The sequence below is a fragment of the Oncorhynchus mykiss genome, chromosome 32 (assembly GCF_013265735.2).
Source record: "Oncorhynchus mykiss isolate Arlee chromosome 32, USDA_OmykA_1.1, whole genome shotgun sequence".
In the NCBI taxonomy this organism is placed as follows: Eukaryota; Metazoa; Chordata; class Actinopteri; order Salmoniformes; family Salmonidae; genus Oncorhynchus; species Oncorhynchus mykiss.
Genome location: NC_050572.1, coordinates 35,558,074 through 35,628,348, shown reverse-complemented (window position 1 = coordinate 35,628,348; position 70,275 = coordinate 35,558,074). Strand labels below are relative to the sequence as shown.

At 43.1% G+C, this 70,275-nt stretch overlaps 6 protein-coding genes across 13 annotated transcripts in view; 5 read left to right on the top strand and 1 right to left on the bottom strand.

Moving 5' to 3' along the window:
• The window catches only part of LOC110489279 (sialin), a 13,943-nt gene extending 10,787 nt beyond the window's left edge, over positions 1-3,156 (top strand). For all 5 annotated transcript variants that reach the window (XM_036971723.1, XM_021561968.2, XM_036971721.1 and 2 more), the window contains 4 exons: positions 310-442; positions 970-1,117; positions 1,351-1,441; positions 1,824-3,156. In XM_036971723.1, coding sequence (XP_036827618.1) covers positions 310-442; positions 970-1,117; positions 1,351-1,441; positions 1,824-1,991 — 540 coding nt within the window. In that variant the 3' untranslated portion in view covers positions 1,992-3,156. The remainder of the gene's footprint in view (positions 1-309; positions 443-969; positions 1,118-1,350; positions 1,442-1,823) is intronic.
• Positions 3,157-34,763: 31,607 nt separating this feature from the next.
• LOC100136004 (elongation factor EF1 alpha) lies at positions 34,764-38,305 on the top strand. Its single transcript, NM_001124339.1, is given in 8 exon segments — positions 34,764-34,801; positions 35,574-35,734; positions 36,275-36,454; positions 36,566-36,862; positions 36,967-37,117; positions 37,210-37,466; positions 37,565-37,799; positions 37,900-38,305. Coding segments are annotated over 7 exon segments (1,386 nt in total). The 5' UTR covers positions 34,764-34,801; positions 35,574-35,590; the 3' UTR covers positions 38,022-38,305.
• Positions 38,306-38,508: 203 nt separating this feature from the next.
• LOC110489285 (elongation factor 1-alpha) lies at positions 38,509-42,468 on the top strand. The gene is made up of 8 exons (XM_021561980.2): positions 38,509-38,653; positions 39,215-39,364; positions 39,963-40,142; positions 40,253-40,549; positions 40,712-40,862; positions 40,963-41,219; positions 41,443-41,677; positions 41,987-42,468. The coding sequence occupies exons 2-8, from the start codon at positions 39,221-39,223 to the stop codon at positions 42,109-42,111; spliced, it is 1,389 nt and encodes a 462-aa protein (XP_021417655.1). The 5' UTR covers positions 38,509-38,653; positions 39,215-39,220; the 3' UTR covers positions 42,112-42,468.
• A 350-nt stretch (positions 42,469-42,818) lies between these two features.
• LOC110489275 (cyclic GMP-AMP synthase) lies at positions 42,819-48,745 on the top strand. 2 transcript variants are annotated; one of them, XM_021561960.2, is made up of 7 exons: positions 42,819-43,148; positions 43,573-43,871; positions 44,166-44,398; positions 46,681-46,909; positions 47,157-47,441; positions 47,588-47,687; positions 47,819-48,745. In XM_021561960.2, the coding sequence occupies exons 2-7, from the start codon at positions 43,577-43,579 to the stop codon at positions 48,354-48,356; spliced, it is 1,680 nt and encodes a 559-aa protein (XP_021417635.1). In that variant the 5' UTR covers positions 42,819-43,148; positions 43,573-43,576; the 3' UTR covers positions 48,357-48,745. The 2 variants fall into 2 exon arrangements, with proteins under 2 accessions (XP_021417635.1, XP_021417633.1); XM_021561958.2 differs by having other exon boundaries at positions 43,570-43,871.
• Positions 48,746-56,157: 7,412 nt separating this feature from the next.
• Positions 56,158-58,506, top strand: LOC110489326 (60S ribosomal protein L11). The gene is made up of 6 exons (XM_021562053.2): positions 56,158-56,232; positions 56,933-57,083; positions 57,211-57,317; positions 57,695-57,826; positions 57,957-58,067; positions 58,427-58,506. Exons 1-6 carry the CDS (start codon positions 56,227-56,229, stop codon positions 58,454-58,456), a joined length of 537 nt encoding a protein of 178 aa, XP_021417728.1. The 5' UTR covers positions 56,158-56,226; the 3' UTR covers positions 58,457-58,506.
• A 1,451-nt stretch (positions 58,507-59,957) lies between these two features.
• On the bottom strand, positions 59,958-69,789 carry LOC110489268 (kelch-like protein 31). 3 transcript variants are annotated; one of them, XM_021561944.2, is made up of 7 exons: positions 69,634-69,789; positions 67,190-67,298; positions 65,084-65,589; positions 64,593-64,939; positions 63,933-64,232; positions 63,591-63,766; positions 59,958-61,981 (listed from the first exon to the last, which is right to left on the bottom strand). In XM_021561944.2, the coding sequence occupies exons 3-7, from the start codon at positions 65,526-65,528 to the stop codon at positions 61,141-61,143; spliced, it is 2,109 nt and encodes a 702-aa protein (XP_021417619.2). In that variant the 5' UTR covers positions 65,529-65,589; positions 67,190-67,298; positions 69,634-69,789; the 3' UTR covers positions 59,958-61,140. The 3 variants fall into 3 exon arrangements, with proteins under 3 accessions (XP_021417619.2, XP_021417618.2, XP_021417617.2); XM_021561943.2 differs by having other exon boundaries at positions 67,190-67,258; XM_021561942.2 differs by lacking the exon at positions 67,190-67,298 and having other exon boundaries at positions 69,634-69,788.
• Between the last annotated feature and the right edge of the window lie 486 nt (positions 69,790-70,275).

The following is a 70,275-nucleotide window of genomic DNA, read 5'->3' as shown; positions in this document are numbered from 1 at the left end:
CTGTAAAGGCCAGATAGGTATAATAAATATGGTAAGAGCTCCACCTGGTGGTATTAGGCTCTGTAGGCAGGTGGTAGGACTAGAGAATGACTAAGATATCACAGTGTACAGGGATAGAACAGGAGTCTCGAGACTTGAATCTTGAACCTTGGCCTATACCGTTCTGCTGTAGCATTGCTGTAATAAAACATTGGTGAAAGTGTTTCCATGTTATCGGGATATTTTATTCCTGCAATGCAGTTGCAATCCTTTCTGTTGTTGTTTTTTTGTCGGTTAATATTGTCCATTTCTTTCTGACTGTCTATATAGAATGCCTTTCTCTCAGCTCTGCCTTATCTGGGTGGCTGGGCCTTCTCAGTGATATCAGGTGTAGTAGCAGACAGCCTCCTGGAGAAGGAGCTGTTGAGTGTCACAGCGGTCCGCAAGATCTTCACTATCACAGGCAAGGAGGGGACTTTTATTTTGAAAGGAACCGGTCTCGGTTACTTATGGACTTTACCAGATGTTTGATTGATTGACTGGTTAAACATGCAACAGTTCTTTCGGGATTCTTTGGAGGCTATTTCATGCAGCGGATATTTTAGTCTGTAGTAATATGTTTTGTAACAAAATATGAACTAATAGAGTATTACATTTGAGTTATTTAGAAGACGCTCTTATCCAGACCGACTTACAGTTAGAGTATCACGTAAACTGTGTACATGTTAATTGTGTGGATGGCCATACCTATGTGTTTCTGTTAAATGCAGCGTTTGTACATTGACCATGTATATTGACGTCACAGGAGGCTGCTGAGGGGAGAACAGCTCATAATAATGGCCAGAACCGAACAAATGGAATGGCATCAAACACCTGGAAACCATGTAGTATTTGAGCTCGTTCTACTAATTGCCATGAGCCCGTTCTCCCCATTTAAGGAGACATTAACCTCCTGTGATTGATGCATATTGTTGACCCCTCCTCCCCCAGGTCTGCTGCTGCCTGCAGCGTTCCTGGTTGCTGTGGGCTACTCCGGCTGCAGTGGTGTGTTGGCAGTGACCTTCCTCACCCTCTCTTCAACTGCAGGAGGCACCAGTGCAGCCGGGGTCTTCATCAATCAGATAGACATTGCTCCACGGTGGGTGTTTAATCGATTTGAGAGGTCGTCACTTCACTTCTCTCCCTACTCACCCGTCTTTTCTGGCAAATTTTGGACCTTTACTGAACTTTCTCTCTCTTCCGCTCATTCTATCACACTCTACGTCACTGAAGACTGAAGAAGTCACTCACATACTCACTGCTTTTTCACGGCTTTTGGATGTTTGGATGATTGATTTTGAACCTCTATTTTTCTCTCTCTCTCTTCCTCAGGTATGCGGGGGTACTTTTAGGAATCACCAACACTTTCGGGACTATCCCAGGTGTGGTCGCTCCAATCATCACAGGTTACCTCACCAAAGATGTAAGCTTTCTGGTGACATTTCCTTCATAATCAAATGCATTCATTCTGTACTACTTTTAGAAATAATTAAATATTTGTAATATATCTACTTAAATACTGTAAAAAAGTATTAGACCATGGCTGTGTTGACACATGGCAGCACAATTCTGATAGTTAAAAAAAAAAAAATGTATTTTGACCAAACAGATCAGCTCTGGAAAAGAGCTGATGTGAAAAGCGCTGATGTGATTGGTTAGTGGAAGAAACATCAGAATTGGGCTGCTTGACGCGAGGAGTATGCAATTGACATCTTCCCGATGGCTCATTTCTAAAAGTTACTGCACTCTTGAAGACTGTTATACATACGACTATGACCCATGTCCCCCCCTCCCTCCTGGAACAGCAATCCCTGGCGGGATGGAGGAGTGTGTTCTGTCTGTCGGCCGGGATCAGCGCCGTAGGAGCTTTCATCTTCACCTTGTTTGGGTCCGGGGAGGTCCAGAAATGGGCCCTGGTAGAGGTGGATCAGGAGCAGGCAGAAACAAAGAGAGACAGGTTCATCCCTACATGACAGACAAGACCTCAAGCAGGGTTCCCCAACTGATGGCCCACGGTGGTTTTATTTTGCCCCCCATGTTTTCTGAGGAAAAAAATTATAAAACAATATTATTCTTCATTTTTTACATTTTCATTGTTGGACATAAAAACACCAGGAAATCAGCTCCGCGTCATTTAAATTTGGGAATTCTGTTCCCAAGTATTTCTGCACATAATAGAGAGGCAAGTGATCATATACTAATGTAAGCTACGTTGGAAATTATTATGTTTAAGTCTGTTTGGGCTTCTTGCGGTCAATTTGCAGTCGACCAATGATTTAAAATGATGTTCCGGCCCCCTGACTATCCGCTCAATAAAATAAAATGTCCCTACGCTGAATCTAGTTGATGATCCCTGTAAGATATACACTGACCTCAGGTTCACTCACCATCAGGTGGTTTTAAAAAGGATGGGCCAGTGCATTCTCTTAGTACACTGTGTTGGGAATGGGACCCTTTATCAAATGCGGTATTCATGAGAGGATAAGATACTTTTTTAAATGGCCTCTTTATTTTCCAAATGCCTTTCTTTAGTATTGTTTACAACTATCTGTTTCTGACCATGTTTTGTATTTACAGTTGAAGTCGGAAGTTTACATACACATTAGCCAAATACATTTAAACTCAGTTTTTCACAATTCCTGACATTTAATCCTAGTAAAAATTCCCTGTCTTGGGTCAGTTATGATCACCACTTTATTTTAAGAATGTGAAATGTCAGAATAATAGTAGAGAGAATGATTTATTTCAGATTAAATTTTTTTCAAAGTTGACATACACTCAATTAGTATTTGGTAGCATTGCCTTTAAATTGTTTAACTTGGTTCAAATGTTTCAAGTAGCCTTCCACTGTCACGTTCTGACCTTAGTTCTTTTATTGTCTTTGTTGTAGTATGGTTAGGGCGTGAGTTGGGTGGGTTGTCTATGTTCGTTTTTCTATGATTTGGAATTGCTGTGTTCGCCTTGTATGGTTCTCAATCAGAGGCAGCTGTCAATCGTTGTCCCTGATTGAGAATCATACTTAGGGAGCCTGGTTTCACTTTTGAGTAGTGGGTGTTTATTTTCCGTGTTAGTGCCACATGGGACTGTTTCGTTTTCATTTTGTGTAGTGTTCAGTTGTTCCATTAAAAATATGACGAACACTTTTTTGGTCCTCTTCTTCACCTCATTCCAACGATCCACAAGCTTCTCACAATAAGTTGGGTGAATTTTGACCCATTCCTCCTGACAAATCCAGTGAAACTGAGTCAGGTTTGTAGGCCTCCTTTTTCAGTTCTGCCCACAAATTCTCCATAGGGTTGAGGTCAGGGCTTTGTGATGGCCACTCCAATACCTTGACTTTGTTGTCCTTAAGCCATTTTGCCACATCTTTCGAAGTATGCTTGGGGTCATTGTCTATTTGGAAGACCCATTTGCGACCCAGCTTTAACTTCCTGACTGATGTCTTGAGATGTTGCTTCAATATATCCACATAATTTTCCTACCTCATGATGCCATCTATTTTGTGAAGTGCACCAGTCCCTCCTGCAGCAAAGCATCCCCACAACAAGCATCCCCACAACATGACAACAAGTACCATCTTTGTCCCCATGTGCAGTTGCAAACCGCAGTCTGGCTTTCTATATGGTGGTTTTGGAGCAGTGGCTTCTTCCTTGCTGAGCGGCCTTTATGTTATGTCGATATAGGACTTGTTTTACTGTGGCTGTAGATACTTTTGTACCTGTTTCCTCCAACATCTTCGCAAGGTATTTTGATGTTGTTCTGGGATTGATTTGCACTTTTCGCACCAAAGTACGTGCATCTCTAAGAGACAGAACGTGTCTCCTGTCTGAGCGGTATGACGGCTGCGTGGTCCCATGGGGTTTATACTTGCGTACTATTGTTTGTACAGATGAACGTGGTACCTTCAGGCGTTTGGAAATTGCTCCCAAGGATGAACTAGACTGGTGGAGGTCTACAATTGTTTTCTGAGGTCTTGGCTGATTTCTTTTAATTTTCCCATGATGTCAATCAGAGGCACTGCGTTTGAAGGTAGGCCTTGAAATACATCCACAGGTACACCTCCAATTGACTCAAATTATGTGAATTCGCCTATCATAAGTGTCTAAAGCCATGATATAATTTTCTGGAATTTTCCAAGCTGTTTAAAGGCACAGTCAACTTAGTGTATGTAAACTTCTGACCCGCTGGAATTGTGATACAGTGAATTATAAGTGAAACAATCTGTCTGTAAACAATTGTTGGAAACATTACTTGTGTCATGCACAAAGTATATGTCCTAACCGACTTGCCAATACTATAGTTAAGAAGAAATTTGTGGAGTGGTTGAAAAACAAGTTTTAATGACTACAACCTAAGTGTATGTAAACTTCCAACTCCAATTTGAGTTTGACTTAATTTTTATCTTTACAGGGACAGTGCACATTAATCAACGTTTCAGTTAAAGTGTCAGTTTTAGCCAGCCGACACATTTTTTTATTGCAGTCCCTGGGCATGTTATGAAAAACAATTCCAATAACAATACAGACAATCAATTAGCAGTGAGCACATGCAGAGCAACATCGAACAAGCAGCATGCAGACAGAGCAACAGCACAAAAAGCAACACAACAAAATCCATAAAATCAACTAAGTGTTTCCATACCTCACAAGAAACAGACAACAGATAACATGGAAAGTGTTAATACACAGCTGGGGGTTGTTTTCACAAGTTTGATTGGCCTTTAGCCATGTCCTTCATGTTTTTTGTAAAGGAGTGATAAGTGGTTTCAATTGTGTGTGTCTGATGGCAGTGTGCTCCAGACATGGGAAGCTCTCACAGAGAAAGCAGATTGACTAAATGTGCATTACCTTAAGGGAACTATATAGTCACCTCTCATGGCAGACCTTGTGGATCTGTGGCAGAGGGTTTGGGTTTTCTGTTTGACGAGAGTACTAAGTGGCCATTTAGAGTTTTGAATACAATACATGCGTCGGTGTATTGTACAAGATTATCCCAACTCTGGAGCTCATGCTTTCTGAGAATGTAACAGTGATGATGGCTATTGGGCCTGTTTGTTGACAGACTGAATGGGATTTAATGTTGTACAGCAAGCTTGGGCCCAGCTAGTCTAGCAGTATCTTAAGTGGGGGAGGATTAATGATGGTACTAACCGGAAGTGGTATAAATCCTCTACGGGATCAGTGTCCCTATACTGGGACGGTTATGCTAACGTACGCTAATGTGAATAGCATGACGTTTTAAGTAAGAGCAAACTTTCCAGAAAGCAGAAAGCTTAAAGTCTTGTTAATCTAGCTGCACTGTCCAATTTACAGTAGCTATTACAGTGAAAAAAGACCATGCTATTGTTTGAGGAGAGTGCACAACAACAAAAAACCTTTATCATGGCCACTGGTTTGATACATTCACCTCTGAAGGTAAATAATGTACTTCCATTCAGTAATCTTGCTCTGATTTGTCATCCTGAGGGTCCCAGACATAAAATGTAGCACTGTTTCGTTTGATCAAATCCATTTTTATATTCAAAATGTGGTAACTGGGTTCTACAGTTTGAACCCCTGCTTTCTCTGGCTCCACACCCACCCCGTCCGGCCATCTAGATGTGTGAAGGTTAGTGTATAAGCTAATGATCCATCATTTATGACATTCCTGGGAGTGTGTAAACTTAAATTTTGTATTACCATATCATTGTTGTATGTTCTCTATAGTTATGTACTTTAAAATGTATCAATTGACCAATTCGGCACATTTGGGCAGACCTGATACAAAATATTGTCCAGTATTGCAATGCTTCACTGGATCAATCTGAAACTTTGCACAAACACTGCTGCCGTCTAGTGGCCAAAATCTAAACTGTGCCTAAACTGCAATATTATATTATGGTCTTTCTCTTGCATTTCAAAGTATATGGAACAAAACAAAAAAATTGAAAATGCATGTTTTTTTGTTTATATTATCTTATACCAGATCTAATGTGTTATATTCTCCTACATTAATTTCACTTTTCCACAAACTTCAAAGTGTTTCCTTTGAAATGGTATCAAGCGTATGCATATCCTTGCTTCAGGTCCTGAGCTACAGGAAGTTAGATTTGGGTATGTCATTTAAGGCATACAATTGAAGAAAAAAAAGGGTCCGATCCTTAAGAGGAAATACACAGGCAACTCTTAATAAACTAGATTCATTTTTCATTGATCACTTTTAAGTGCTCTTATACTTATATCTACCACATTTGATAAAATACCTGTGCTCTTCCCAGGTTTCATAGCCTATAATTAGAAATGTTCTAGTCTGTTGGCTATGTAACAATTACTGCCCCAAACCATTTGTTCCTTGAATATCTTGAATTGAATGATAGACAGATTGACTTCCAGAACTTGAACAATTGAAATGAACAAACCATCAAATGTAACTTATTTTACCCCCACTATGACATGCACTGTGCCCTCAAGAACATTACTGCACAAAAAAAATGTGGACACCCAAATTGTGAATTTGGGAAATGTACATTAATGTAAGAATGTTTTGTTGGGAAATGTACATTCATGCAATAACATTGTTATATTCTCTGTAAGTGTTATGTAAAAATAAATCAATGTGAATATTCATAACAGAAAAAAATCTGCGAAATAGAAATAGCACACCATTTTGATTTCACTGATTTATTTCTGTTATGAATATTCACATTGATTTGTTAAGTTGTCTACTGGTTTAACTTTAAATAATGTACCAAAATGTTCGCATAGTCAATTTTTGTGTTGTCATTTTTGTACTTTTGAAGAATTATATTTATGGCAACTTTATTCTAAATGCATGATTACATTTTTATTCACATTTATATTGCGTCAAACTTGGACTTTTATTTTGAAGTTTAAGCTCATAACCTGATTCCATTTAATGTCCAACCCGGATGTTTTCAAGTTTTCAAGTTGTCTGGTAAGACAAGGGGCGGCGGATTATGTATTTTTGTAAATAACAGCTGGTGCACAATATCTAAGGATGTCTCGAGCTATTGCTCGCCTGAGGTAGAGTATCTCATGATAAACAGTAGACCACACTACCTGCCTAGAGTTTTCATCTGTATTTTTCATAGCTGTTTACATACCACCACAGTCAGAGGCTGGCACTAAGACAGCATTGAATGAGCTGTATTCCGCCATAATCAAACAAGAAAACGACGGAGCTCCTAGTAGCCGGGGACTTTAATGCAGGAAAACTTAAATACATTTTACCAAATTTCTATCAGCATGTTAAATGTGCAACCAGAGGGGAAAAAAACTCTGGACCACCTTTACTCCAAACACAGAGACGCTTACAAAGCTCTCCCTCGCCCTCCATTTGGCAAATCTGAACATAATTCTATCCTCCTGATTCCTGCTTACACGCAAAAATGAAAGCAGGAAGCACCAGTGACTCTGTCAACAAAAAAAAGTGCTCAGATGAAGCAGATGCTGAGCTACAGGACTGTTTTGCGAGCACAGACTGGAATATGTTCCAGGATTCCTCCAATGGTATTGAGGAGTACACCACATCAGTCATTGGGCTCATCAATAAGTGCATCGATGACATCGTCCCCACAGTGACCGTATGTACATAACCCAACCAGAAGCCATGGATTACAGGCAACATCCGCACTGAGCTAAAGGCTAGAGCCGCCGCTTTCAAGGTGCGGGACTCTAACCCGGAAGCTTATAAGAAATCCTGCTATGCCCTCCGACGAACCATCAAACAGTCAAAGCGTAGCACTAAAATCGACTCGTACTACACCGGTGTAGCCCTGTATTGATGCTTTGCCAGTCTGTGCTAGCAAAACAGGGGTGTCACAGGGGTTTGCAAACCATTACAGACTATAAAGGGAAGCACAGCCGAGAGCTGCCCAGTGACACGAGCCTACCAGACGAGCTGAACTACTTCTATGCTTGTTTTGAGGCAAATAACATTGAAACATGTATGAGAATACCAGCTGTTCTGAAAGATTTTGTGATCAAGCCGATGTGAGTAAACAGGTCAACATTCACAAGGCCCTAGGGCCAGACAGATTACCAGGACGTGTACTGCAAGCATGCGCTGACCAACTGGCAAGTGTCTTCACTGACATTTTCAACCTCTCCCTGTCCGAGTCTGTAATACCAGCATGTTTTAAGCAGACCACCGTAGTGCCTGTGCCCAAGAACAATAAGGTAAACTCCCTAAACAACTACCGATCTGTAGCACTCACGTCTGTAGCCATGAAGTGCTTTGAAAGGCTGGTCATGACTCACATCAACACCATTATCCCAGAAACCCTAGACCCACTCCAATTTGCATACCGCCCCAACAGATCCACAGATGATAATAATTTGCAAATAAATTCATAAACAATCCTACAATGTGATTTTCTGGATTTTTTTTCTTCTGATTTTGTCTGTCATAGTTGAAGTGTACCTATGAGGAAAATTACAGGCCTCTCATCTTTTTAAGTGGGAGAACTTGCACAATTGGTGGCTGACTAAATACTTTTTTGCCCCACTGTATTACCTCAACTAACTGGTGTCCCTGCACATTGACTTTGTACTAGTACCCCCCTGTATATAGTCTCGCTATTGTTATTTTACTACTGCTCTTTAATTACTTGTTATTTTTTATTTCTTATTCTTATCCGTATTTTTTTTAAACTACATTGTTGGTTAGAGTCTCGTCAGTAAGCATTTCACTGTAAGGTTGTATTGTGACTAATAAAATTTGATTTGATTTGAAAATGGGGTGCAGGAGACTGGCAAAGATGGCTCCCTTTGGCAAAGGTTAAACACCATTGGAGAGGCAGTAGGCCAGTAGGCAACTCAACATGTTTTCATGGCCACTCCAGGGACAAAAGAGCATGCAAAAAGGACATAGACAGCAGCCCACTCAGCGCCTTCCATTGACTGTTGACATGTTGATGCATTGATGACAGTTCATTGGACATGTCTTTGGATGAGGTTCAAGCCTTCATTGCGCTACTGTACGTTAGTGGGGCTTTCGGAGGCAATTGCATGAAGATGGAGAGCTTTTGGAATGACCAATGGGGGGTCATCTTTTTTAGGCAAACAATGTCAAGGAACAGATTTAGAGATATCATGCAATATTTATGATTGGACCACAAAGAAATAAAGAGTCAAAGTATCAAAAATGACACATTTCTGTTTGGAACAGTTTTTTCAGAAATAGCATCGCCTGCTACAATCCAGGGTCGAAGGTTGCTGTGGATTCGTAGTGCGTTTTCTCATATTTCATGGGAAACAAGCTGGACCTTTATGGAATCAAGTTCTGGCTGGCAGTGGACGCTGACTCCAAATACATCGTGAATGGTTTCCCCGACTTGGGGAAAGTGGATGACAACTGGACAGTGGTGCTGAAGCTGATGGAACCTTGTCTTGATTAAAACTTCTTAGGGATTGGCGTCCTGTTAATGGGACAGTTGTTAATCATGCACTGCCTTATGTCACCATCACATATTTTAGAGAAACAACAAATGTCGGTACATATAAGTGTCTTATATCGGCTGAAAGCTTACATTCTTGTTAATATAACTGCACTGTCCAATTTACAGTAGCTATTACTGCAAAAAAATGCAGTGCTATTGTTTGAGGAGAGCTCCTAACAACAAAACACTTTTCACCTCGAAAGGTTTGATAAATTCACCTCTGAACTATTTCTCTGATTTATCATCCAAAGGGTCCCAGAGATAACATGAAGTGTCATTTTTTGTTTTTCATATCCTTAAAAGGTGCACGATCAATTTTGTATTTCCACTCGTTCAATTTGCAAAGAAAGGAATCTGTGAAAATGTATTCCTCAGAGATCCTAGGATGTCGCCAGACTTCCACACTATATCATTAGGGGTGTCATATATCCTATAGTACACCAAATTTGGTCAGAGAGCGACGCCTTCATGGCACACCGATGACGAGGCCGGTCTTCATTTGATCGACTGTATCTTTGTCAAATAAGCACCAATCGGGGTCAAACAAAGTCAGCTAGATAGCCAATGAGCTGGGCTTTACGGTAGTATCCGGAAACCCTGTCTCTGTTGCAAAATATAGGTGCTAACTTTGTGCGATAGCATGCCTTTTCCTTTTGGACAAAAAGTAGAAGAATATTCAGAGTTATGAAGTTATGAAAACTGGTTGTTTTGCAAATGTTGAACTTCTAATATGGCTACTAATAATGGAAAAGCTAAATCAAAGTCCAAGTATACAGATTTGATGACATTCTTGCAGAAAAATGTTATATGAATGCCAATGTGATTTGCCCAAATGTGATTTGCCCAAATGTACCTGTGTGACTTCACACTAAATGTCATGTAGTTTGCTCATACTCATACATACATAGTTATCTGTCTAAAACTTTGCACATCCACTGCTGTCATCTTGTGGACACCATCGGAATTACAACCAGAGTGATGGCTAGAACTGGGACCTTTCTCTTGCATTTTAAAGACGGTGGTAGAAAAAAAACAGTTGTTTTTTCTTCGTATTTTCTTCTACCAGATCTATTGTGTTTATATCCTCCTACATTCAATTCAGACTTAAGTGTTTCCTTTCAAATGGTACCAAGAATATGCATATCCTTGCTTCATTCAGGGCCTGAGCTACAGGCAGTAGCCTGTAGGGGGCTATCCATAAGGAAGAAATGTGACCACTTCTCATGAACTGGCAAATAAGTTACTGCATAAGAAAACCGCCCTGGTTGGAAAGATTGACAAACGCCGATGGGAGCTGCCACCATCTGCCATCAAGTACAGGAATTTGTAGAAGACGGCCATTGGCTACTGCTTGGAGCCCCCTCTTCACACTATACATGTGCGCATGTCTGTCCGACACATTCACCTGACTTGTAGAAAGTCAGAGTTTCGGCTAGGAATTCAGTATCATTGAATGCGAAGAACGTCAACCGCCGAAACATCCAATCTACAACAACATGAATGTCGCGCTGAACTATCCCCTCTAACACACACACACAGAGAGAGAGAGCGAGAGAGAGAGAGAGAGAGAGAGATCAAGATGACACATTGAGCGTAAATATATATATTGATTGCAATTGTTCCCGAATGAGTTAGCGTTCATGTGCAAAGGATTAGTATTTCAATTGTTATAATTATCAACTCTTTAGTGACTTCTCAGGTGACTCCCACTCCCCTTTTGTCCACTAGGGCACATTGTCCTATCATTTCTTGTAACCATATTTACTTTTTTGTTTGTTTATGCATTTCTTTGAATTACTTAGTTAGTAAATCAATTATTTAAGACAATTGATGTATGGATAACTCATAGTGAAGACTGGGTTCGTGCAGATAACCAACAATTTACGACGTTTTGAATGCGACTAAGGTGAGGTAAAGTAAATAATTAATTAATTAATTAAGAAGACTAATTGATCAGATATGAAAATATCTGAAAAGTTATATTAGGAAATTATAACTTTAATCTGAATATTTTCCTTGGTGCCCTGACTTCCTAGTTATTTACAGTTACATGATTAATCAGTTTAATCGCGTAATACTAATTACAGAGAAGACTTTTAGTTATCAAAGATTAATTTAATGATAGTAAAGACACGACAACACCATACCCACACCGCCGTGGCACCGTGCATTGGCACGCCACTTTTTGTCCCTTATTTGGTCGTGAAAAAGTTGGCAACCCTAGCGATATACCAGGAGAGAGTTTATCCTGAAGCTAGCATCAGAGCTTCGGGCAAATTACAGGCCTAATCGCCCAACATCAGTGCATGACCTCACTAATGCTCTTGTGGCTGAATAGAATATACAAAAGTATGTGGACAAATCAGTGAATTCGGCTAATTTAGCCACATGTATAAAATCGAGCACACAGCCATGCAATCTCCATAGACAAACATTGGTAGCTGAATGGCCTTACTGAAGAGCTCAGTGACTTTCAACGTGCCACCGTCATAGGATGCCACCTTTCCAACAAGTTAGTTCATAAAATGTCTGTACTGCTAGAGCTGCCCCAGTCAACTGTAAGTGCTGTTATCGTAAAGTGGAAAAGTTTAGGAGCAGCAACAGCTCAGACGCGAAGTGGTAGGCCACACAAGCTCACAGAACGGGACGCCTGAGTGCTGAAGCGCGCAGCGCGTAAAAATCGTCTCCTCGGTTGCAACACTCACTATAGAGTTCCAAACTGCCTCTGGAAGCAACGTAAGCACAAGTACTGTTCGTCGGGAGCTTTATTATATGGGTTTCCATGGCCGAGCAGTCTCACACAAGTCTAAGATCAACATGCGCAATGCCAAGTGTCGGCTGGAGTGATGTAAAGCTTGCAGCCATTGGTCTCTGGAGCAGTGGAAATGTGTTCTCTGGAGTGATGAATTACGCTTCAACATCTGGCAGTCCGACAGACGAATCTGGGTTTGGCGGATGCCTGGAGAATGCTACCTCCCCCAATGCATAGTGCCAACTGTATAGTTTGGTGGAGGAAGAATAATGGTCTTGGGCTGTTTTTCATGGTTCGGGCTATGAAGGGAGATGAAGGAAGATCTTAACGCTACAGCATACAATGTCATTGTAGATGATTTTGTGCTTTCAACTTTGTGGCAACAGTTTGGGGAAGCCCCTTTCCTGTTTCAGCATGACAATGCCCCCATGCACAAAGCGAGGTCCATACAGAAATGATTGTCGAGATTGGTGTGGAAGAACTTAACTGGCCTGCACAGAGCCCTGACCTCAACCCCATCGAAAACCTTTAGCATGAATTGGAATGCTGACTGAGAGCCAGGCCTAATCGCCCAACATCAGTGCCTGACCTCACTAATGCTCTTGTGGCTGAATAGAAGCAAGTTCCATAGCAATTTTCCAATATCTAGTGGAGGCTTCCCAGAAGAGTGGAGGCTGTTATAGATACAAAGGGGGGACCAACTCCATATTAATGGCCATGATTTTGGAATGAGATGTTTGACGAGCTGGTGTCCACATACTTTTGGTCATGTAATGTATGTGATGCAAATAGGAACTATAAAGTCGGAGCTCGGTCCCCATCCCCGCCCTGCCAATAATATTGCCAACTTAGCGACTTTGTTGCTATATTTAGCGAGTATTCAGACCCTTCTAGCGACACATTTTTTAAAAATCAACTAGCGGCAAATCTAGTGACTTTTTCTTACTCTTTTCAACGAGAAGCGGGTGCTGCTCTGGGCCCCACCCCAGTCCCAAAGCACTCACAGGCGGCCCAGTCCTCGCACAGCAGTCCCTCCCAGCTGCAGTCAAAGCAGGAGATGTTCACCCCTCTGCGTCCAGACTGAAAATGAATTGCGCATGCAGGAAGCCGCCGCTGGCTGATATTCAGGGCGGGATGTAAATATAAAATGCTCTTTGTCATAAATAAATCACTGCAGCCTCAGCCTCAGTCACTTACTCACCTTGTCCACTGTGTGTGTGCCTCTCTGTGACATAAGCTAAACATCTAGCTGGCTAGCTTATCATGTCTCAGTCTAAACTGTACACTCGAAAATACAGAAAGGAGTGGGAATCAAACCCTGGGAATCAAACCCTGAATTCAAAGGCTGGTAGAAGCCGTTTTATTGGAGATGATACACGGGCATACTGCCTGTATTGTAAGGTTGATTTATACACCAAACCTAGTGATGTAAAAAAACACATGACAACTCAAAAACATACTCAAAAGGCAAAGCCGTGTAACAGTTTCACCCAAAACAAGCTGCCATTTATGGTTTAAAAAATTGACTGCAAAAAATGCGATGGCATTAGCTATCGCTGAACACGGTTCCATGCTGGCCTGTGATCACAAAGGAGAAGCATGTAGAGCTGCTTTCTCAGATTCCACTGCTGCTACCCACTTCAAAATGCACAGGACAAAGTGCCCAGAAATGATGAATGGTGTTCTAGCACCATACTTTCTGAAGAAGTTGGTCACAGATGTGGGTGACAAGCGTTTCAGCATCCTGCTCGATGAGTCCACGGATGTAAGTGTTTCTAAGTACCTGGGGGTTGTGATAAGGTACTTTAGTGACACCAAGCAGACATTTGTATCAACATTTCTGGGGTTTGTTGAGTTGGAGGGAGGAGATGCCAAATCTATAGCCCGTGCTGTTGTGGCTTTCCTCGAGAAGTGTTGTCTTAAAAAAGAGAAACTCCTGGGGAGAGGGACTGACAATGCCTCTGTTATGACGGAGATGAACGATGGGATCCATAAAGTGCTGAAGGAGCAGTATGGCCTCAAATATCTGGTTCTTATTCGCTGTGTGTGCCACTCTCTGCAGCTTGCTCATTTGTAGTTCTAAACATATTTAGGGTGTTTTTATTCACTTTTTGTCTCTCCCACGACATTATTCCTCTCTCCTACAACTTCCATCACAATTACATGCACATGGCAAATTATGCAAATTGGTTGACGACCTAATAAAGAATTGTCAGGGGGCTAGGACTAAATGTAGGAACAGAGCTCTTGAGGTATTTTCGATTAAAAAAACTAGTAGCAGGACACTTTCCAAAATCCCCAAGTTTGCAGCATGTGTAAAAGCCCACACCGAAGGACTATGGCACACGAACTATGAAGACAGATGTTGATGCATTGGCTGCATTTTAATCGACATACAAAACAAGTGGCCTACCAGCTCAACATGACTGCAGCCTATCAGCTTGGCAAAGCTTCATGATTATATAAGTATAGGCTACAGAGTTTGACGATGGGTGGGTGATGTTATGTGGTCGTTGTTTGCATTGAATTTACAAACAAGTACTGACTGTATGTAATGTGTAACCAAAACGAGTGAACAAAATGTAGGTTAAGCACGAAGGTTACACGTGAAATAAAAGGTGTTATAGCTTACTTTTGACTAACAATAATAATACTATTTTAATCTCCAAAATAAACTATGTTTGAGACAAAATAAACACCAAACAACTAAATAGGACTCTGACTGACTGCACATGCTAAAATAAACAGATTAAAGTTTGGTCAATCAACCAATTATACATGTTGAAGGTGGGCAGCAAGGCCTCTGACTTTCCAAATTCAATTGTGTGCGTAATTTTGAGATGGTTAGTGCTATTCTTGGGACGTACCTACTCTGAACCTTACCTTCTAACAGAACCTTAATCTAACGCAAACCTAACCATTTTAAACGTCAACATCAATGGGGTGACGTCAGAGTTGGGACGTCACCCCCCCATAAAACATTGATTTGGAATAGAGTTGTTAAAATGAATAGGAAATCCATTTTCAAAGGCATTTGGTTTGACACGGGTATTCATTTTGTATGTGATTTGTTACACAACACTGGGGAGTTTCTGCCGTTTGATGAGCTCATTGGTAAATTTCAGGTTAATATTACTCAGAGAGTATATTAAGGTTTGCAAAGCAAATCCAGTTCCTTTACTTAAACTTGTTAAGGACACTTTGCTATATTATGAGGTTGTTCCCACTTTTAATGACTTGAGCCTTTTGGACAAAAAAATTAAACAAGAAGTGGATACAATTGGCAGTCAATTAAGTAATTTTTGTTGATTATAATTAAATATATTTCTATGGAAGTGACCAACCCGTGCTATGGTCAAAAGCGTCAACTTTTTACCTTAATTGTCCAGTTATCTCAAAAGTTAAAGAAACAAATTTTTAAATATTTTTCTTCTACCTACCCTGTTAATGATTTTTTGCACAAAAGGTTCAATTTTGACAAAATGCCTTTAGTTTTTAGTTCCTCTGATTCAAAATCTATAGAGCATTTATTTTTTTCATGCCGCCATTCTAGTAAACTATAGCTTGAAATTCATGAATGGTTGTGTATAAAATCTCCAGAATTACCTATGTTTACCTTTGATGATGTTATTTGGCATTATGCTTATCCTTCTAATTCCGAACATAACTATTTCATTAACATTATTATTCTCTTGGCAAAATGTTATATTCACAAATGTAAATGGGGTGGAAAAATGCTTTATGTTGTAGTTTTTTTTTCATAAAACTGTTACAATTTTATAAAACTTAAAAAGTTGGAAAAATGATTAAAAGTCATTATTAGAAATCATGTCTCTGAATGTCTGTTAATGTCTCATTGCTTTGTCACATATAAATGATGTCCTGATTTCTTTTTTTTTTTTTAAATGGGCGGGGGGTCGTTTTATTTTTTCATTGCATTCACAGGAATGTCCCTATATTGATTTGTAATATTGTTATTATTGTTGCAATAAATAATACCAAATTAAAAATAGGAACATTTTGAGATTGCGACAGTTGCTAAAACTCCCACAAGAGGGCAATGAATAAAGACGTTTCTATTTCTGTGTGTCAGGCGATTGCCTCAGATTTTGCGAATGATCCGGATGTACATTGCCTGGCCCGGTTGTGCGTAAACGTCATTGAGCTATAATAAGAAGTCAACTTGCGTAAACTATTCATTTGCGTCACTGCATAGAAACGTTACGCCACAGATTTTATATTATATTGACAAGATACTCGAGGAACTGTTCTAACAATGGAAATGCCGTGTCCTCAAAGATGGAAGGCATGCGGAAAAAGGCGAGATCAGGTGGTACAATGGTAGCCAATGAGAGGGCAGATACGAGGGTGACCAACAGGCACAACTCCAATATAAAGTATATTTTTTCAAAGTTGCCGAAATGCCACGTATGTCAACTTACATTGTTTGTGACAACCAAACCATTATGAAACATCTACTCGATCAACAAGCCTCTCCTAACAACTTCTCAATTGCCTATTTTATTCATTCAACCATGACACTGATTGACCGCCATACAAAAATTCCTCCCTTAGGGGTCTTGTTTTTGTTAATTCGTGGACAGATTTTGGGCGGAGTAAAAACCCTCTCTCTTCGCCTCTTCCTCTCTGACTACACAAACCTGTAGACCCTACACCACCCACTGCCCATACCTTTTTATATCATTCTGATGTGTCTGCAGACACAAAGTCAGTGGGGAAAATGTGTCATTCGTGCTCTGACACAACAATTTAATTTATTTCCAAAATTGTCCCTTTGAGTAGGCCTAACTGTTCTGTGACCTGGCTGTCACTTATAAAACCTGTATAAAACCGGATTCTCACTACAGTCAAATTGATACATGGACATAATCAGTAATAACTTAAAGGGTGACTGCACTTCTTAATTTGGCCTCGTTTTACATTTGGGCAGAGAGGAAGAGGCGAAGCTTGGCCGGATTTACTCCGCCCAAGCGGTACCAGAGCACCAAGTCTGAGACCAAAAGGCTCCTGAACAGCTTCTACCCCCAAGCCATTACACTGCTGAGGCATTGACCTGCTTTTTTTGACGACTCTCTTGCGCTGGCTCTACTGTAGGCATACTCACTGGACTCTGCCCACACACTCACACATACTACACTGACACTCCAACACACACACACTACATATGCTCACACACATGCATATTGATGCCACATGCACACACATACACACACACACACACACACACACACACACACACACACACACACAGACACACTTTCACGCTTTTCACACGCTGCTGCTACTCTGTTTATTATCTATCCTGATTGCCTAGTCACTTCTACCCCTATCTACATGTACGGTGCATTCGGAAAGTATCCAGGCCCCTTCACTTTTTCCACATTTTGTTAGTTACAAACTTATTTTAAAATGTATTCAATTGTTTTTTCCCCATCAATCTACACACAATATTCCACAATGACAAAGCAAAAACAGGTTTTTAGAAATGTTTGCTAATTTATGACAAATAAAAAACTGAAATATCACATTTACATAAGTATTCAGACCCTTTACTCAGTACTTTGTTAAAGCACCCTTGGCAGCGATTACAGCCTTGAATCTTATTGGGTATGATTGTACAAGCTTGGCACACCTGTGTTTGGGGAGTTTTTCCCATTCTTCTCTACACATCCACTCAAGCTCTGTCAGGTTGAATGGGGAGCGTCAGGTCTCTCCAGAGATGTTCGATCGAGTTCAAGTCTGGGCTCTGGCTGGGCCAGTCAAGGACCCGGATGTTCTAGCTGTGTCTGAATCCTGGCTTAGGAAGACCACCAAAAATTCAGACATTTTAATTCCAAACTACAACATTTTCAGACAAGATAGAACTGCCAAAGGGGCGGTGTTGCAATCTACTGCAAAGATAGCCTGCAGAGTTCTGTCCTACTATCCAGGTCTGTACCCAAACAATTTGAACTTCTACTTTTTAAAATCCACCTCTCTAAAAACAAGTCTCTCACCGTTGCCGCCTGCTATAGACCACCCTCTGCCCCCAGCTGTGCTCTGGACACCATATGTGAACTGATTGCCCCCCATCTATCTTCAGAGCTCGTGCTGCTAGGCGACCTAAACTGGAACATGCTTAACACCCCAGCCATCCTACAATCTAAACTTGATGCCCTCAATCTCACACAAATTATCAATGAACCTACCAGGTACCTCCCCAAAGCCTTAAACACGGGCACCCTCATAGATGTCATCCTAACCAACTTCCCCTCTAAATACACCTCTGCTGTCTTCAACCAAGATCTCAGCGATCACTGCCTCATTGCCTGCATCCGTAATGGGTCAGCGGTCAAACGACCTCCTCTCATCACTGTAAAACGCTCCCTGAAACACTTCAGCGAGCAGGCCTTTCTAATCGACCTGACCGGGGTATCCTGGAAGGATATTGACCTCATCCAGTCAGTAGAGGATGCCTGGATATTTTTTTTAAATGCCTTCCTAACCATCTTAAATAAACATGCCCCATTCAAGAAATTTAGAACCAGGAACAGATATAGCCCTTGGTTCTCCCCAGACCTGACTGCCCTTAACCAACACAAAAACATCCTATGGCGTTCTGCATTAGCATCGAACAGCCCCCGTGATATGCAGCTGTTCAGGGAAGCTAGAAACCATTATACACAGGCAGTTAGAAAAGCCAAGGCTAGCTTTTTCAAGCAGAAATTTGCTTCTTGCAACACTAACTCAAAAAAGTTCTGGGACACTGTAAAGTCCATGGAGAATAAGAACACCTCCTCCCAGCTGCCCACTGCACTGAAGATAGGAAACACTGTCACCACTGATAAATCCACCATAATTGAACATTTCAATAAGCATTTTTCTACTGCTGGCCATGCTTTCCACCTGGCTACTCCTACCCCTGTCAACAGCACTGCACCCCCAACAGCAACTCGCCCAAGCCTTCCCCATTTCTCCTTCTCCCAAATCCATTCAGCTGATGTTCTGAAAGAGCTGCAAAATCTGGACCCCTACAAATCAGCCGGGCTAGACAATCTGGACCCTTTCTTTCTAAAATTATCTGCCGAAATTGTTGCCACCCCTATTACTAGCCTGTTCAACCTCTCTTTCATGTTGTCTGAGATTCCCAAAGATTGGAAAGCAGCTGCGGTCATCCCCCTCTTCAAAGGGAGGGACACTCTTGACCCAAACTGCTACAGACCTATATCTATCCTACCATGCCTTTCTAAGGTCTTCGAAAGCCAAGTCAACAAACAGATTACCGACCATTTCGAATCTCACCATACCTTCTCTGCTATGCAATCTGGTTTCAGAGCTGGTCATGGGTGCACCTCAGCCACGCTCAAGGTCCTAAACGATATCTTAACCGCCATCGATAAGAAACATTACTGTGCAGCCGTATTCATTGATCTGGCCAAGGCTTTCGACTCTGTCAATCACCACATCCTCATCGGCAGACTCAACAGCCTTGGTTTCTCAAATGATTGCCTCGCCTGGTTCACCAACTACTTCTCTGATAGAGTTCAGTGTGTCAAATCGGAGGGTCTGTTGTCTGGACCTCTAGCAGTCTCTATGGGGGTGCCACAGGGTTCAATTCTTGGACCGACTCTCTTCTCTGTATACATCAATGAGGTCGCTCTTGCTGCTGGTGAGTCTCTGATCCACCTCTACGCAGACGACACCATTCTGTATACTTCCGGCCCTTCTTTGAACACTGTGTTAACAACCCTCCAGGCAAGCTTCAATGCCATACAACTCTCCTTCCGTGGCCTCCAATTGCTCTTAAATACAAGTAAAACTAAATGCATGCTCTTCAACCGATCGCTACCTGCACCTACCCGCCTGTCCAACATCACTACTCTGGACGGCTCTGACTTAGAATACGTGGACAACTACAAATACTTAGGTGTCTGGTTAGACTGTAAACTCTCCTTCCAGACCCATATCAAACATCTCCAATCCAAAGTTAAATCTAGAATTGGCTTCCTATTTCGCAACAAAGCATCCTTCACTCATGCTGCCAAACATACCCTTGTAAAACTGACCATCCTACCAATCCTCGACTTTGGCGATGTCATTTACAAAATAGCCTCCAATACCCTACTCAACAAATTGGATGCAGTCTATCACAGTGCAATCCGTTTTGTCACCAAAGCCCCATATACTACCCACCATTGCGACCTGTACGCTCTCGTTGGCTGGCCCTCGCTTCATACTCGTCGCCAAACCCACTGGCTCCATGTCATCTACAAGACCCTGCTAGGTAAAGTCCCCCCTTATCTCAGCTCGCTGGTCACCATAGCATCTACCACCTGTAGCACACGCTCCAGCAGGTATATCTCTCTAGTCACCCCCAAAACCAATTCTTTCTTTGGCCGCCTCTCTTTCCAGTTCTCTGCTGCCAATGACTGGAACGAACTACAAAAATTTCTGAAACTGGAAACACTTATCTCCCTCACTAGCTTTAAGCACCAACTGTCAGAGCAGTTCACAGATTACTGCACCTGTACATAGCCCACCTATAATTTAGCCCAAACAACTACCTCTTTCCCAACTGTATTTAATTTATGTCACGTTCTGACCTTGATTTCCGTTGTTTTGTATTTATTTGGTATGGTCAGGGCGTGAGTAGGGTGGGCAGTCTATGTTTGTTTTTCTATGTTTTGGGGCATTTCTATGTTTTCGGCCTAGTATGGTTCTCAATCAGAGGCAGGTGTCATTAGTTGTCTCTGAGAATCATACTTAGGTAGCCTGGGTTTCACTGTGTGTTTGTGGGTGATTGTTCCTGTCTCTGTGTTTGTTGTCACAGGATAGGCTGTATAGGTTTTCACGGTCCGTTTGTTGTTTTGTAGATTTAAGTTATTTCATGTATTGTTCATTTTTCCATTAAAGAACATGAGTAACCACCACGCTGCTTTTTGGTCCGCTTCTCCTTCTACAGACGAATGTCATTACAATTAATTTATTTATTTTGCTCCTTTGCACCCCCATTATTTTTATTTCTACTTTGCACATTCTTCCATTGCAAAACTACCATTCCAGTGTTTTACTTGCTATATTGTATTTACCTTGCCACCATGGCCTTTTTTGCCTTTACCTCCCTTCTCACCTCATTTGCTCACATTGTATATAGACTTGTTTGTACTGTATTATTGACTGTATGTTTGTTTTACTCCATGTGTAATTCTGTGTCGTTGTATCTGTCGAACTGCTTTGCTTTATCTTGGCCAGGTCGCAATTGTAAATGAGAACTTGTTCTCAACTTGCCTACCTGGTTAAATAAAGGTTAAATAAATAAATAAATAAACATTCAGAGACTTGTTCCGAAGCCACTCCTGCGCTATCTTGGCTGTGCGCTTAGGGTCATTGTCCTGTTGGAAGGTGAACCTTCTCCCCAGTCTGAGGTCCTGAGCACTTTGTAGCAGGTTTTCATCAAAGATCTCCCTGTACTTTCCTCCATTCATCTAGTTTCCCAGTCCCTGCCGCTGAAAAACGTCCCCACAGCATGATGCTGCCACCACCATGCTTCACCAACACCATGCAATAACCTGATGGTCACTGTGAAGCATCGTGGTGGCAGCATCATGCTGTGGGGATGTTTTTCAGTGGCAGGGACAGGAAGACTAGTCAGGATAGAGGGAAACATGAACTTGAGAGGATCTGCAGAGAAGAATGGGAGAAACTCCCCAAATACAGGTGTGCCAAGCTTGTAGTGTCATACCCAAGAAGACTCAAGGATGTAATCGCTGCCAAAGGTGCTTCAACAAAGTAATGAGTAAAGGGTCTGAATACTTATGTAAATCTCATATTTTTATTTTGAATACATTTTCAAAAAATTCTAAAAACCTTTTTTTCCTTTGTCATAATGGGGTATTGTGTGTAAAAAATAAAACATATATTTTTTTAATCAATTCTGTGTTAAGACTTTCACCCTTCACACTTGGCCTGAGACCAAACAAAAGAAAAGGCTGACCAAATGGACTTTGTTTGCATATGTGAATCAACTCCTTGATATTGCCAGAGGGTGACAGACTGTACAGACTGCTCAGACTCAGTGAGCATAGCCTTGCTATTGAGAGAAGATGCCGTAGACAGACCTGGCTCTCAAGAGAAGACAGGCTATGTGCGCACTCAGTGACTACCAGTCATTCAGGGCACTCTGCCCCACCTGTTTTGAGCCCCACCTGTTTAACTAAAAAAAAACATATAAATTTGCAAACAATGTAAAAAATAATAATAATTGAGTTAATAAAGCTGCATACAAACATGGTCTCTTTTTTGCTTTCTTGAGTAAGGCAGCTCCATAATGCAGGTGTTTCAGTCTAGCCCCGTGCTTTCTGCAGTGGTGTGGCAGCCAGCTGAAAATATGGGTTGGTAATGATCTCTAGTTGCGCCGTGATTGGCTCAGTGTTCTGTCACTCATGGGGAACGTCACCGTAAAATCTACGGGGAGAGCTTGAAAATAAAAGCCTCTTGGGTGCTGCCATAGATTTACATTAGAAGTGCCCATCCAAGAAAGCTTAAGGTCATTGGCCACAGATAAAATGATGTCAAATCTCATTATATCTACTGTAGCATCTCAACATCATACTTTCAAAATCTTAGCAAGCAAGCTAGGCAAGCAGTCATCATTGTGAATCTAGTCAACAATCTACTGGCAAATCCTTTTCAATAATTGTCACATGAAGAGAAATTATAGATAAAACGTATCGGTGCTCATCGGCCATTGGACACAAACATTACACATTCAACAAAGAGTGGTTTGGAAAGAATCAGTGGCTAACTGCAAGTGTTGCAAAGCAATCATTAGCCTGCGATTCAGTGGAGTCTGGGTTAAAGGGTCTCTTTTTCAAGCTTAAAAGGATAAACATTCATATGCAACACCATGGGCCAGAAAAGGTTGAATACTTTAGCTATGCTGTCAATCCAGCATGACTTCTGCCGTGTTCAAAACAACTGGAAACTCAGAACTGGGAAATCTCAGACTTCAGTGAGTTCAAGACAACTGGGAACTCGGGCAAAAAACGACCTCCGACTGGGAAAATACATTTTGAACGGTCATCCAACTCGGAATTATTCGTGGGCTATACGTGGGCTATGCTCGGCCTTGCCTCAGGGTAGTACCTGTCTTTGTGATTGTCTCCACCTCCCTCCAGGTGTCGCCCATCTTCTCCATTATCCCATGTATTTATACCTGTGTTCTCTGTTTGTCTGTTGGCGGTTTGTCTTGTTTGTCAAGTCAACCATTGTTTTTGTGTCTCAGTGCCTGCCGTTCCCAGACTTTCTTTTTCTCGCCCTCCTGGTTTTGACCCTTGCCTGTCCTGACTCTGAGCCTGCCTGTCTGACCCTGAGCCTGCCTGCCAACCTGTACCTTTCCCCTACCTCTGGATTATTGACCTCTGCCTACCCTGACCCTGAGTCTGCCTGTCTGGACCTGTCTATTGCCTGCCCCTGTTGGATTATTAAACTTTGTTAATTCGACGTTGTCTGCATCTGGGTCTTACCTCCAAACCTGATACTATGTGCCGGTGTGCTAGGCACAGTCTGTTTTATCTGGTGTAATTCGCTTGTCTTATCTGGTGTCCTGTGTGAATTTAAGTATGCTCCCTCTAATTCTCTCTCTCCCTCTCTCCCTCCCCTCCCGCAGGACCTGAGCCCTAGGATCATGCCTCAGGACTACCTGGCCTGATGACTCCTGGCTGTCCCGAGTCCACCTGGTCGTGCTGCTGCTCCAGTTTCAACTGTTCTGCCTGCGGCTAGGGAACCCTGACCTGTTCACCAGATGTGCTACCCTGTCCCGGACCTGCTGTTTCCGACTCTCTCTACCGCACCTGCTGTCTCGACCTCTGAATGCTTGGCTATGAAAAGCCAACTGACATTTACTCCTGTGGTGCTGACCTGTTGCACCCACTACAACCACTGTGATTATTATTTGACCCTGCTGGTCATCTATGAACGTTTGAACATCTTGGCCATGTTCTGTTATAATCTCTACCCGGCACAAACAGAAAAGTACTGGCCACCTCTCAGAGCCTGGTTCCTCTCTAGGTTTCTTCCTAAATTCCTGCCTTTCAAAGATGTTTTTCCTAGCCACCATGCTTCTACATCTGCATTGCATTGCATGCTGTTTGTGGTTTTAGGCTGTGTTTCTGTATAGCACTTCGTGATATCTACTGATGTAAAAAGGGCTATTCAAATACATTAGATTGCTTTATATCAGCAATGATTTTTTAAAAGGCAGTAAATGAGGCTGAATGAACTGTTTCGCTGCCAGACAAGGCTCCGCTGATAGCCAGATGTTATAGTGGTAAGGTTTCACTCCAAGGTGCTGAAAAGAAAGCTCTGCTTTTGGGACAGCTTTATGTAGGCCCTAACAGTTTGTGGGTACCATTTGTTACCGTTGTAGTGCAACTAATGTATTGTTTAGTGTTGTAGTTTTGCTGGAATGCATAAAAAAAATGTTTTTTGCCCCACCAAGATTTACATGCTAAAGTCACTACTGTGCATGACTATATTAGAGACACATATTGCCCTCAGATTACACAGACCCACAAAGAATACACATTTTTAAAAATCTAATTTAGACTCCCATATCTCCCATTTGACTCCCAAACCCATTGGGTGAAATACCATATTGTGCATCACAGCAGCAAGATATGTAACCTGTTTCCAGTGACGAACAAACACCATTGTAAATACAATTGAAGTCGGAAGTTTACATACACCTTAGCCAAATACATTTAAACTCAGTTTTTCACAATTCCTGACATTTAATCCCAGTAAAAATTCCCTGTCTTAGGTCAGTTAGGATCACCACTTTATATTAAGAATGTGAAATGTAGTAGAGAGAATTATTCATTTCAGCTTTTATTTATTTCGTCACATTCCCAGTGGGTCAGAAGTTTACATACACTCAATTAGTATTTGGTAATATTGCCTTTAAATTGTTTAACTTGGGTTAAATGTTTTGGACAGCCTTTCTCAAGCTTTCCACAATAAGTTGGGTGAATTTTGGCCCATTCCTCATGACAAAGCTGGTGTAACTGAGTCAGGTTTGTAAGCCTCCTTGATCGCACACGCTTTTTCCGTTCTGCTCACAAATTTTCTATAGGATTAGGTCTTTGTGATGGCCACTCCAATACCTTGACTTTGTTGTGGAAAATGGCTTAAGGACAACTTTGGTTGTTGCTTCAATATATCCACAGAATTTTCCTACCTCATGATGCCATCTATTTTGTGAAGTGCACCAGTCCCTCCTGCAGCAAATCACCACTACAACATAATGCTGCCACCCCCGTGCTTCACGGTTGGGTTGGTGTTCTTCGGCTTGCAAGCCTCCCCCTTTTTCCTCCAAACATAATTATGGTCAAACAGTACTATTTATGTTTCATCAGACCAGAGGACATTACTCCAAAAAGTTCCATCTTTGTCCCCATGTGCAGCTGCAAACCGTAGTCTGGCTTTTTTATTGAGGTTTTGGAGCAGTGGCTTCGTCCTTGCTGAGTAGCCATTCAGGTTATATCGATATAGGATTCATTTTACTGTGGATACAGATACTTTTGTACCTGTTTCCTCCAGCATCTTTACAAGGTCCTTTGCTGTTGTTCTGGGATTGATTTTCACTTTTTGACCCAACTACGTTCATCTCTAGGAGACAGAACGCGTCTCCTTCCTGAGCGGTATGACGGCTGCGTGGTCCCATGGTGTTTATACTTGCGTATTATTGTTTGTACAGATGAACTTGGTACCGTCGGGCATTTGGAAATTGCTCCCAAGGATGTACCAGACTTGTGGAGGTCTACAAATTCTTTTCCGAGGTCTTGGCTGATTTATTTGGATTTTCCCATGATGTCAAGCAAAGAGGCACTGAGTTTGAAAGTAAGCCTTGAAATACATCCACAGGTACACCTCCAATTGACTCAAAGGATGTCAATTCGCCTATCAGAAGCTTCTAAAGCCATGACATCATTTTCTGGAATTTTCCAAGCTGTTTAAAGGCACAGTCAACTTAGTGTATGTAAACTTCTGAACCACTGGAATTGTGATACAGTGAATTATAAGTGAAATAATCTGTCTGTAAACAATAATTTGAAACATTACTTGTGTCATGCACAAAGTAGATGTCCTAACTGACTTTCCAAAATTATCGTTTGTTAAGAAGAAATTTGTGGAGTGGTTGACAAACGAGTTTTAATGACTCCAACCTAAGTGTATGTAGACTTCCGACTTCAACTGTACAACCCATATATATTTGTATTTATTTTCCTTTTGTACTTTAACTATTTGCACATTGTTACAACACTGTCTATAGCCATAATAAAACATTTGAAATGTCTCTATTCCTTTTGATTGATTCTGAGTGTAATTTATTACTGTTTATTTCACTTTTGTTTATCTATTTCACTGGCTTTGGCAATGTAAACATGTTTCCCATGCCAATGAAGCCCAATGAATTGACAGGAGGGCACTGCCTTGCAAAATATTCTATTTGCATTAGCAATTCGACCCCATGAAGGTAAAATGTGCATGTGTATACCTCACACATATATTTCAGATATCAATACTTTAAGTGTATGGCTTTGTCAGTAGGCTATATGAAGAACATAATTGTTACTTCACTGACATTCTATGCTGAGACTATTTCCCCCTATTTTTACGCCCCAGTCTTATGTCACTGCATGACTAATGTTTCCCTTCCATTAAGGTTGGAATCTATACTATCTATTGCTTAATAGGCCACACTAAGATAACAAGACTGTTGCTAGCAGTCATAATCTTAACTGCCTGCTTAGTCATCTGGAAGAGAAGGTTCAACCCTGCACTATGAGCAGGGACTCTGCAGAGGGCACAGCTATTAGCTGACAGCCTGCACCATGACATCCTCACTGACACTCTGCCAGACACCGTCCACTTGCTCTTCCTGAGTTAGTGTGTGCAGTAAGACCTCAGCTGTTGTTTGTTGTCGCTGTGTGTGCGTGCTACTGACATTAAATCAAATCATAACTTCAGCGCTGTCTTATAATAGTGTTGCCTTTGTGTGAGGCGGCCTGAAAGTCATGCATTTGTCATCTACAGTGGCACCCGATAGGGAACACCGGTTGTGTGATATTTATATGCTGGTGTGAGCCACTCAGGGACATCCTGACTAATTGGTGAGCGCAAGTATGTGCCTAGGAATGGGAAGGGGTGTATGGGTTGTCTAGCCAGCCACATGGACAGCTGCAGTTATTCCCTTCAACCGCCTCCAATCTCCCTCAGTTACAGTTTTTTACAATCACTTTGGCACTAATTTCGGAACCTTTATGTCATTTTTCAAAACTCTAGACACAAAACTCACAACCAATGATCAAAATGCCAGTTTTTCAAATCTCGAGCACTTTTTCCAATTGCTTGGATACAATACACTTAAAGCTAAGATAATTTGTTAATTGAACTAAAATCACCTGTTCAAAATGACACAACTTAACATCAAAGTATTACCATTTCAAAATGAAATTCGCACATTACATCTGAAATGACTGTCTATTAATTTCGTTACAATGATCTAACTATCAATTGATACAACTGCACATCATCAAATTTCATCATCATTCTTTATCAGACGATGTTTCTGTGGTCCCATGTATCACTTTTCTAGACCATGGTTTCAGATTTGATATTACTGTACACTCACCGGCCACTTTATTAGGTACACCCATCTAGTACTGCGTAGGACCCCCTTTTGCCTCCACAACAGCCTCAATTATTTACGGTGTTGTACGTTAAGAGATACCATTCTGTACACCACTGTTTTAAACAGCTGTTATTTGAGCATTTGTGGCCTTTTTGTTTGCTTGAATGAGTCTGGACATTCTCCTCTGACCTCTCTCATTAACAAGGTGTTTTGCCCACAGAACTGCCGCTCACTGAATGTGTTTTGTTTATCGCACCATTCTCTGTAATCTCTAGAGACTGTAGTGTATAAAAATCCCAGGAAGGCAGCTGTTTCTGAGAAGCTGGAATTACCATGTGCGGCATCAACAATCATACCACGGTCAAAGTTTCCTAGATTACGCATCTTGCCCATTCTAATGTTTGGTCAAAAAACATCTTAAGCTCTCTACTCTATATGCTCTATATATTGAGTTGCAGGCAGCCACATGATTCGCTGTTCGAATGTAACCTTCCTTGATGAGCTAAATCAGGTCTGTAGAGCTGATGGCATGACCTATGTCATTGTGTGGGATAATGTCAGGTTCCACCATGCTCAAATGGGGTAAGCATGGTTTCAGGCCCATCCACAATTTACCACCCTGTACTTACCCCCATACTCTCCTTTCCTAAAACCCGATTGAGGAATTTTTCTCCATATGGAGGTGGAAGGTACAGTGGGGAGAACAAGTATTTGATACACTGCTGATTTTGCAGGTTTTCCTACTTACAAAGCATGTAGAGGTCTGTAATTTTTATCATAGGTACACTTCAACTGTGAGAGACGGAATCTAAAACAAAAATCCAGAAAATCACATTGTATGATTTTTAAGTCATTAATTTACATTTTAATGCATGACATAAGTATTTGATACATCAGAAAAACAGAACTTAATATTTGGTACAGAAACCTTTGTTTGCAATTACAGAGATCATACGTTTCCTGTAGTTCTTGACCAGGTTTGCACACATTGCAGCAGGGATTTTGGCCCACTCCTCCGTACAGACCTTCTCCAGATCCTTCAGGTTTCGCTGGGCAATACGGACTTTCAGCTCCCTCCAAAGATTTTCTATTGGGTTCAGGTCTGGAGACTGGCTAGGCCATTCCAGGACCTTGAGATGCTTCTTACGGAGCCACTCTATAGTTGCCCTGGCTGTGTGTTTCGGGTCGTTGCCATGCTGGAAGACCCAGCCACGACCCATCTTCAATGCTCTTACTGAGGGAAGGAGGTTGTTGGCCAAGATCTCGCGATACATGGCCCCATCCATCCTCCCCTCAATACGGTGCAGTCGTCCTGTCCCCTTTGCAGAAAAGCATCCCCAAAGAATGATGTTTCCACCTCCATGCTTCACGGTTGGGAAGGTGTTCTTGGGGTTGTACTCATTCTTCTTCCTCCTCCAAAAACGGTGTGGAGTTTAGACCAAAAAGCTCTATTTTTGTCTCTTCAGACCACATGACCTTCTCCCATTCCTCCTCGGGATCATCCAGATGGTCATTGGCAAACTTCAGACGGGCCTGGACATGCGCTGGCTTGAGCAGGGGGACCTTGCGTGCACTGCAGGATTTTAATCCATGACGGCATAGTGTGTTACTAATGGTTTTCTTTGAGACTGTGGTCCCAGCTCTCTTCAGGTCATTGACCAGGTCCTGCCATGTACTTCCGGCCTGATCCCTCACCTTCCTCATGATCATTGATGCCCCACGAGGTGAGATCTTGCATGGAGCCCCAGACCGAGGGTGATAGACCGTCATCTTGAACTTCTTCCATTTTCTAATAATTGCGCCAACAGTTGTTGCCTTCTGACCAAGCTACTTGCCTATTGTCCTGTAGCCCATCCCAGCCTTGTGCAGGTCTACAATTTTATCCCTGATGTCCTTACACAGCCCTCGAGTCTTGGCCATTGTGGAGAGGTTGGAGTCTGGTTGATTGAGTGTGTGGACAGGTGTCTTTTATACAGGTAACGAGTTCAAACAGGTGCAGTTAATACAGGTAATGAATGGAGAACAGGAGGGCTTCTTAAAGAAAATCTAACAGGTCTGTGAGAGCCGGAATTCTTACTGGTTGGTAGGTGATCAAATACTTATGTCTTGCAATAAAATGCAAATTAATTACTTAAAAATCATACAATGTGAATTTCTGGATTTTTGTTTTAGGTTCTGTCTCTCACAGTTGCAGTGTACCTATGAAAAAATTACAGACCTCTACATGCTTTGTAAGTAGGAAAACCTGCAAAATCGGCAGTGTATCAAAAACTTGTTCTCCCCACTGTATATGATAGGCGCCCTCACGAACAAGCCACCCTTCTCCAGGCCATGGATGACGCATGCAATGACATCACGGCAGACCAGTGTCAGGCCTGGATTCGCCCGAAGATTCTTCCCAAGATGTTTGTCTAATGAAAACATCCATTGTGATGTGGATGAGAACCTGTGGCCAAATCCACAAGACAGAGTTGATGGAAATATAGGACAGGAATCAATCTTTTGTTTTGCTTTTTACAGTAAGCCAGGTGAGGAACACTGCAGTTGACGTTTTACTGTAGTTTTTTATTTTTTTGTAGCTAATTATTTTTGCTTTGATTCAAAGAAACCTATGTTGTGATTTTATTGTATTTCATCAATACATTTCATATTTTGTTCAATGATTCCACTGTGTCTGTAGTATTCTCTCTACTAGTCCTTTTACATTGATGTATTTACATGTATCACATATTTTGTACTACAATATTTAATGATTGTACGAACAACTACACAGTGAAACTATCGGTATCTTGTGTGTGGGTGATCTAAATGAATGTTCCTATGGTATTTCATGATAAATGAGTTATTTGAACCAATGATTCTGCAAGTGCAAGGTTTCTTTAAAGATATGAATTAACAATGCAATGTTTTGAACATTGGACAGCCTGTGTTACAAGTGATGACCGTTTTGAGTTTTGTGTCTAGAGTTTTGAAAAATGACCACAAGGTTCTGAAATTAGTGCCAAAGTGATTGTCAAAAACGGTAAGTTATCCACTGCTCTTCAGTGTGTGTGTGTGTGTGTGTGTGTGTGTGTGTGTGTGTGTGTGTGTGTGTGTGTGTGCGTGTGTGTGTGTGTGCGTGCGTGCGTGCGTGCGTGTGTCGGTGTGTGGGTAACTGTGTTTGTGTACGTGTTCATTATATGGGTGTCACTTTAAGTGCTTGAACTCAACTTGGGTCTTTGCCAATTTCTGCGCTCCACCTCTCTAGCACTTCTGCTGGCCACTTGGAATGCTCAGCCCTCAGTAAAACTAATTTCCCTCTCTCTCTCTGAGCCTGCTGTACTGGTAACTGGACTTACAGGCAATTTCTGTTTTTTTTTGCTGTAGGGAACAGTTAAAGTAGGGTTCTGCCCCAATTAAACAGTTATCTGCCTTGTCAATGTGATGTACATGATGTACAAATACAACATGATGTATTAGACAAATAAGGCAAAACTTTTCATTTTAGTGTCAGTTTAGTGAGGCCCTAAGACAAAATGACAGTGGCTAAAAGTAATCTATTTGGCGTAAACCCAGTCGTTAAAGTGGCACTCCAGTCTTCGTTTCACCTCATTTAACAAAGGCAAATCGCAACAGCTGATCCAGGTAAATCATGACATAGCACCTCTTTTGTTCTCTATTGCTCCCCTATTGTTCCTCAAGCAAGGGGGAAGGCCAATGACAACACGACTTCCCATCAAACCAACTCCTTGAATGCCCTACTCCTTGAAGTTTGTAGTTGTATCTAAAAAAACACTCTTTTGCTAAAAATATGTATTTTTTTACCCTTTAGTGTGTGTATTTCAATATATTTATACTTGGGAAATTGATTTCCAACAGGAAAAGTTCAAAAATCACTGGAGGACTTCTATTACAGCATCATTTTCTCCTAGTCCCTGATTATCAGTCACACCTGCTCTTAAACTTAACTAAATATTCATAATACAACATATGAATATGTTATTTGTCATATTTTTATCATAACTGTTATGTCACATGTTAAAGCTGCATGCTTTTTTTGGTCACTGCTTCCTTATTCAAAACAGGACTGTATCTAGGAACCCGAGAGAATATCTTTTCATAACATTGTTGGGTGTGGTTTAGCAATGGTTTAATTATACAAGTTTGGGTGGTATTGGACGTCAGCAAGACAACCCAAGGCTGTAGCTTCAACAAATAGCCCTTTTGTTAAGAGTTATGTAGTTCAGTTACATTTGCCTGATCTTCTGGTGTTAGTGCTGCACCCACCCTTTACTTGTTGGCCTTTTTACTATACTAGCTCCTTCCTCATTCTAAAAGGAAGATTCAGTACTGTATAATCTTTGGGGATTAGAGACAACCAGGGCACATTTCCTGTGTTTCGTGTATTTATGATAAGTGCTTTAACAATTTTTCCACATAAAACCCAGCCGAATATGTGGGCCAATATAATGTAATGGGAAAACTTTTATAGAATAAACCATTTGTCCTATTTTTACGATGTATCATGCCAACACTTTTTAACAGACCCTCCAGAAGTCTCTGAAGCTCTGAGGAAGGCGTCTGACACGCTGAATTGTAAGCCTATTAGTTTGACCTGGATAAACCTTAAGATCAATGTTGATATCTAATTTCTTCTCTGGGATAGTAATTTTTAAACTGGGGTAAAATGTTTTTTTTTTCTGGCCTCCTGAAAACCTGTTCTTGGCCAATGCCTCTCCGCTTCTATTCTCCTTTGCTTCCCCCTCTGTTTTTTTTAACCTCTCCTGGCTTCCCATTCTATATCTCCCCCTCTTCCTCGGACACAGTGCAGTTGCAGCAGCATTCATACTGATCTCCTGCACCCCAACACTCCCACCTATTTGCTGCCTTACTCTGACACCGGCCTCCTCCCCAACTCTGGAACTCCCTCCCTCTCCATGTCAGAACCTCACAATCCATACACATGTTCAAGTCCTCACATAAGACACACCTCTTCACACAGGCTTACCCGGATTCTCTGTTGTCTTAGCTTTTCTCCTCTGTCTAATTCACTTCCTTGGTTAGTCTGCCATCATGTTAGTGTCCTCCATGGTTAGTCTATCCTTATGTTTAGTGGACTTTCACATACTTGCTTATTTTAATGTGTGATTTTATAGCTTTTTATCTTGCTGATTGTCTTGTGTAAAGTGACTTTGGGTGTCGTGAAAAGCGCTTTAAATAAAATGTATTGTCATTATTCACCCACTCTCTGTGGCACGGTTTGCGAGTACCCTTCACTCTCGCACTCACTTTCTCCCCCTCTCTCTCTCTTCCCCCCCCCCCCCCCCCACCACCACTCACTGCACTGTGAGCTGATTGAAAGCAGCAGCTGCTTTCTCAGTGGCTGTTACCTGAACTGAGGGAGGAAGAGATAGTCGGGGAGAGCCGTCGCCGTGCCAAGGGATGCCAGCTGTCCTATATCGGGAATTCAACAGTGATGGGGACAGCAAGGAGACTGAAAGGCCCTGAGTCTGACCTCTCCACAGCACCCAAAACACAGAATGGACTTCCACAGCATCCTTTGGAATAGGCTCTATAGATTAGAATATGTTGATCATATATTGGGGAATAGCAATATGCACATCATCACATCTTTGTGATGCTGGAGATGAGATACATCAATGTTTACATTGTTGTTGACTGTTCTTTTGAAACAGAGTGACTGAAATGTTGTAAAAAAAAACCATGCAGAGTAATTTTTATCACTATTTGTCATAAAGCACAGTCACTGACTAGGGTATGGGGAAAAGGAAATGTAGAATGTAGAACTGCAATCACAGTTACATCACCCAACTTTGATGCAGTGTTATTGAATTTAACATTGTTTTTGGACTGGGTGGGCAACACATAGGCCTACAGCAAGGAGAGTTTTAGCATGCAATTTACTATATTTATTGGAGAATTTGATTGATATGATTATTATGAGAAAGCACTCAGCATTACAATGTGAATGGAGAATCTATCAGGACTCCCTCACACTTATTGATCACTGTATTCACTCACCTTAGCCTGGTCGGAACCTCTTTTGAACCTGAATGTGTGTGAGATGTGCTGAAGGTGCCTTCCAGGTCATTGAAACAATGAGTCTGGGTCTCCCTTCTCAGTGCACTGTTTGAGTGCAAATCTCTGAATTTGAATACTCTTGTTCTACTGATTGGGTCTCCTAGAATCAATACTAGGAATTGCCTTTGTGTCTAGTGTAGCCTGCTCCTAAAGTAATAATCCAAGACAGTTTATAGTCAACTGAGAAAACTGTATAATCTAATTATAGTAGGTCTAGAGTAAACTGACTAAATAACAAAATATGACATGACAATTGTCAATGCTATGTACTCATGTTGAAACCAAATTGATGAAATAATGTCATTTCATTTCCAGAAAGCAGGTTTAAATAATCTCACTCAGGGTTATGAGACAATGGGGATTGGTTTGTTGAGATATCTAATCCAACTCAATATACAGTGGGGTAATCTACTTTCAGATTTTAATTAAACTCTTGTCAGTTGAGTTATTCAATGAGTCTCTGGTCATTTTTTTCTCGTGCCAATAAAGAGTGTACTTGACCACATGTGGTTATTTAGTAAATGTATAAATTACCTAGCTATATTGTTTTTAGACCATTTGATTGAATCAGAAAGGATTTCGTTCAAAATTGGAAAATGTTTCAAACATCATGACGTACCACGACAGACGGGCATAGTTTTTCGCTGAATTGTGTGTGATTTGAGGGTTCGAGTAGGGAGGGGGAAGGGAAGCGGGGACGCAACCCAGTCTAGCCACCTCCCAGTGTATAAAAACTCAAACTCAACCAGCATTCTTTCTCTTTTTGTTACCTGGGTAGGGGCATCAGCAGTGGTCGAGTGAGCGCACAGTAACACCGGTAAGCGCGTTTATCTTATTTAACCTCTAGTGGTTTCAAAAACAGGCCTAACATGTTAGCACGTTGGTTTTTATAACTTGTTAGACACATTGCGAAATCGTAAGCTATTTCAGATTGTCCACACCATTAAGTACTATGTTTCAATTTAAAGTGACTTTGATGTGGTAGGGGGATGCTTTAACGTTACTCTTTAAGTTACCTTATAAAGTGGTGATTTGGTTTAATTGAACTTCAAGATATATTTTGCCGGGGGGAAAAAAACGTTTTCAATTGGGGGAGGGGGAACTGGGGGGGAAACAAAGGATACTACAGCAGTGGCCTGTGAGCATGAGTAGGTAGCTAAATGGAATGTCTTCCATGATCTGAACAACTGCACGTAAACCCAGGCGACTTGTCTAGTAGGGATAAATTCCTTCTGGATATTTGGAGTTCTTTCTGTAACTCTATACGACGTGGCCTGGAAGCAACACGTGTCGCTTTTGGCCCATGGCCGACTGAGGCCTAACAGTACGTGATCGTAACTCACTCACCCTTTTCCGGAAGAGTTTAACGACGAAGTCAGCTGACAGCATACTATTATTATTATTTTTTTCTTTCGATATAATTTTAATGGGATGTGGACAGTGATTTGATGGTCCATCGACAAACGTTCGAATGCATAGTCTGAGTGACCCGTTGTTTTTAATGCTGCAGCCTTGTTCCCCAAGCAAATTGTTACACTAACGTTAATGTTCATTGTTATTAAGTGGGATCTCTGCTCATTTTATTTCAGAAACTAATTAAGCAACCATGGGAAAGGAAAAGATCCACATTAACATCGTGGTCATTGGCCATGTCGACTCCGGCAAGTCAACCACCACAGGCCATCTGATCTACAAGTGCGGAGGCATTGACAAGAGAACCATTGAAAAGTTCGAGAAGGAAGCAGCTGAGGTAAGCGGTTTTTCTGGTTGTTGGAGCTTTCTGTTCTGGTTACATTACTTTGGATCAAAGATGGCGACCACGGCATGTTTTTTTTTAAACTAGTGAAGCCGGCAGGGTGTGGGTAACGAGTGCGCGCATGTGGGACGGTGCTTGCGCAGGCCTAGTGTCGGATAATGACGATGCACTTTGTGTAATGGCGGCTGAGGACTTTATAGCGGTCGTGGCTAGGATACAGTTTACATATTTACATAAAAAATACATATATATATTTTTTTAACTTAACCCTTTCCCTAACCTTGACATACGTCTAACCTGCTGCAGACAAAAGCTATCCCATCTAGGCAACATTGGTATAAAGCATTCTCTACATTTCAGATATTGCATACATCAGGATCTGTTAAGTTATGCAAATTATGTGGGCCTGTTTCCCAAATCCAATCTAGGCCTAACCCTAAATGAGCTACTTGCTCACTATACATTTTTGCTGTGTAGTATTACTTACCGGTAAAATGAATTATTGAACATAATGTGCCTTTCCTCTAATTTTAGATGGGCAAGGGCTCTTTCAAGTATGCCTGGGTGCTGGACAAGCTGAAGGCTGAGAGGGAGCGTGGTATCACCATTGACATTTCTCTGTGGAAGTTTGAGACCGGCAGGTACTACGTCACAATCATTGATGCCCCTGGACACAGAGATTTCATCAAGAACATGATCACTGGTACCTCTCAGGTAATTGGGGGGCGGGGGCAGTGCAATCAGAATATACTGTAAACCTGACCAACTAAGGTGATAGATGAACAAGTGTGTTGGGCTGACATGACTTGTCCCCCCCCCCCCCAGGCTGATTGCGCTGTGCTGGTTGTTGCTGGTGGTGTGGGTGAGTTTGAGGCTGGTATCTCCAAGAACGGCCAGACCCGTGAGCACGCTCTCCTCGCCTACACTCTGGGAGTGAAACAGCTCATTGTTGGCGTCAACAAGATGGACTCTACTGAGCCCCCCTACAGCCAGAAGCGGTTTGAGGAGATCCAGAAGGAGGTCACCACCTACATCAAGAAGATTGGCTACAACCCTGCCACTGTCGCTTTTGTGCCCATCTCTGGTTGGCATGGGGACAACATGCTGGAAGCCAGTGCCAATGTGAGTAGCCTATCCTCAGTGCATTCTACTACATTGAAAGTCTCACCCCGTCACTTGCGTATTATGTCATGCTTTGTACATAAACAGAAATTCTCCTATTCTAGATGGGCTGGTTCAAGGGATGGAAGGTCGAACGTAAGGATGGTAACGCCAACGGTGTGACTCTGCTGGAGGCCCTGGACTCAATCCTGCCCCCCTCCCGCCCCACAGACAAGCCCCTTCGTCTGCCCCTCCAGGATGTCTACAAAATCGGCGGTAAGAACCAGTCCTAGACTTCATGATTGTATATAGGCTGTATTTGCTTCTGCTCTTGATCGTTAATCTATTCTCCCCTGGTTTCCCATCAGGTATTGGAACAGTACCCGTGGGCCGTGTGGAGACTGGCACCCTGAAGGCCGGTATGATCGTCACCTTCGCCCCCGCTAATGTCACCACTGAGGTGAAGTCTGTGGAGATGCACCACGAGACCCTGGAATCGGCCATGCCTGGTGACAATGTTGGCTTCAACGTCAAGAACGTGTCCGTCAAGGATATCCGTCGTGGCAACGTGGCTGGAGACAGCAAAAACGACCCCCCAATGGAGGCCGGCACCTTCACCGCTCAGGTAGGCATGCTGTTTAAAATTGTTGGGTGGGTGAGCTGTCCTTCCCTTGACAATTTAATTGTTTTCATGCTCTAATCGACCATGTCTTGTTTTTACAGGTCATCATCCTGAACCACCCTGGCCAGATCTCCCAGGGCTATGCCCCTGTACTGGATTGCCACACTGCTCACATCGCCTGCAAGTTCAGCGAGCTCAAGGAGAAGATCGACCGTCGTTCCGGCAAGAAACTTGAGGATGCCCCCAAGTTCCTGAAGTCTGGAGACGCTGCCATCGTTGACATGATCCCCGGCAAGCCCATGTGTGTGGAGAGCTTCCAGGAATACCCTCCTCTTGGTAAGTAATCCACAAGCCCTCCTACCAAAGACATTGTTCCTTTTTAAAAGGTCTTCTATGCTTGGAATAGGCCTCGTTCCTAATTTTCTCTTTCCCTCAGGTCGTTTCGCTGTGCGTGACATGAGGCAGACTGTTGCTGTTGGTGTCATCAAGGCCGTCGACAAGAAGGCTGCCTCCAGCGGCAAGGTCACCAAATCTGCCGTTAAGGCTGGTAAAAAGTGAATTCTCCTCCCACAGGATGTCCCTCGGGTGGTGGGGTCTGCAGCCCTGCATCCTGCGGAGTCTCGAAACCTGAGCTCTATACTTAAGGACTGGTTAATGCTGATTAAAACCCATCGTAAAAGTTTTCGCAGGAAAAGAACCCAACGCAGATACACTTTGTCACATGACTGACAGTGCCTCTTTCAGTTATATTTGAGTTAATGGTTGAGAACTACACCTGTTTGATGCCACAATTAAATTGGAAGAAAGCTGCTGGTAACTAATAAAGGTCTTTTAAATGTCTTGACCAAAAAGCTTGCTCTGTCGTTTTCCTTAATCCTTGTTCTTGATGTAGTTGAGTGGGAGCTGTGCCATAGGGTAGAACAAGTGCAGCACTGTATCTAACTTAGTCTTTGCAGCTGTTTTGACACAAGCTATCCCTGACTGCTGCAAGGCTGTGCCCAGTGATGGTTTTTGCCAGCCAATCACCTAGGTGGGGTTACACTGGCATAACCAATGGCACTTTATTTCTCGTGACACCAGGGCTGTAGCGCCCGCCTCCCACTACACCGGTATAAAAAGAGATGTGGGCTCATATTCTGTCCTTTTTCTCCGGTCTAAAGCAGGAATACCCGTTGTCTGTATTGTTTCAGGTTAGTGAAGAAAATGCTCATTTCAGGATGTAATTGTTATGTAGCTACACTAATTACCTCAATACTGCTACACTTAAATTGCAGCATGGTTATGAAATTGGCAGCGCAGCCTCTTTTGGGGCGCATGATTTTGGGACCGGTCTGATTTGTACAAAATGACTGCTTTTTTAAATTTGGGGTCTGTCTCATTGCAGACACTTCAAGTTCAATGAGTAATTTAATTTCGTTCATGGGTAACGAAGTTTAACAATTGCTGTAATATAGCCTAGATAGAATTGAGAAGTCGGCTGTGCACGACTGCCTTCACGGCCATAAAGCGGGTGTCGTTGATTTGCCTCAACATGGCCGGCTTGCTAGTCTTATGACTGAACATGGAGGGCGGTGGGAGGGGAATGATTTGTGGATAGCACATGGTGCATGAGTCAGGGGCGCCTATCGGCAATCTGTCGAATTCATCACTTGATTACACTAATTTCTACTCCTGCAGCCATGTCGGCCATATGTGTATTTTGTGTAAATAAAATTGTACATCGGTAGTTATGTCGGTCTCCTTTTCATCAGTAAATCATGGGAAAGGAAAAGATCCACATCAACATTGTGGTCATTGGCCATGTCGACTCCGGAAAGTCAACCACCACAGGTCATCTGATCTACAAATGCGGAGGCATTGACAAGAGAACCATTGAAAAGTTCGAGAAGGAAGCCGCTGAGGTATGTTTGGGAGCCCAGGCATTTTCTAGGAATTCTGAGTTGGCTAATGTTGCTATGAATTGCGACGTTCTGTAACGGGTGTGGTTAGAAGAGAAAATCCTTCAACTGATCGCTTTGACACGAGCGCCATCTACTGTACTAAATGTATTGTCAGTTGTGGCCATTGTGCGCTACTTGCAAATCGCATATATTGACGTTAAACTGATTAAAATGTTATTTAAATCTAATCTATTTTGTCAGTGCATTATGACGAGTATTGGGGAACACTCAAACAAATGAATGTTGGCAAATGGGATTGAGTGACCAGTTTGACTTAAATATGGATTATTTTTAATGGGGCAGATTTATTGCTCAGCTAGCAGAAGTTTATCTGAGTAAGCAGACATTTTTGGAGTAATTTTGTTGGGATGGATCGTCAATTTGCAATTCACGAGTAATACTGTTGTAAATAGATTAAATTCTTAATTTGTGTTTGCATTTCATTAACTGACAAATTAGTACAAAATGATCAGACCTTTGTAGTAGGTGTAATTGGATCGATTTGAACTGTGTAGACATCTTCAGTGCAATAAAAGCAAACTTTTCTTTGTGTGTGTAGATGGGCAAGGGCTCTTTCAAGTATGCCTGGGTGCTGGACAAGCTGAAGGCTGAGAGGGAGCGTGGTATCACCATCGACATTTCCCTGTGGAAGTTCGAGACCGCCAAGTACTACGTCACAATCATTGATGCCCCTGGACACAGAGACTTTATCAAGAACATGATCACTGGTACCTCTCAGGTAAAGACGAGCTTTAATGTCCAATCTGTTTCCTAACTGAAAGAATCTATCAGTAGTGGCATTTTACCACAAGGTTTGGCGTGTCAATATCTATGACTTCATCTTCTCAGGCTGATTGCGCTGTGTTGATTGTTGCTGGTGGTGTGGGTGAGTTTGAGGCTGGAATCTCCAAGAACGGCCAGACCCGTGAGCACGCTCTCCTCGCCTACACTCTGGGAGTGAAGCAGCTCATTGTTGGCGTCAACAAGATGGACTCTACTGAGCCCCCCTACAGCCAGAAGCGGTTTGAGGAGATCCAGAAGGAGGTCAGCACCTACATCAAGAAGATTGGCTACAACCCTGCCACTGTCGCCTTTGTGCCCATCTCTGGATGGCATGGGGACAACATGCTGGAGGCTAGCCCCAACGTGAGTAGCCCATCCACACACGATACACTAAACCACAGCAGTGTAGGTCTAGGTGGTTATATGCGTAAATTATTAGGGCTGGAACTTTATAATAGGATTAACTCTTGACAGGTAAGTAAGTCTGTGTAATTTTGATCTTGTTTCTTCTGTTTGCCATTGCAGATGGGCTGGTTCAAGGGATGGAAGGTCGAACGTAAGGAGGGTGGCGCTAGCGGTGTGACCCTTCTGGAGGCTCTGGACTCTATCCTGGCCCCCTCCCGCCCCACTGACAAGCCCCTCCGTCTGCCCCTGCAGGACGTCTACAAAATCGGGGGTAAGAACCAGTCATAGATCAATATGTTTGAATGTACTGGTTATTTTCTTTAGACATGAATGGGTATGTGTCTTGTGGTTAAATACTTGTTTCCCATCAGGTATTGGAACAGTACCCGTGGGCCGTGTGGAGACTGGCACCCTGAAGGCCGGTATGATCGTCACCTTCGCCCCCGCTAATGTCACCACTGAGGTGAAGTCTGTGGAGATGCACCACGAGACCCTGGAAGCGGCTCTACCCGGTGACAATGTTGGATTCAACGTCAAGAACGTGTCCGTCAAGGATATCCGTCGTGGCAACGTGGCTGGAGACAGCAAGAATGACCCCCCAATGGAGGCCGGCAACTTCACCGCTCAGGTGAGAGATGGAACTAATTTTCAATGTCGTTTTTGGAAAGATAATACTAATATTTTAAGTCTACTTTACTACATGTCTCGTTTCTGGCCATAAATTAGCACTTTCATAAACACATTTTTTTTAAAGTGCACTTTTTAAATTCAGTTTTGCCACGTACCAACCCCCTTTCACTGTAGGTCTAGAGTCCAGCCCATCCTTACCCAAACTTTACCCCAATCTTCAGGTCATCATCCTGAACCACCCCGGCACCATCTCCCAGGGCTATGCCCCCGTGCTGGATTGCCACACCGCTCACATCGCCTGCAAGTTCAGCGAGCTCAAGGAGAAGATCGACCGTCGTTCCGGCAAGAAGCTTGAGGACAACCCCAAAGCCCTGAAATCTGGAGACGCCGCCATCATTGTCATGGTGCCAGGAAAGCCCATGTGTGTGGAGAGCTTTGCCGCCTACCCTCCCCTTGGTGAGTCACACACGAACGCCTAATGATGACGATTATGGGTTACGTGTTACGTGGGGGTTCCCATAACTGTATAGGACACTTCTGGGTAATGCAGCCTTTTGGTGTTGAAAGAATTCTCCACACATTTACTGTTGCATTGCTTGTAAGATGGTGAAGAGATCTTACTGGTCTCAACCTTGCAATGTCACTTACAAAAACAGTGAAGTAGGAACCTCAATGACTTCTGGAATATGCTGACACTCCATTTAGCAAAACCACACAAAAAATCGTTCAGACCCGTCCAGTAACCATTTCTCTTAACTGTTGCAGGTCGTTTTGCCGTGCGCGACATGAGACAGACCGTTGCCGTTGGTGTCATCAAGGCCGTTGACAAGAAGGCTGCCAGCACTGGCAAGGTGACCAAGTCTGCCATTAAGGCCACCAAAGCCAAATGAATTCCTGCTCCAGACATCCAGCAACAACAAGGCGTGTCACCGGCATCCCATCCTGCAGTGTCTCAGAACCTGAGCTCTCTACTCAAGGACTGGCTAATGCTAATAAAAACCCATCGTAAAAGTTTTCGCAGGAAAGGAAAGCAAATGTTCGAAGAATAATGCTTTTCGGGGAAATTATGATAAAACCAAAAATAAAAAAACATGAACATTAACTGCCAAAACGCTGCTGTTTCTTGTTTCTCATAAGCCAAACGCTGAATCAGTTACTGTTGGATACATACTGGTATCTATCATGAAATTATATGTTGTGTTAGAATATGAAAATAAAGTCTGATTTCTGTTGCTGTGAAACATTGAGCTAGTTGTCAGATTTTGGATTGATTTGCTGAAAACGTTCCATTGGTTTACAATATTGACTACAAACAGAAAATAATACCTATCAATTTCTTTGGGGAATATTCAATAGATATGATTCACTGCCTCGGTTTTTCTCATTTGAGTTACTTCAGAAATGTAAGTGCTGGTGCTAAACATGTCAATACTGTAAATGCATACTTTCAGAAAAGTGTCTGCCCTGTAGGAAATTGTACATCAGTAAATTTCGTCTACTGTTAAATTATGGGGTTGTTACTGAAAGATAAACTAATTGCCAGTGTTTTTTTCCCCTTCTTAATATTAAAGCTTTCGCACAAAATGGCAAGCTTTCACGAACCTAGTAGAGAATAATATTTTTATGACGGTACCTATACAATCCTCTCGTGAAAACCTCTTACAGTTTTACGTTCAGTATCAACCCGTCACCCGTCATCCACTGCTAAAAAGACAAAGGAGGGGCAATGCTCTTTTATCTTTCATTTATAATGTGACATCATACTTGGGAAATAGAAAGCGAAAATGGGAATAGTGGCAGGAAACGGGGATATGCTGTCACAGAGAGAAGGAACACAGTAAGTGAGCCGACACGGAGAAGAGCAAAAGCGACGTCTCAGTCTGTCACCCTACCAAGCTGATATTTGTGACAAAGACGGCAATAGCAGGTAAATCTTCACAACCCGTGTAACATTTCACAATGGTTGAATGATTATTTAACAATCGGTCCTGGATTATGAATAAAATGTCACAAACCAGGTTGTCTTGAGTAACATGTAGCCTGGGCTGGGGTCATTGTGGTTCGGGTAAGGTCTTGGAAACAACAATTGTGTTAATTCCTCATGGCAGGACCTCAGCATTACTTTCATTGTACTAAAATTACATCAAATTTAGTAATTTATTATGATCTCTGTGGTGCTATGTTTATAAGCACCCACTAAAGGTTGAGTGAGGTAGGTTTTTATTATTGAGCAGTCCTATCCCATATACATTCAACCTAGAAGGAAGAGGATATTCTAATTATATTTATGTCATACTTGCAGATATAGTTTCTCTGAATTGATTTGTGTTTGTGTGCATTGATCAAAGTAGAAAGATGAACAGAAGCACACCTCAGAGGGGATCATCCTCCAGGAGACAGAGCTCAGTTCCATCCACACCCTCTGGAGAGCATCAGACAACTCCACCACTCAGAAGGACCCCATCCACCCCCATCGACCTCCAACCTAGCCTGGGCAGAGAGGCAGAGGAGGGTGGGTTTCTGGACGGAGATGGAGGTAGCCCTATAGAGGACTCTCAGACTGGGGCATTGCTGGGTCTGGATGATGGAAATGCCAGTACCCCAGCCACACTAACCTCACACCTCCCTAGGCAGAGACCACACCTGGCAGGTAATAGCATGTTAGACCTGCTCGCTTCAATGCTATTGTTGATTGTCCTCATCTGATGTGTGTATCAGTGTATGTTAAAGATGCTAAGACAATCAGTAACATGTTATGTTCATTAATCTAGCTAGAATTGACATTCTGAGTTGAGTGAGTTTTTTGCCTCTGAGACAGAAAGATGTCTTGTAGATGAAGTTCATGTGTGCATAATCCTGTAAAACAGTTTGAAAATTACACCATTCATGCTTCAATACTATGCTCATCTGAGACAGTCCAGCCAATACATCAATCTGCCCACAGCCAAGATCCCCAAACCAGGGGACGAGCTGGCCCCTATCTCCCCAGAGCTGGCCCGTTGGATCAGGCTTCGGGCCCAGGACCTTAAGCTCCGCCAGAGTGACCGGCAGTGGGCCGTGGACCTGGTCAACCATCTCCGGGAAAGCCTGCTGGTCTTCCTCAAGAACAGTGACGAGCAGCCCTACTTCCAGTCAGCCTCTGTGCTCAGCAGTGGTTCATACTACGAGATGGTCAAGGTAACTCACACCATGAGACGGGATATGTCTCTGGCTGGCAGCTCATTTAAAACACATGAACCCAACAGCAAATTATCCACATTTCCACTTAAGGTGTGTTTAAAAAAATATGGATTAACATTAACCCTGAGTGACTGATTAGGCAGTATCGATGAGCCAATACTGCAATATGTCTGCCTGTCCTGCATTACCGGTAAATCTCTTACCCCCTCACCAATGCCCCACCTTAACACTGATAGGAATGTTTGCTGTCCGTCAATTCTTTCCACGAACATATACAGCAAAAACAAATCCTCACCTCAAACATATACAGTTGAAGTCAGAAGTTTACATACACCTTAGCCAAATACATTTAAACTCAGTTTTTCACTATTCCTGACATTTAATCCTAGTAAAAATTGCCTTTAAATTGTTTAACTTGGGTCAAATGTTTTGGGTAGCCTTCCACAAGCTTCCCACAATAAGTTGGGTGAATTTTGGCCCATTCCTCCTGGCAGAGCTGGTGTAACGGAGTCAGGTTTGTAGGCCTCCTTGCTCGGACACTCTTTTTCAGTTCTGCCCACAACTTTTCTATATAATTGAGGTCAGGGCTTTGTGATGGCCACTACCTTGACTTTGTTGTCCTCAAGCCATTTTGCCACAACTTTGGAAGTATGCTTGAGGTCATTGTCCATTTGGAAGACCCATTTGCGACCAAGCTTTAACTTCCTGACTGATGTTTTGAGATGTTGCTTCAATATATCCACATCATTTTCCTACCTCATGATGCCATCTATTTTGTGAAGTGCACCAGTCCCTCCTGCAGCAAAGCATCCCCACAACATGATGCTGCCACCCCTGTGCTTCACGGTTGGGATGGTGTCTTTTGGCTTGCAAGCCTCCTCCCTCATGTGGTACCCTTCCTGCAGGCTCATCCTGAGATGACCCTCCAGCATGACAATGCCACCAGCCATACTGCTCGTTCTGTGTGGGATTTCCTGCAAGACAGAAATGTCAGTGTTCTGCCATGGCCAGCTGGGACCTGTTGGATCAGAGGGTGAGGGCTAGGGCCATTCCCCCCAGAAATGTCATGGAACTTGCAGGTGCCTTGGTGGAAGAGTGGGGTAACATCTCACAGCAAGAACTGGCAAATCTGGTGCAGTCCATGAGGAGGAGATGCACTGCAGTGCGTAATGCAGCTGGTGGCCGCACCAAATACTGACTGTTACTTTTGATTTTGACCCCCCCTTTATTCAGGGACACATTGCTCAATTTCTGTTAGTTACATGTCTGTGGAACTTGTTCAGTTTATGTCTCAGTTGTTGAATCTTAGGTTCATACAAATATTTACACATGTTAAGTTTGCTGAAAATAAACATAGTTGACAGTGAGAGGACGCTTCTTTTTAAAAACTTTTGTACCTGTTTCCTCCAGCATATTCACAAGGTCCTTCGCTGTTGTTCTGCGATTGATTTGCACTTTTCGCACCAAAGTACGTTCATCTCTAGGAGACAGACCGCGTCTCCTTCCTGAGCGGTATGACTGCCGTGGTCCCATGGTGTTTATACTTGCACACTATTGTTTGTACTGATGAACGTGGTACCTTCAGGCATTTGGAAATTGCTCCCAAGGATAAACCAGACTTATGGAGGTCTACATTTTTTTTCTGAGGTCTTGGCTGATTTCTTTTGATTTCCCATGATCTCAAGCAAAGAGGCACTGAGATTGAAGGTAGGTCTTGAAATACATCCACAGGTACATCTCCAATTGGCTCAAATGATGTCAATTAGCCTATCAGAAGCTTCTAAAGCCAAGACATCATTTTGGGGAATTTTCCAAGCTGTTTAAAGGCATAGTCAACTTAGTTTATGTAAACTTCTGACCCACTGGAATTGTGATACAGTGAATTAGTGAAATTATCTCTCTGTAAACAATTTTTGGAAAAATGACTTGTGTCATGCACAAAGTCCTAACCGACTTGCCAAAACTATAGTTTGTTAAGAAGAAATTTGTGGAGTGGTTGAAAAACAAGTTTTAATGACTCCAATCTAAGTGTATGTAAATTTCCGACTTCAACTGTAGTATCACATACTGTACATAATAAGGAAATATGACATGCAAACATGGAGGTCCTTGTTCTTCTTGTGTTGAATGTCAAGTGTTGCTGTTTGTGAGTTCATCTGGGTCAGTCAAACCTGCCCTTTTCATTCAGTGAGTATACTTTACTTTTATTATAATCCTGTGAATGAAACAAAATAGTATATAAATAGTAAATTGTACTTGTTGCCATTGTGTGCCAACAGATACTCAACCCAAATGAGTTTGACATGATGCTGAAGCTCCAGTCTCCTTCCCGCCTCAAAATGACTGAGCTGGACCAATACCACGGCCTCTTCTACGAAGTCGCCCTATCCCGATCAACCCGTTCCCACATACGGTCTTTCCTTTTGGACGATGGGGTCACCATCTCAGCCAGCAAGATCATAAGTGAAATGCACCGTCTGGTCCGCAAGTTCATCAGCACCTACAGAGGTGTGGTAACTGGTCTATATTCACCTGAGAGTATACGAATGCAGTCATACAAATGAGAACATACCCATACTGTATATCTTGTACAATTGGTTTGTCTGTAGATGCTATGTTGTTGAGGGGTCAATATGATTATTTGAGCCTTTGAGGTCAGTGGTCGTAGTCCACATCTCCAACCACCTGGGGCATTGTTTTGTCTAAATATGACATGACGTTGCCTGTATGCTTTTGTGTGTTCTTTGATCACCAGTGCCTGGAAATAGCTGGCGTTGGGTTGTGAATAGGAAGCGTCCAAACTCACCAGCGGTGACCCTTTCCCTGTTGGAGGTGGATAATGGGAAACAGGAACTACTTTCTGTGGATGTGGTGCCCGCCCTGGAAGTGCCCTCCTCACAGGGCTGGCCTCTGGCTGCCCGCGCCGGCCCAGATGTGGACAACTGGCTGGGGAAGAAGACCCGGCGCTCTCTCACCCACCAAACTTGCTTCTTTGTGCCCAAGAAACCCCCGGGACGAAACCTTAGTGAGGCAGCTAAAGGTGTGTGGAACATTGTTGTTTTGTGCCAGAGCCATAGGTGCATGACTCTGGATGTGTATAGTTTTTGTGACAGATACATGATTGATACACTGAATGTGAATGATATTTTCCCTTTGATTGAAATGTTGCTGCTTTGTCTCCTGCAGAGAGTTGGAGGATTTCCTTTTCTCACATAGAAAAGGAACTGATCAAGACTCATGGGAACAAGAGGACCTGCTGTGAGACCTCTGCCACCAAGTGCTGCCGGTCAGAATTCACTTTACAACACCGTTTACTATCACCTGTGACTCATTTAGCCCTAATACTGAACAAACACCTTTATGTGAAGTGATTGATATTATGAACAAAACCTCCCTTTCTCTCCTCCTCTCGTTTAGTAAGCAGTGCTTCAAGCTCCTTAAGTGCCTGATCGAGGGACTGAAGCAACGCTACCCTCAAGAGCTGGATGCTCTGTGCTCCTACCACGGGAAGACAGCCTTCCTACACACCCTCTCGATCAGGGCCCAGGACTCCCTGTGGACGCCCCGTCAGCTGCCTGCCTGCTTCATGCACCTCCTAAGGGCCCTGGAGGGCCACGCAAGAAGTGGTCTGCTCCCCCATTTCTTTGTCCCCACCTCCAACCTCTTTGCCCCACCAACCTTCCCGCGCAAAGCTTTGGTGTTTCTGATTGAGGCTCTGGAGGACCAGAGGAGACAGGGGCTTCCCCTTTTAATGCCCCCGGCTCCTGCCCCACCACTGGCAGTACACTCCCACAGTGACTCCCAGCCCCAGCTTTCCCCTGTTGTACAGCAGACTCCTGTTATCCAGTATCCTGTCATCCTGCCACCCCAAGTTGTTGAGATGAAATCCTTTGAGCAAATGTTCAAAATTGTGGCTTTGGTTATGGTTCTTGTCTATGTTTGTTACCTCCTGTAGAGGTGTCTGTCCTGCCCATCGGTGGTAGGAAGGTGGCAGAGACAGTACAGCAGATGATCTACAACAGATGGTGGTAAAATGACATGCAGTTGTAGAAAATGGTATGCCATTTTGAAACAGTATAACATAGGATAGGATTCCAGATTTGTATTTCTCTCTAAATCATGTCTTTGCTCTAGACAAACACAATGAAACATTTAGCCCAAAAGTAAAAATGTTGTATTTGTATATACAGTGCATTCGGGAATGATTCAGGCCCCTTCCTTTTTCCAGGTTTTTTTATGCTGCAGCCTTATTCTAAACTGTTCCTCATTAATCTACACACAATACCCCACAATGACGAAGCGAAAACAGGTTTTTAGAACTGTATAAAAAAATAACAAACAGACCTTTTGCTATGATTCTCGAAATTGAGCTCAGGTGCATCCTGTTTCCATTGATCATCCTTTATATGTTTCTACAACTTGATTGGAGTCCACCTGTGGTAAATTCAGTTGATTGGACATGATTTGGAAAGTAACACACCTGTTTATACAGTGCCTTGCGAAAGTATTCGGCCCCCTTTGCGACCTTTTGCCACATTTCAGGCTTCAAACATAAAGAATCAACAACAAGTGGTGTGTGAAGAATCAACAACAAGTGGGACACAATCATGAAGTGGAACGACATTTATTGGATATTTCAAACTTTTTTAACAAATCAAAAACTGAAAAATTGGGCGTGCAAAATTATTCAGCCCCCTTAAGTTAATACTTTGTAGCGCCACCTTTTGCTGCGATTACAGCTGTAAGTCGCTTGGGGTATGTCTCTATCAGTTTTGCACATCGAGAGACTGAAATGTTTTCCCATTCCTCCTTGCAAAACAGCTCGAGCTCAGTGAGGTTGGATGGAGAGCATTTGTGAACAGCAGTTTTCAGTTCTTTCCACAGATTCTCGATTGGATTCAGGTCTGGACTTTGACTTGGCCATTCTAACACCTGGATATGTTTATTTTTGAACCATTCCATTGTAGATTTTGCTTTATGTTTTGGATCATTGTCTTGTTGGAAGACAAATCTCCGTCCCAGTCTCAGGTCTTTTGCAGACTCCATCAGGTTTTCTTCCAGAATGGTCCTGTATTTGGCTCCATCCATCTTCCCATCAATTTTAACCATCTTCCCTGTCCCTGCTGAAGAAAAGCAGGCCCAAACCATGATGCTGCCACCACCATGTTTGACAGTGGGGATGGTGTGTTCAGCTGTGTTTTTTTTTACGCCAAACATAACGTTTTGCATTGTTGCCAAAAAGTTCAATTTTGGTTTCATCTGACCAGAGCACCTTCTTCCACATGTTTGGTGTGTCTCCCAGGTGGCTTGTGGCAAACTTTAAATGACACTTTTTATGGATATCTTTAAGAAATGGCTTTCTTCTTGCCACTCTTCCATAAAGGCCAGATTTGTGCAATATACGACTGATTGTTGTCCTTTGGACAGAGTCTCCCACCTCAGCTGTAGATCTCTGCAGTTCATCCAGAGTGATCATGGGCCTCTTGGCTGCATCTCTGATCAGTCTTCTCCTTGTATGAGCTGAAAGTTTAGAGGGACGGCCAGGTCTTGGTAGATTTGCAGTGGTCTGATACTCCTTCCATTTCAATATTATCGCTTGCACAGTGCTCCTTGGGATGTTTAAAGCTTGGGAAATATTTTTGTATCCAAATCCGGCTTTAAACTTCTTCACAACAGTATCTCGGACCTGCCTGGTGTGTTCCTTGTTCTTCATGATGCTCTCTGCGCTTTTAACGGACCTCTGAGACTATCACAGTGCAGGTGCATTTATACGGAGACTTGATTACACACAGGTGGATTGTATTTATCATCATTAGTCATTTAGGTCAACATTGGATCATTCAGAGATCCCCACTGAACTTCTGGAGAGAGTTTGCTGCACTGAAAGTAAGGGGGCTGAATAATTTTGCACGTCCAATTTTTCAGTTTTTGATTTGTTAAAAAAGTTTGAAATATCCAATAAATGTCGTTCCACTTCATGATTGTGTCCCACTTGTTGTTGATTCTTCACAAAAAAATACAGTTTTATATCTTTATGTTTGAAGCCTGAAATGTGGCAAAAGGTCGCAAAGTTCAAGGGGGCCGAATACTTTCGCAAGGCACTGTATAAGGTCCCACAGTTGACAGTGCATGTTAGAGCAAAAACCAAGCCATGAGGTCAAAAGAATTGTCCAAGGAGCACCGAGACAGGTACCAAAAAATGTCTGCAGCTTTGAAGGTCTCCAAGAACACAGTGGCCTCCATCATTCTTAAATGGAAGTAGTTTGGAACCACCAAGACTCTTCCTAGAGCTGGCCGCCAGGCCAAACTGAGCAATCGGGGGAGAAGGGCCTTGGTCAGGGAGGTGACCAATAACCTGATGGTCACTCCGACAGAGCTCCAGAGTTCCACTGTGGCGATGGGAGAACCTTCCAGAAGGAAAACCATCTCCGCAGCACTGCCCCAATCAGGCCTTTATGGTAGAGTGGCCAGGTGGAAGCCACTCTTCAGTAAAAGGCACATGATTCTCTGGTCTGATGAAACCAAGATTGAACTCTTTGGCCTGAATGCCAAGTGTCACATCTGGAAGATAACTTGGTCCCTTCCCTACCGGAGAGCATAGTGGTGGCAGCATCATGCTGTGGGGATGTTTTTCAGCACCAGAGACTGGGTGACTAGTCAGCATTGAGGGAAAGATCAACAGAGCAAAATACAATGAGATCCTTGATGAAAACCTGATCCAGAGCGCTCAGGACCTGACTGTGGCGAAGGTTCAGCTTCCAACAGGACAACGACCCTGAGCACACAGACAACGCAGGAGTGGATTTGGGACAAGTCTCTGAAGGTCCTTGAGTGGCCCAGCCAGAGCCCGGACTTGAACCCGATCTAACATCTGCACAGAGACCTGAAAATAGCGAAGCTCCCCATCCAACCTGGCAGAGCTTGAGAGGATCTGGGAGAAACTCTCCAAAGACAGTTGTGCCCAGCTAGTAGTGTCATACCCAAGAAGACTTGAGGCTGTAATCGCTGCCAAAGGTGCTTCAAGAAAGTACTGAGTAAAGGGTCTGAATACTTAAGTACCGACCAATCTAAAGACTAGAGCTGCCGCTTTCAAGGAGCGGGACACTAATCCGGACGCTTATAAGAAATCCTGCTATGCACTCAGATGAACCATCAAACAGGCAAAGTGTCAATACAGAACTAAGATTGGATCCTACTACACCGGCTCTGACGCTCGTCAGATGTGGCAGGGCTCACAAACTATTACGGACTACAAAGGGAAACTCAGCCGCAAGCTGCCCAGTGACGTGAGCCTACCAGACAGTCTAAATGCCTGTTATGCTCGCTTTGAGGCAAGCAACACTGAAGCATGCATGAGAGCACCAGCTGTTCCGGATGACTGTGTGAGCGAGACCTTTAAACAGGTCAACATTTACAAGGCCACAGGGCCAGACGGGTTACCAGGACATGTACTCAGAGCGTGCGCTGCCAACTGGCAAGTGTCTTCACTGATATTTTCAATCTCTCCCTGACCGAGTCTGTAGTACCTACATGTTTCAAGCAGACCGCCATAGTTCCTGTGCACAAGAAAGCGAAGGTAACCTGCCTAAATGACTACTGCCCCATAGCACTCACGTCGGTAGCCATGAAGTGCTTTGAAAGGCTGGTCATGGCTCACATCAACACCATCATCCTGGAAACCCTAGACCCACTCCAATTTGCATACCGCCCCAACAGATCCACAGATTACTTAATCTCAATCGCACTCCACACTGCCCTATTCCACCTGGACAAAATTAATAACTATGTGAGAATGCTGTTCATTGACTACAGCTCAGCGTTCACCACTGTAGTGCCCACAAGCTCATCACCAAGCTAAGGACCCTGGGACATAACACCTCCCTCTGCAACTGGATCCTGGACTTCCTGACAGGCCGCCTCCAAGCTGTAAGGGTAGGCAACAACACATTTGCCACGCTGATCCTCAACACGGGGGGACCCTCAGGGGTGCGTGCTTAGTCCTCTCCTGTACTCCCTGTTCAACCACGACTGTGTGGCCAAGCACGACTCCAACACCATCATTAAGTTTGCTGACAACACAACAGTGGTAGGCCTGATCACCAACAACGATGAAACAGCCTATAGGGAGGAGGTCAGAGACCTGGCAGTGTGGTGACAGGACAACAACCTCTCAACGTGAGCAAGACAAAGGAGATGATCGTGGACGACAGGAAAAGGAGGGCTGAACAGGCCCCCATCCACATCGACGGGGCTGTAGTGGAGTAGGTTGAGAACTTAAATTTCCTTGGTGTTCACGTCACCAACAAACTATTATGGTCCAAATACACCAAGAAAGTGGTGAAGAGACCACGACAATGCCTTTTCGCCCTCAAGAGATTGAAAAGATTTGGCATGGGTCCACAGACCATCAAAAAGTTCCACAGCTGCACCATCGAGAGCATCCTGACTGGTTGCAACACCACCTGGTATGGCAACTGCTCGGTATCCGACCGTAAGGTCAAGGGAAGCCAGTTTGGATTTGGCTTTACACCAATCACAAGCCAAACATCATTTACAGAAAAAACTTGTTGCATCTTCTTGTGTCGTTGTCCTCCGGTGGCTAGCTAGCTTGCTAAAATGATCGCTTTCTTAAATTAGCCATGGATGGAGATAGGGATTTGGACTTGTGGTTTTACTTAATTCTCTGTACTGGCCAATGATTATAATGGTGATTCTGATCTAACCATAAATTCATACATTGTGCCCCTGGCCTGAGAGGATGGAAGTTCAATATGTAGCTAGATGTAGTAGGCTAATGTTAAGAAACTAGCCTGTCGCGTTGTTGCCCATGAAAGGAAGTTAGGCTAGCGAGGAAGCATTTTAACCAGGAACCTTAGGACATCAAATACTAAAGTGTGATCTGCAGTGGCGATTTTAGCATGTAAATCTTGGTGGGGCAAAAAAATAATAAACGCATGCCAGCAAAGCAACAACACTAAACAATACATTAATTGCACTATAACGGTGACAAACAGTGCCCACAAACTGTTTAAATAAAGCTATCCCAACAGCAGAGCTTTCTTTTCACCACCATGGAGTGAAACCTTACCACTATTACATCTGGCTATCAGTGGAGCCTTGTCTGGCAGCGAAACAGTTCATTCAGCCTAATTTACTTTCTTAAAAAAAAAAATAGCTGATATGGGTGACTTGCTTAAAAATGTGTTTTCTACTGACAATTGAGATGTACAGACTGTAAGGGGACGACGAGCAGATACGGGGCAATCTGTCATTTCAATTAAGACATTAACGAGGACGGACGTAGTCAATATAACTATTTCTTCAGCACTTTAAACGTACAGCAACAGAATTCAGAACATGGGCCATTCTTACATTATTCTCCCTGTACACCAAGTCAGAACCGTAGGATAAATAATAGCTGATATGGGTGACTTGCTTAAAAATGTGTTTTCTACTGACAATTGAGATGTACAGACTGTAAGGGGACGACGAGCAGATACGGGGCAATCTGTCATTTCAATTAAGACATTAACGAGGACGGACGTAGTCAATATAACTATTTCTTCAGCACTTTAAACGTACAGCAACAGAATTCAGAACATGGGCCATTCTTACATTATTCTCCCTGTACACCAAGTCAGAACCGTAGGATAAATAAAGGGGGTATATAGAGTGCATTCTGAAATTGTATTCAGACCCCTTCCCTTTTTTCACATTTTTTACGTTACAGCCTTCTTCTAAAATGTATTTTGTTTTTAATTGTCCTCATCAATACCCCATAATGACAAAGCGAAAACAGGTTTTTCCATTTTTTATTTTGAATACATTTGCAAATATTTCTAAAAACCTGTTTTTGCTTTGCCATTATTGGGTATTGTGTGTAAATTGATGAGGAAAAAAACTATTTAATACATTTTCCGAATGCGCTGTAAGCAGACAATGAAAGGTTTTATAATATTCAATGCTTACATTTCTCTAAAATAGGCTACTGGCCACTTAGTAATGGAACACTTGTCACTTTAATAATGTTCAAATAATGTTTACATACTGCTTTACTCATCTCATATGTATATACTGTATTCTATTCTACTGTAATGAATGCCACTCCGACATTGCTCAATTTAATATTTATATATTTCTTAATTCCATTATTTTACTTTTAGATTTGTGTGTATTGTTGTGAATTGTTTTAGATACTACAGCACTGTTAGATACTACTGCACTGTTGGAGCTAGGAACACAAGCATTTCGCTACACCTGCAATAACATCTGCTAAATATGTGTATGTGACCAATAACATTTGATTTGAGGCTACATGTGCACCACAAAGTCAGAACAGTAGGCTAAGTTATGAGGGGGAAAGGGACCAAATTATTAGGGTGAGGCACATGGGCTACTAACAGCTTACTAAACAACATACTCTTATTATTACATTCTTAGCTGGCATTTTCTATAATTTATGCAGCAGCATACAATACATTTTTGGACTCACCTTGTTGTGCTGTGCTCACTTGAAAAAGAAGGTGGCGCAGCGGTCCTTGTGGGCAAATTGTGTCATCAACATATGGCATGGATTTATTGTGCTTTCAAGACAACTGGGAACTGGAAAAAAACAAGGTAGAATCACAACGTCAGTGTGATTTCTAGAGCTCTAGAAAGACGCCTGAGTTCCCGACTTGGAATTCCGAGTTGGATGACCATTTTCCCAGTCGGAGCTCTTTTTTTCAGAGTTCCCAGTTGTCTTGAACTCACTGAAGTCTGAGATTTCCCAGTTCCGAGTTTCCAGTTGTTTTAAACATGGCAGAAGTAATGCTGGATTGACAGCATGAATGTTTATCCTTTTAAGCTTGGTAAAGAGACTCTTAAACCCAGACTTGGACCACACACCCACTCCACTGAATAGCAGACTGGTGATTGCTTGCAACGCTTGCAGCTAGCCACTGATTCCTTCCAAACCACTCATTGTTGAATTTGCGATTTCAAACTTGTTGTGTAATGTTTATGTCCAATGGCAGATGAGCATCAATACATTTATCTATAATTTATCTTCATAAAACAAGGATTGAAAATGATTTTCCAGTAGATTGTAGATGTGATTCAAGATGATGACTGCTTGTCTAGCTTGCTAGCTAAGATTTAGAAAGTATGATGTTGACATGATCAGTCCAATCAAAGCCACGGTAGATATAATATGATTTGATGTCATTTTATCTGTGGCCAATGACCTTGAGCCTTCTTGGATGGGCACTTCTAATGTAACTCTAGGCAGCACCCAAGGGCTTGAATTTTCGAGCTGTCCCCTTAGATTTTGCGGTGACGTAGTGTCCCCATGAGTGACAGTACACGGAGCCAATCACGGCACAACTAGAGGACATTACCAACCCCTAAGCTCCATATTTTCCACTTCCCAGCACTGAGCTAGGCAGAAACACCTGCATTTTGGAGCAGCCTTAGTCCAAAAAAGAGACCACGTTTGCATGCAGCTTTATTAACTCAATTATTATTATTATTTTTTACATTGTTTGAAAACTGATATGTGACACATATTAATTAATGCCAAAAAAACATGCAAATCAGGCAAAAAAATAGGGATGACATTTTCCACTTGTAATTTTGCTTTAAATAAACAATTTTATTGTGTTCTTGAATCTAAACAGTCTTATATAAGCGCAATTGAATAATTATATATACTGTTTTATTATTGAATTTGTGCGCCTATGGAACCTTTCTTCAAATGCGTGATTTTACGTAGGGCTCATTTAGTTATACACTTCCCTATAAATGCGCTGGCCCGGAAATGTGTCGTCCTCTTCAAGTGATCAAACATGGCGGTGAGTGCAGGTTTTACGTATAAGGAGGCAAGATTTCGCGGGTTACCTTTTAAATCCACAATCATCAGCGTTATACGGCCAAAAACCCATTGTTTTTATAACCAGATATGAGTAGGTTAATGTGCACTATTGAAACAAAGTTGTATTACGCACAAAATATGGGTCCTTGCTTTTAATTGAAGCGTATGTTGGGGAAAGTGACATGGCTGTTGAAGTCTAGGTTTCTCTCCGAATAAGTTTCTCAGTACTTTGTTACAGTTGACGCGACATCGGTAGAACGTTAACATGCGAACAGTGAAAATATGAACATTCACGTAATTGTACAATTGACTGCAACATTGTAAACACACCTTAGCAAGGTGGCTAGTAGCAGCCGACGATAAGCCATAGGATATGCACCGGCATGTCCTGTTGGCAGGAATCTGGTTATTTAGCCAGGAAGTTAAACACATTGAATCACGTTTTTGAATATATTTGTCAGTGTAAACATGTGTGGCTGCTTGGAAACGGCCTAAAGATCGCCAGTTTGGGTATCTATTGACATTGACCAGGATTTAATAGCTAGTTAATATCGACATGTTGCTATTTTGGCAACTAGCTAGCTATCCAGCCTGGCTGCATAGCGGACAGCTGATGTAGCTAGCGAAACTTACGAAACGTAACTGTTAACCTCCCTAATGCCAACGTTTGATTTCAACAGGAACAGAGCGAGAAAAAGGAGAACCCCATGCGTGAGCTTCGCATCCGCAAGCTTTGTATGAACATCTGTGTTGGGGAGAGTGGTGACAGACTGACCCGTGCTGCTAAGGTGCTCGAGCAGCTCACAGGCCAGACCCCTGTCTTCTCCAAGGGTAGGTATCCTATGCCTGTTTTGTTTATGATCATCTGTGGCTGTGTGTTTGATGTTTACCCTGTTGATTGACATGTTGTTAGTGGAAAATGTTTGTGCTGAAGTCTTCCTCCCCCTGTACCCCTCAGCCCGCTACACTGTGCGATCGTTCGGCATCCGCAGAAATGAAAAGATTGCTGTCCACTGTACCGTCCGTGGAGCTAAGGCTGAGGAGATCCTGGAAAAGGGTCTCAAGGTGAGTTTTCAATATTTTATACACTGTCCATTTACTACACCTATATTTATTACAACCACTGCATGGGTGTTTTGGGATGTGGGTTTGACTATGCAAAACTCATAATCACCATTAATTTGCCAAGGGAATGTTTCTTTCTGACACCCTTTAGGGTAGGGCTTAGTGTAGTCGTAACATTTACCCCTATTTCTATTTTCCTAGAGTTCTGTATACTTATGGTTAAGTTGAATCACTTGTGTTCATCCTCAGCCAATGGTGATTTGATTTGGCAAGGTGTCAACTTTGACCATTGTCCACATTAGCAATGTATTTAGGCATATTGCCTAATGTTGCAACATGTTGCCCCTGCTAAATGGAATACCTCGTTTCTTCCAAAGGTGCGTGAGTACGAGTTGAGGAAGAACAACTTCTCCGACACCGGCAACTTTGGCTTTGGCATCCAGGAACACATTGATCTGGGAATAAAGTACGACCCCAGCATCGGTATCTACGGACTGGACTTCTACGTCGTGAGTGGCTTCACATATTTTAGAATATTTTTTTTTTAAAGTTGATTTTACCTGCCAGTTGGGATACGATAGGGTTTTACATGTCTTCTAATTTGAACCACACTCTTTCTTTCACTCTTTTTGTTTTCAGGTCCTGGGCAGACCCGGTTTCAGCATTGCTGACAAGAAGCAGAAAACGGGCCGCATTGGTTTCAGGCACCGCATCCGCAAAGAGGAAGCCATGCGCTGGTTCCAGCAGAAGGTGTGTGGGTTCTCTTATACAGGGTGGGCAGTCATACCTGCAGATTATTTGCTGTGTGTTGCCAATTAAGCTGTAACGCACTCCTGAGTCTACTAATCAATAATTTGGTCTTCAATGTTGACTTTGATCATTTTGAATTGGCGGTTACTGTTTGGCTGAAATAAAAGCCTGCACTCAGTGCCCCCATGCAAGTATGATTGCCTTCTGCTGCTTGAATGCTGTTGGTAAGAACTCTGCTGACTCGTATTGTATAGTAAGTCTGAATTACCTGTGTAATATAAAATTGATGGCTTTTTTGTGTGCAGCTTGAGTAGACTTCCTTGCTAAGCATCTCATTTTTTCCTTTTTTTTCCCTTTAGTATGACGGTATCATCCTCCCCGGGAAGTAAAGAACCATCGTTGACCTTGTTTATAACTATAATAAAATGGAAAAATACCAGTGTTTGGTTCTGTGGTCATTGAAGTGATATGAATCATATGCTGAATTTTATGTTGAGTAATCCACATTTATAATTCTGCATAATAGGAAACTGTTGGCAGTAACCTGACTCAAAGGACAGACTGCGCTTATGGGTCAAGATTCTGGAAAGAATGGAGCTTGCTCCTTACAAGCACATGTTAGTATGTTCTCTTAGTCTCTCAAAATCAGAATACTAGGGGTCTGTTGAAGCTTTGGCCTCTGAAGCTCAAATTGTAATTATACCATAAGCTATTAAAGGGGAAATTATTATAAAATCAGAAAGCATGATGGAGACAATGTATTTGATTTTGAGTGATTTGCCAGATGTGTACTTTCCTAAGTGCAGCCAGTTGTATTGAACGGTTTGTGTGTGTAATACTTGGTGTTTCATTATTCTGGCACATGATGGCAGTATTGGCTCTTAAAATGAGTAGTCTGGGGGAATTGAGTTTGTCTGATACTATTTTTGGAGGTCACATGGCTCTTGAAATCATGAATTTAAGCAGCTGTCTCCTAGCTCTTCAGAATGCCTTTGGGAGGGTGTCGGAGACGAGTTGGTGCAGTCATGGGGGATTTTATGCTTCCAAATGCAGCTATTTCATGCCATTTTAGAGAAAGTGGCAATAGAAAATGCAGAAATCGTTTCCTGGACAATGTGACCACAAGTTACCTTTGAGGTTTGAAATAAACCGATCCACCAAAGCCCCATACACTACCCACCATTGCGACCTGTACGCTCTCGTTGGTTGGCTCTCGTTTCATACTCGTTGCCAAACCCACTGGCTACAGGTTATCTACAAGTGTCTGCTAGGGAAAGCCCCGCCTTATCTCGGCTCACTGGTCACCATAGCAGCACCCACTCGTAGCACGCGCTCCAGCAGGTATATCTCACTGGTCACCCCCAAAGCCAATTCCTCCTTTGGTTGTCTTTCCTTCCAGTTCTCTGCTGCCCATGACTGGAACGAATTGCAAAAATCTCTGAAGCTGGAGACACATCTCCCTCACTAGCTTTAAGCACCAGCTGTCAGAGCAGCTCACAGATCACTGCACCTGTACTTAGCCTATCTGTCAACAGCCCATCTTCCTACCTCATCCCCATACTGGTATTTATTTATCTTGCTCCTTTGCACCCCAGTATCTCTACCTGCACATTCATCTTCTGCCGATCTACCGTTCCAGTGTTTAATTGCTATATTGTAATTACTTCGCCACCATGGCCTATTTATTTCCTTAACTTACCTCATTTGCACTCACTGTATATAGACTTTTTGTTTTCTTTTGTTCTACTGTGTTGACTGTTTTGTTTATTCCATGTGTAACTGTATGTGTTGAATTGCTACGCTTTATCTTGGCCAGGTCGCAGTTGCAAATGAGAACTTGTTCTCAACTAGCCTACCTGGTTAAATAAAGGTGAAATAAAAAAGATCCTCTTAGGTCAGTTTGGCTTTATTCAGTGAAACACCAGGGTTACGTTGCCTCTGGAATTGCTTGTCTGGACAGACGATGGCTGTTTACACAGGCAGCCCTTTTCAGATATTTTTCTACTAATTGGTCAAAGAAATGAATTGGGCTGCTTATGTAAATGCCAAAAGCACCAACACACACTTACCCTGTGCCAGCAACTCTCAGTAAGACGAATAGAGTGATTCCTCCAATCAAATAAGTCTAATTAGCATCCAATGACATTATAGTTGAGTCCTCATTTACTTGACCCCTATTTTTTTCTAGGCAGGTTCCCATCTATGGGAGTTTTACTGATTCCTGGTAGCTTTACTGATTCCTGGTAGCTTGTCATTGTATCGCCTGGATGGAGGTCGACTCTATAACAAACACAGGTGAGCTGGAACCCATGGCCTAAATACAAAACATGACCTGAGCCAAATCTCTAAACGGTCACCTATTTAATTTCAGAATCAAAGGTCTGCTGTTTTGTTTCTGGTAGGTGGAAATTCTGAGGCCTGCGAATAGGTCAGGGTCACAGTTTGCTGGGCTATCGCCCTGTCAGACATTCTCTACCTGTGTTCGTCAGTGGGTGACATTGTAATCATGTTATTTTGACCTCTAACCTTGTCCACCTATACTTCAGCAGTCACTGCAACACTTCATTGCACTTAAAAAAAAAAGTATGTATAATAAAACTTTTCTGAGCTAAACTACTTCAGACAAACATACTTTACAGTTCTGCTATACACATAGTATTATAAATACATATATTCGCTGTTTTTTAAAAATGAGAAATGTTTAACGTTTTGCTGAAAATCATATTGCAATATTTGTCATAAGATTGTATGACTTAATGTAGAACACCCAGACACTATCATTCACTCCAGAATGTTCACACACACACACACACAAACACACACACGTAATCACCACAGTCGTTACATGTTCCACTTTACTAACTGCAATACATATTGTACACATACTGCAAATTGATTTAATTTACAGTCATATTCACATTCAACAACCACATAGGCCCCATTCCATTGAACTCCCTAATGTGCTGTTGTCATACCAGTATAGGAGTTAATTCACTCTGCCTTCCATCTTTAACTTTCCTTTCTTTACTGCTCTGTTCCTCTGTCTACAGCTCTCCTCTCTCCTTCATCTCTATCACTCCTCCCTTACATCTTCCTCTTTTATTTTATTTTTAAAAATCTCGCTCTTAGGCAGTGATGGACTGTGGGGCCACACTGCTCTCTCTCTCTGTGGCAGTTGCTGCTCCTCTTTGGTTGTTGGGGTGTTGCGGTGCTGTTGCCTGCGGGGGGTGTGGCGGGGTGGGAGGGTCAGGGTGCAGCAGGACACGCCCACAGTGGCCTCGGGCAGATTCTCCTCCATGGACCAGCTGTCTGTTGCCGGGGTGTACTTCTGCACGGCCGCCTTGTAGCGCTTCTCGGCCTCGTTCCAGCCACCCATCAGGTACAGCTGTTCCCCGAGGGGCGACAGGCCTGCCGTGCTCACGCCTAGGGGCAAGGGGGAGGCCCGGCTCCACTCACCGTTCTCTGGGGAGAACACCTCCATGGACAGGACGTCCACGCGGTCTCCGCTGGGGCCCAGCTGGCTACCACCCACCACGTACACCTTCCCTCCCAGGGTGGAGGAGCAGTGCCATCCTCGGGGGGTCTCCAGGCTGGCCTTCTCACTCCAGGTGTCCGTCTCAATGTTGTAGCAGGCCACGGAGCGCGAGTAGGCACAGTTGATGTAGCCGCCGGTCACCAGGATGTCTCCGGAGGGCTGCACGGCACTGGCGTGGCAACAGCGTGGCATCTCCATGGGCGTCTTGAGCTGCCAGATGTTGGAGGAAGGCAGGTAGCTCTCGGTGGTGGCCAGCAGGCCCTCCACGTTGCGGCCGCCAACAGCGTACAGGCGCCCGCCGGTGGCTACCAGGCTGAAGTGGGTGCGGCGCTGGCGCATGCTAGCCAGATGCAGCCAGGTGTTGAAGCGAGGGTCGTACCTGAGGAGGAAGAGATAAACAGTGGTGAGTAAGAATATGAAGTTGTCTAAATTGAAATGAAATCTACACATAATCAATGAACACTCAAGTATGCTTTGCTGCCTTATAATATGTTAAGGTCTGGACCCAGTCAGTTACTTTTCTCATGTGTGGGTGTTTGCTAATACATAAACTCAGCAAAAAAAGAAACGTTCCTTTTTCAGGATCCTGTCTTTCAAAGATAATTCGTAAAAATTTAAATAACTTCACAGATCTTCTTTGTAAAGGGTTTGAACACTGTTTCCCATGCTTGTTCAATGAACAATAAACAATTAATGAACGTGCACCTGTGGAACGGTCGTTAAGACACTAACAGCTTACAAAAGGTAGGCAATTAAGGTCACAGTTATGAAAACTAGGACACTAAAGAGGCCTTTCTACTGACTCTGAAAAACAAAAACAAAAAAGATGCCTGGGTCCCTGCTCATCTGCGTGAATGTGCCTTGGGCATGCTGCACGGAGGCATGAGGACTGCAGATGTGGCCAGGGCAATAAATTGCAATGTCCGTATTGTGAGACGCCTAAGACAGCGCTACAAGGAGACAGGACAACAATCTGAACATCACACCTGCGGGACAGATACAGGATGGCAACAACAATTGCCAGAGTTACACCAGGAACGCACAATCCCTCCATCAGTGCTCAGACTGTCCGCAATAGCCTGAGAGAGGCTGGACTGAGGGCTTGTAGGCCTGTTATAAGGCAGGTCTTCACCAGATATCACCGGCAACAACGTTGCCTATGGGCACAAACCCATCGTTGCTGGACCAGACAGGACTGGCAAAAATGCTCTTCACTGACGAGTAGCGGTTTTGTCCCACCAGGGGTGATGGTCAGATTTGCGTTTATCGTCGAAGGAATGAGCGTTACACCGAGGCCTGTAATCTGGAGCGAAATCGATTTGGAGGTGGAGGGTCCGTCATGGTCTGGGATGGTGTGTCACAGCATCATCGGACTGAGCTTGTCATTGCAGGCAATCTCAACGCTGTGCGTTACAGGGAAGACATCCTCCTCCCTCATGTGGTACCCTTCCTGCAGGCTCATCCTGAGATGACCCTCCAGCATGACAATGCCACCAGCCATACTGCTCGTTCTGTGTGGGATTTCCTGCAAGACAGAAATGTCAGTGTTCTGCCATGGCCGGCGAAGAGCCTGGATCTCAATCCCATTGAGCACGTCTGGGACCTGTTGGATCGGAGGTTGATTGGGCCATTCCCCCCAGAAATGTCAGGGAACTTGCAGGTGCCTTGGTGGAAGAGTGGGGTAACATCTCCCAGCAAGAACTGGCAAATCTGGTGCAGTCCATGAGGAGGAGATGCACTGCAGTACTTAATGCAGCTGGTGGCCACACCAGATACTGACTGTTACTTTTGACCCCCCCTTTGTTCAGGGACACATTATTCCATTTCTGTTAGTCACGTGTCTGTGGCACTTGTTCAGTTTATGTCTCAGTTGTTGAATCTTACGTTCATACAAATATTTACACATGTTAAGTTTGCTGAAAATAAACGCAGTTGACAGTGAGAGGACGTTTATTTTTTTGCTGTTGTTATACAGGATATCCATGTACCTGCTGAGGGTGCTGACAGCGTGCTTGGCCTGGTTGCGTGCATCGTTCTGGTCCTCTCCTCCTGCCACGTACAGAAAGCCGTCCATCACAGCCACACACTGGTTGAAGCTCTTAGCGGGTAGCTGGGAAAGGTGACGCCAGGTTGCCGCACCCTCACGTGGATCTCTCCACAGCACCTGGAAGGGAACCAACGTCAACAACATAACACTTCTCATTTCGGATAATACGGTTGAATCATGGTGATTGGTGAAACAGTAGTTTTCTAAAATGTTGGTTAACTTCTTCATCATGTCTTTGACCTCTGCCTAATGTTTAGCCCACCACAAGATCCGCCACACTCACCACTCTGCTCAGTGCCCGCTCGGTGATGGAGGGACGCCCCCCAACAGTCAGCAGGGTGGCCTGTCCTCCACGCACCTGCGTGCGACGAGACTGCAGTGTGTTCTGTTGGTGGGGCAGCAGGTGGTAGTTCATGGCATCCACTAGCAGGCGGTGGCAGTGAGGGTCCATCATCATCCTCGCCACGGGCTGGATCTCGCTGACCAGCTCGCTGGCAGGAATGGTCTCGAAGCGCACGTGGGACAGCAGCTCGGCGGCGTGCACCTGGCGCTTGGGGTCGAAGTCCAGCCACTTCATGGCCAACTGTGGTTGAATGAAACCAGAAATATACTTAGAATCTTATTCGATTCGGCTTATAAATACCACTCCCTCTCTGCTTCCTTGCTATGTCTCTCATTCCTACTGGTATTGTGTATTAATAACCATGCATACAGAGAGTTATACTGACTGAGTATTTCTATTCACAGTAGGATGTCAAATAGCCTGCCAAGTGTCTGTGTACTAGGGTCATGTGGCTATATCATGTCCTTAACAGCTGGTCTGAGGATTGATTTAGGTTTCGCTCAAAATGGTTGTAGTTGGGGGTAGGGAATGAGGAGACCTGATCCTAAGACAGTTATTACATGCAGAAAAGTAGGGTAAAGCAAGGTGAGCGGAGCTGACCTGGAAGGCAGTGACTTCAGATGGCAGCAGCAGGCTGTCCTCCTGGAGGAAGGCTGTGATCTGTTCCAGGGTCAGCTGGTTGAACAGGGGCGTCTCGGTGAACGCGACAAAATTCTCCAGCACAAAGCGGCGGGCCGCGTCGCGCACGGGAATCAGGCCGTAGGCGGCGGCGATGTTCCACACGTACACGCACGTCTGCACGTTCATCTCGGCCAGCAGGAAGTCCATGCACATCTGGAGCAGCTGGGGGATCTGGAGGGTGGCAGCGGCGGACACAGTGCAGCCGATGGTGTACAGGGACATGTGGACGCGGCCCAGGTAGGCGAAGGTGATCACGTTGGCCAGGCCTGAGAATAAGTGGAAAATATCATCGCTTTATTCGTGTTTTTGTCTATTCATGTGGACTTTGACAGATACGTTTCCAAACAAGACAGTTCCTGCCTTTAATAAATGTCAGCTATAGATGCTAGGCGGTTAAGTTTGAAACCTACCGAGGGGGGAGAGCGACGACAGCTCTAGACGCTTCATTCCGGGGTCCTTGGCCAGGATCTCCCGGAAGTACTGGCTGACGGAAGAAATGACCAGCTTGTGCACGTCGAAGGCCTTGGTCTTACAGGCCAGCTCCAGGTCAGTGAGGAAACGCTCCTGGCGCATGCGGCTCAGCTCCTCCAGCAGGGCGTTGCCGTGGAGGGGGCGGGTCACTTCACAGCCCAGGCCCAGGCCCTTTTCTCCGGGCTTGATGATGGGAGGGGGCAGGGGGAGGTTGATGTGGTTGAGCTGCACGATATCCAGTGCAGCCATCTCCTCGATCTTCTTCACGCCCTCCACCACCACCACTCCTCCTCCTGTCATCTGAGTAGTAACAGTGCTCACCTGGGTGACAACTGGCTCCATGGCAATCTCCTTTGTACGATTGATCTTCTTCTTGGGGGCCATGGCGACAGCTACTTTTAACAGTTGGGTTAAAGATTTTGGCTCTCGAGTTCTGACTGAAGCACTGAGGGATGAGGACAGACCAACTAATCAACAAATTGACAAAGTAGATGTTTTACTGAGTGTGATACGGTGGACTTTCTTCATTGATAAACAACCACTGAAACACTGAGTGACTGTTAGACTAGCTATGTGTTCTCTACTGCTAACAGAAGGGGAACAGATTGACAGACACGTGTGTGTAAGGGTGGTGGGTAGGTGGGGTTGGTCAGTTTTAGTGCGACAGCACACAGGACCTGAAAAAGAGAAGTACTAAGTACCACAACATCAGAGAAAAAGGCCATGGCGAAAAAGTAACGACATATACTCTTTATCTTGCTCTCTATCACAGACGGAGTCTAAAAAAAGAGGGGTGTGTGATTGACAGCTTCAGATTTCTGAGGGTGCTTCGGGTCAGGTTTATGGTTTATAGCAGCCAGACACACGTGCTTGTACTCATACTCAAATTACAGACTCCCACTATATTTCAGCAACAGAAACACTGTGAATCTTATTCATGTTTTAAATGGTCCTATATAAAAATGTGAGAAACTTGAGGGGAGTTTTAGAAGGACACTTGAAAAATATACCGTATGATCCTGTATAGTCTCTTAGTTTTGAATTAGAAATGAAGTATAAACGTTGCTTATACACATGCTGGTTATTCAAGTTTCAAAGTGTCTCAATCATTACGACAAACTAAGCACACACTTGTAACACATACTTGGAAAAATACACACATCTCACTAGCTCAACATCCATGGCAACTTCAATTACAGATACACAGGCGCACTCATGTCACCTAAAAATATACGAAGGGCAAAGCGAGTATAGCTTTGGATTACTACCCAGTAAACCACCTCTCTGGTTCCACACCCCATACCTGCCCCTCATCATATCCTCCCAGTGATTTGACACACTATACCTAAATTACTTTCATTCAGTGCTTATCACTTTGTAAATAAACACAGAAGGACAAGCTGGGACTGTGGCCTTTATAGATATAAAATACAAAGGATCACGGGCAATTAAAATGATCATAGTGGGACAACCTAATCATGACTAACCCTTTGATTACAAGGGTACAGTGTCATTATCATCAACAAGATCCCTTTACCCTGCCTTCATGTAAATATCTACCTCAAGTACCTCGTACCTCTGCACATTGATCTGGTACTCTTCCCTGTATATAGCCTCATTCTTGTTTATTTTAATCCTCCTGTTATTATTTAAATTGTTCTTATTTTTTAACTGTGCATTGTTGGGAAAGGACTCGTAAGTATTTCACGGTAATTTGTTGTAATGGAATTGACCCCTGGGTGTTCTACTCTGGCAAAGAGTCTCATTTTGAGTCTGTTTTGACATGTACAAATAGAAACAGAAATTCAACATTTTACCTTGTGATATTCCTCTGCAGATTCATAAAAAGAGTGGCAAGAAAGGAGATAATATGTATATGTTTTGTGTGAAAGGACATTTGTTTCTCTCTCAAAAACCATGGAGATTTTTCACTCCATGCTGCTGATGTTCTCGGTAAACGTTATACCTTTCCATGGCCAAAGTCAGAGTAAACAACATGTCAGAGTGCAGGTGCTTTCCACCACGTGTGTTATGAAAATACATACATGGAGATCCTGTCGGAGATCGACCCTCAGCCAAGGTTATTTATGTCCAGACTGTTGTTTACAGATCACCTACAGAAGCAGTGGATATGGGTCACCAATCATCCTTGACCTATCAAAGGGGTGTACATCTCCTCAATATATGAAGTACCAGTTTTAAGAGATAGTAATTTCATTGAATAAATAGATGTGCTGCTATTTCTGGTTCCTGTGATGAAGTCTGATGTTCCATTGTTGTGTCTATTTGCCATGGGGCGTCCAGTATGGGAGATGACACAGCAGCTGTGACTCCCACCAACCGTTGTCACAGATATTTGTGAGGGTTAATGTGCTATGTGAAGGTTATTTTCATTTGATGTAATCATGTCACATTGTTAGCTACATTTCTAGAACCTTGCTGAATATTCTTAGACCTTTGCAAATGTCTTCCTTTGGTGGTCAGGTTCTTGCCCACCAGCGGAGAAGATTTAAGAAAGTGGTCTCAGAAATATCAGGTTCTTTCTTACATAAGCAGCCTCTACTTGTGTTGTTGACGTTTCAGTGGATGCTTATCTTCACTTGCACTTCTCACGAAGGCCTGGCCAGGCAACAATTTAGGTCAAACTGTCAGGGATCACTTTCCCCCATCATTCCGATAGTTATCATCCCACTGGGCACACACTGGAACCAACGTGGAATAGACGTTGAATTGACGTCTGTGCCCAGTGGAATCTCTGGTGCAGCTATAGATCAGTAATGGTAGGTTATAATTTTGGCACCCAGAACAAATCTTGAGTAAGCGGTGGCCTCTGGCCATCTACTCGATTTTGGCAAGTCTGTCACAAGATATTATTAGTGGTACAGTACATCACTGGTCACTGCTGTTTCATCTCTTTTGCGGTGTGTTGCGACATCCAACTAGGTGGCTACTCACACCCGCCCTTTGGCATGTAACTAACTATCTCCCAGTGTCAGCTCTCTCTCATATGACACCAACAACAGCTGCTGTCCTGTTCCCCTCTCCATATGGGGGGGAACACAGCCCAGTCACAAGCATCATCCACTGCACTGACCGGGGATATTTGAAAACATCAAGTTCAGAGAGAATGAGTAGGAGGGGAGTGAGAGAGGCAGATAATCTAATACAGTATGCATGTGAATCTTTGTGAAAAAATAATGTAAGCTAGTTGAGGTCTGAGGCAGAGCTTAATGTTGGGAGGTAGTGGTGTACATTTTCATTGGTTGCTGTTTGGGGGTTTAGCCTGGGTTTCTGTATAGCACTTTGTGACATCTACTGATGTAAAAAAGGGCCTTATAAATAAATGTGAATGATTGATTGAGTGTACTTCTCAAATGTGTATTGGAGTGACCGAGTATGCCATAACCTCCATACGGAAAAGGTGTCTTTGTCGAGGATGATGAGGGTCAGAGTTGGTAGGAAAACTACCAGATCCTATGAAAAACATCATATGGGATAGGCTAGGAACAGACAGAACATCTTATGAAGCTAAAGAAAAAAGAGGACAGAAATGAAAAGGGGGCATGAACATAAGGAAAATAGCAGAGATGGATCAAAATCGACAGGAAAGATATTGGAACGTGGTAGAGGTAGCTGAGTAGGTGACACCGTGACAAAACAAAAACAAAGCCTGAAAGAATGTTCCTTAGCACTAACACTACCTGTTGTCTAACAGTGTTGATGCAAAATTGGGCTCCTGAGTGGCGCAGCGGCCTAAGGCACTGCATCTCAGTGCTAGAGGTGTCACTACAGACCCTGGTTCGATCCTGGGCTGTATCACAACCGGACGTGATTTGGAGTCCTATTGTGCGGCGCACATTTGGCCCAGTGTCCTCCGGGTTAGGGTTTGGCCGGGGTAGGCCGTCATTGTAAATATGAATTTGTTCTTAAGTGTCTTGCCTGGTTAAATAAAATCTCAAAGCCCAGAACTCTGTGCGGTACACAATGCCATCATGCGTCCGACTCCCACCTCCCCCAGTGTCAGATATCCTTTGCCTATCTCCAGAGATTATTTATAGATGCTGAGCAACACTGTGCCTTTGAGGCTATAGCTCGTATGCATCCTGCTATCAACTTGGCCTCACGTGAACTGTTTGTGAGTGTGAGTGAAATAAAATGCAACTTCAGATTATACATAGTGTGTAATTGATGCTATAGTCAATGTGATTACATCCATTATTTTAGGTGATGAAATGTTTGAAAAGGTTCTTATTTGGGTATGTCTTTCATGCCAATGTCTGCACACTTGTAGTTTGTATTATTGGCAATGGTTAAGTTGTAAGGTTCTGGTGAAATACAAGAGCGCAGCAGTGCAACTTCTAATGTCAACATATTACTTAATATATATAAATGCTTTATGATTAGGATAGGCTATCTCATCAAGTTGGATAAATCATGAGTCGAAGAATCATGCAAATAGTTAGAGAAAAATACAGTCAATATGCTTTACCTGTCTCTCCACCCACTTTCCTCTCACTCTTCTTTCTTTGTTTCTTGGCTTTCTTTCACTTTGTTGATTTTCTCTCACAGGTTGCGCTCTCTTCCTCTGTCCCTCCGTCCTCTGTCTGTCTTTCAGTGCACTGTGGTTCAGTGTTTGAGCGAGTCGGGTTCCAACCAAGTCTATGAAATGAGACCCCCTCCCTCCCTAATTTCCAGCTCACACCACCTACAACTCCAAATGCAGGCACCCTCTCCCTCCCCACCAAAAATACTCCATATGTGGCCAGCCCTCTGCCATCCACCCCCTTCAGCCACTAGGCTGAGCAGACTATGCCAATATGCTGTGCTCAAGTTTCTGTTGTCTCACAGTCTATCTCTCTGTGTTGTGTGTGTGTGTGTGTGTGTGTGTGTGTGTGTGTGTGTACACGCATCAGGAAGGGCCTCTGGTGCTATTTTAACAAAGTAGTGGATAACCTTGATGGGGTTGTTGATGCACCGGATGTTGTAGAGATTCTATCAACAAGAAAGGAGGCATGCACTATGATACTGACAACAACATAATTGTATTGATTATTAATACATTAGCATCTGAATACCAGTATTGTAAAGGCAATAACTAATGATGGCAAAAATATATGATAAAAACTGTAAG

What these genes read in the sequence shown, in the direction of transcription:
- LOC110489268 (XM_021561944.2), bottom strand. Translation starts at nt 65,528, where the DNA reads ATGGCCCCCAAGAAGAAGATCAATCGTACAAAGGAGATTGCCATGGAG. An exon ending in CTGAAGTCACTGCCTTCCAG is followed by an intron (nt 64,233 to 64,592) that starts GTCAGCTCCGCT and finishes ATTCAACCACAG; the next exon opens with TTGGCCATGAAGTGGCTGGA. An exon ending in GCTGTCAGCACCCTCAGCAG is followed by an intron (nt 61,982 to 63,590) that starts GTACATGGATAT and finishes CTTCCTCCTCAG; the next exon opens with GTACGACCCTCGCTTCAACA.
- LOC110489285 (XM_021561980.2), top strand. Translation starts at nt 39,221, where the DNA reads ATGGGAAAGGAAAAGATCCACATCAACATTGTGGTCATTGGCCATGTC. An exon ending in TCGAGAAGGAAGCCGCTGAG is followed by an intron (nt 39,365 to 39,962) that starts GTATGTTTGGGA and finishes TTGTGTGTGTAG; the next exon opens with ATGGGCAAGGGCTCTTTCAA. An exon ending in TGCTGGAGGCTAGCCCCAAC is followed by an intron (nt 40,550 to 40,711) that starts GTGAGTAGCCCA and finishes TTGCCATTGCAG; the next exon opens with ATGGGCTGGTTCAAGGGATG.
- LOC110489326 (XM_021562053.2), top strand. An exon ending in GACCCCTGTCTTCTCCAAGG is followed by an intron (nt 57,084 to 57,210) that starts GTAGGTATCCTA and finishes TGTACCCCTCAG; the next exon opens with CCCGCTACACTGTGCGATCG. An exon ending in ACGGACTGGACTTCTACGTC is followed by an intron (nt 57,827 to 57,956) that starts GTGAGTGGCTTC and finishes TTTTGTTTTCAG; the next exon opens with GTCCTGGGCAGACCCGGTTT.
- LOC110489275 (XM_021561960.2), top strand. Translation starts at nt 43,577, where the DNA reads ATGAACAGAAGCACACCTCAGAGGGGATCATCCTCCAGGAGACAGAGC. An exon ending in CCTTAGTGAGGCAGCTAAAG is followed by an intron (nt 47,442 to 47,587) that starts GTGTGTGGAACA and finishes TGTCTCCTGCAG; the next exon opens with AGAGTTGGAGGATTTCCTTT. An exon ending in TCTGCCACCAAGTGCTGCCG is followed by an intron (nt 47,688 to 47,818) that starts GTCAGAATTCAC and finishes CCTCTCGTTTAG; the next exon opens with TAAGCAGTGCTTCAAGCTCC.